Source organism: Peromyscus californicus, unplaced genomic scaffold (genome assembly GCF_007827085.1).
Source record: "Peromyscus californicus insignis strain IS unplaced genomic scaffold, ASM782708v3 Scaffold_15__1_contigs__length_86483966, whole genome shotgun sequence".
NCBI classification, from domain to species: domain Eukaryota; kingdom Metazoa; phylum Chordata; class Mammalia; order Rodentia; family Cricetidae; genus Peromyscus; species Peromyscus californicus.
In genome coordinates this window covers 68,512,400-68,572,771 of record NW_026294447.1, presented here as the reverse complement: position 1 = coordinate 68,572,771, position 60,372 = coordinate 68,512,400, and the positions used below count along the sequence as shown (strand labels likewise).

At 49.8% G+C, this 60,372-nt stretch overlaps 2 protein-coding genes across 2 annotated transcripts; one reads left to right on the top strand and one right to left on the bottom strand.

Moving 5' to 3' along the window:
• The first annotated feature begins 8,567 nt into the window (after positions 1–8,567).
• Lrrc74a (leucine rich repeat containing 74A) lies at positions 8,568–37,058 on the top strand. Its single transcript, XM_052738228.1, has 14 exons — positions 8,568–8,610; positions 10,625–10,747; positions 15,086–15,258; positions 16,146–16,253; positions 16,892–16,988; positions 20,141–20,190; positions 20,661–20,742; positions 24,267–24,352; positions 24,885–25,079; positions 28,723–28,818; positions 32,871–33,017; positions 35,864–35,971; positions 36,775–36,857; positions 37,046–37,058. Exons 1-14 carry the CDS (start codon positions 8,568–8,570, stop codon positions 37,056–37,058), a joined length of 1,404 nt encoding a protein of 467 aa, XP_052594188.1.
• A 913-nt stretch (positions 37,059–37,971) lies between these two features.
• On the bottom strand, positions 37,972–38,891 carry LOC128110554 (40S ribosomal protein S24-like). The gene has a single exon (XM_052738227.1). It carries the CDS (start codon positions 38,378–38,380, stop codon positions 37,997–37,999), a length of 384 nt encoding a protein of 127 aa, XP_052594187.1. The 5' UTR covers positions 38,381–38,891; the 3' UTR covers positions 37,972–37,996.
• Between the last annotated feature and the right edge of the window lie 21,481 nt (positions 38,892–60,372).

The window sequence follows — 60,372 nt, the reverse complement described above, 5'->3', positions numbered from 1 at the left end:
TGCCACGCAAGCTTCCAAGGAGGGAAGCGACCCATAGCCCTACAGAGTTAATGACACCTCTGTACCACACAATTCCTCAGCCAAAGGAATATTGCGAGCATCATCTTCGCTGTGTCCAGCTTCATCTCAGCTTCTGCTAAGATGCTAGTACTCTGAGGGATGAGCCCTGCAATTCATCTCCGCTGTGATAAAAATGGCAGCGAGAGACACACGCACCTTCTTCATTAGCACGGCTTCAAGGTGCCCGCACTGTCTAACAGTGGAAGAGAAAGGTTTTGCAATACTTTGAGGAATTCAGCTTGGTTCATGTAGAAGTTAACTGCCTGTAACTTTTTTGCTGTACTTCTGCCAATTACATTCAGGAGTGAAGAAGTTACTGATCAAGGCCTGGAGAGTGCTGCCCACCCCACCAAAAAATGTGAACCACATGTGTAGTGTTGATCTTAGGGAGCTGAAGAGGTAGGGCAGTAGTTAAGAGCATTGCCTGCACGTCCAGAGGACATGCCATCTACATGGCCACTCACAACTGTCTATAACTCCAGTTCCAGGAGATCCAATGCCCTCTTTCAGCTTCTGTGCGCACCCCGGCACACATATAATGCACACACATGCATGGAAATAAAATATCCATAAACATAAAATAATAATAATAGTAATTAAAATAAAATAAAAGGAAAGGAAAAATGTATACTAGAGACTTGAGGGTGTAACTTGATGGTAAAGTATTTGCCTAGCATGTATGAGGCCCTAGGTTCAATCCTAAGCACAGAAAAAAAAGTTTTATCAAAAAGTAAACGTGTGTTTGGATGTAGCTCAGTGACAGATCAGTTGTCTCGTATGCATAAGACCCTACAATTAGCTGGGCAGTGGTGGTGCATGCCTTTAATCCCAGCACTCAAGAGGCAGAGGCAGGCAGATCTCTGAGTTCGAGGCCAGCCTCATTTACAGAGCAAGTTCCAGGACAGCCAGGACTACACAGAGAAACCCTGTCTCGGAAAAAAACAACAAAAAAAAAGACCCTGTATTTAATCCCAAGCATCACACAAAGGAAATGAAAACTCAAGTAAATATAGCAAATGAAATTAGTTTTAATAATCTTTCATTCAACCCTACAGATAAAAATATTTAACCTACAATTTATATTTTTAAATTTTTTTTAATATTTATTTTTGTGCTTAGTCTTTGAAATCTAGTATGTGTGTTAGCCAGACATCACATATCAATTTGGAGTGGCCACATTCCAAGGGCTGAAGACCTACAATAAGTTAGTGGCTCCCATATTGAATCTGTGCGCGTCTAGCAAGTGAGCTCAACCTCTCTGATAGGATGGGTTAAAAAGCATTGCCTCTTCGAAGTTTTCTGATAAAATCTTAGCTAGGCGGTGATGGCATACACCTTTAATCCCAGCACTTGGAATCCTGGGGCAAGTGGATCTCTGTGAGTTCAAGGCCAGCCTGGTCCACGAAGCAGGTTCAAGGACAGCCAGGGCTACACAGAGAAACTCTGTCTCAAAAAAAAAAAAATAAAATAAAATAAACCTTGCTTCTCTGAGCCTAGCGTTTCCTTCAGCATCTCAGAATTAATGACTAGATATTCCCCAAATGATCCAAATTAGTGTTAGTCAGTGCGTTCATTCACTCTCAGTCACTGTGTCAGGAGACCGCGTTTTCATTAGACATCTCTCACGTTCAATGTTCGTCAGCTTCTCATGTCTGTCCTCTGACTTTCTACCCAGTCCCGTTCCTTGGCTCTTAGGAGATTAGCTCCCCATCAGCTTTTGAGAAGGGGAGCCACCAAGAATAAACTCCTCCATGCTATCACAGCAGTGTGTGGAACAAGATCCGGAGCCACCTTCCCCCTTGCCTCCCAACACAGTGGCTGGCCCCTCCACCGAGCTCAGGACCCTCTATCCCTCTTCCCAGAGATGGCGCCCCTACGCCTTTTTCCCCTGAGTCCTCACATCAGCTCTTAGGCATGTTCAGTCATTTTTACATTGTGACACTTAGTCCCCCTCTGGCTGTCCCTCTGCCTTTCCATCTCTCCTTCATAACCAACTCTGCTCTCTCTGCTTCTTTACCTCTCCTTCCCATGCATTTCTCAGAAATATAGCTTCCATCACTCCGCTGAGCCTCCCTCTCTAATGCTCCCTCTGCCTTCCCTGTTGAGGACATCGGACAAGCTGTAGAAAGGCTACATCCCGGGCCTTATTGGTTCCTGGCGATTATGTAATTTCACGTGCTTTCCCATCTTGGTTTCTTGGGCGTTTGTTTCCCTTCTATCTCTGTGGCTGTTCTACCCTCCCGGCCTCGCCGTGTCCCTCTGAGCACCTGTCTTTCGCTGACACTGTGCCCAGGACTTCACTCTCAGCCTCTTTCTCCTACCCCACAGTCTCTCCTTAGCGAAATGTCTGCCGCTTCCATAGCTTCAAATACCGCTCGTATATGACAACTCTCATTCTTGTGGGTTGTTTGTTTGTTTGTTTGTTTGTTTTGTGAAGCAGAGGATTCGGTCACTCATTCATTCATTCATTCATTTAATTTTTATGACAAGGTCTCAAGTGTCCAAGGCTGACCTTGAACGCACTATGTAACCTAAAATGACTTTCGACTTCTGGATCGCCTACCTCCACCCCCTAAGTGCTGCAATTACTGGAAGAGACCACCACACCCAGCTCTATGCATTGCTGGGTTCAAACCCAGAGACTCGTAACATACATGCTAGCCAAGCACTCTACCAACGGAGCATCCATGGCCCTCATGTCTGTTTTTTTCCCCCAAGTTCCTTTCCTGGCCCATAGACAAATCCTTCTGCCTACAGTCCTCTTCAATGGATGTCCAGGGATAACTCACAGGCTCAACACCCTCAAAGTACACTCATTACCTCCGATCTGTCGTCTTGTCCCACAAACCCCACGGTTCCAGTTTCTTTTTTTTTTTTTCCTGAATAACAATCATTTACTGAGTTACCCTGCTCTCCTGGTATCTCTTCTCTTTTGCTTTTATTTCTGAGCTCACTGGAGTCCAAGTGGCTTGATCTCCTTCGCATCTATCTAAACAATCCACTTCATCCTTCATCTGCTCCTAACTGGTGCTGATCCCCCTCCTAGCTTTAATCCACGCTGCGCAGTGCAGCCAGAGCATGCTTTCCACCGTATGACACCCACTGGGTCACTCTCCTGCTTAAACACCTTTCTGCAAAGCGGTGTGGGTGTCAGGATACAAGTCTGGCTGCTTGGCACAGCAGGGTGGGCCTCCCCGCCCCTTTCCCAGCCTTAACATCCTGGGATGGCTTTGTACATGCTTTTCTTTGTCAGCCTTAAATATACCTCCTCGCCCTCATTCACTTACCTGGCTACTACTGTCTAGCGGATCTTTGGTTCCTAACCTAGGCATCTCTCTCTTCCTCAAGGTTCTCAGATCTCCACCACTCACACAGCACACAATACTGCTCCCTAGTACAGACCTGAAGTCCCTCCTATTTGCCCCCTAGCACTCTTCCACCCTGGACTCAATACGGTCACTGTATCCATTCATCTGTACCCTTCGGTAGACTGCACACTCCGTGAGGTGCACCCTCTTATCCCCATCACCCTGCTGAGTGCCAGGGCACTCCATAACTGAATGTGGTTTGACTACAAAATGCTCCCTTTATGTTCCTTTGTTCGAACTTTGTTCCCAGCTGGTGTTGCCAGTCTGGAAAGTTCTAGTGCCTATAGGAGGTGGAGCCTAACTGCAGGAAGTGTGTCACCAGAGGTTGGCCTTGAGGTTTTATGGCCACCCCCCATTTCCTGTCCACTCTGCTTCCTGACTACAGACACAATATGGTGGGCCTCCTCACACTCCCACCAAAGGCCTTCCCTGCCGTAACGGACTGGAACTGGTCCTGAACCGTGAGCCAAATAAACCTTCCATCCTTAGGCTGTCCTTGCCAGACATTTGGTTGTAGCAATGAGACAAGTAATTTAATTCAACGCCCCCCACCCCATATTTGAAATCTTATCACTTAAAACTATCATTTAAAAGATCCTAGGGCTAGGGAGATGGCTTCATGGGCAAGCATAATGGCTTGAGTTTGAATTCCCAGCACCCACATAAAAGGCCCAATGTATCATTGCGCCCCTGTAATCTCAACACTGTTAGTTAAAGGAAGGAAAATCTTGGGGGCCACTGGCCAGCCAGTCTATCCAGTCAGTGAGCTCTAAGTTCAGTGAGAGACCCTGTATCAAAAAAAAAAAAATGGCAGAAATGGGACTGGAGAGATGGTTTGGTGGTTAAGAGCATGCACTGCTCTTACAGAAGACTCTGTTCCCAGCACCCACATTTAAGAGCCTCATAGCTACCTGTAATTCCAGCTCTAGAAGATCTGATGCCCTCTTCTGTCCTTCAAGGGCACTGCACTCACATGTACAAACCTATACACACACACACACACACACACACACATACATATACACATAAATGTAAAAAGATCATGGAAAGCAGTAGAGCATTAACCTCTGGTCACACACACACACACACATACACCATCAACAACAGCAATAAATCCCAAACCAGATGTGATTGCACACACTTGTAATCCCAGTACTTAGGAAGCCAAGACACAGTAAACATCATGAGTTCAAAGTCAACAAGGGTTACATAACAAGACCCTGTATCAAAATAATTTTTTTGCATAAAATCGGGCATCATTACAACTAACACAACAACTTTTATTCCTTTCTTAGGTCGTGTTTTCTCCTAATCTGGCTTCTGCAAACTTCCTCCCTTTGATCCAGTGGTTCTCAGCCATGGGTTTTGACCCTTTTGTGAGTGCATATCCTACATATCAAATATTTACATTATGATTCATAACAGTAGCAAAATTATAGTTATAAAGTAGCAACAAAAATAATTTTATGGTTGGGGGTTACCACAACATGAGGAACTGTATTAAAGGGTCGCAGCATCAGGAAGATTGAGAACCACAGCTCGAATCCCTTTGTCTCTAGTCTCTTCCCCTAAGAAACTGGACCTTGCCGGGCGGTGGTGGCGCACGCCTTTAATCCCAGCACTCGGGAGGCAGAGGCAGGCGGATCTCTGTGAGTTCGAGGCCAGCCTGGTCTACAGCGCGAGATCCAGGAAAGGCGCAAAGCTACACAGAGAAACCCTGTCTCGAAAAACCAAAAAAAAAAAAAAAAAGAAAAAAAAAAAAAGAAACTGGACCTTCCATCCTGGATCATCTTATTTAATTGCCATCAAATACTCTTTCTTAAAGAACCAGATAGGAAGTAGTTGGGGCTTTCTAGAGTTCTGAAAGCAGCCATAGGCCATGCCTAAAGTGAGCATAACTGTGTCAACAAACTATAAAAACAAGCCATGGTCCATATTTAACCAGTGGACTACACAGTTCACCAATCCTGAAATACATCACTTGAGCACAAACCTTCCTCAATCGAGAGCTACAGTTGCCCCAGAGAGGAAACAGCCTTGTTTTGTTCAAACACAGAAGCCATTACAGAGGCAGCGTGGACTCTGAAGCCAGATAGAGTCCACTTATATCTCCATTCCGTCACCCACTAGCTTTGTGACCTTGGACCAGTTACCTAATCCTTCTCTCAGTCTCCTCCTCTGCAAAATAGGAGTAATAGAGGCTTTGAGCAGCTGAAACAAATTAAAACATATGAAGTCCATGGAGCAGAGTGTGGCGCTTATCAGGGATACGTGTACATATATATAAATGTTAGCATGGAGGCCACAAAGGACTCCCTCTGCTTCAAACCTCACTGGTGAGCAGAGATACTGGTAATGAAGAAGGGAATTGGGATTGGGAGGATGTCTCTGTGGTTAAGAGTTCTGGGATGGCTATTCTTGGTTGTCAACTTGACTACATCTGGAATTCACTACAAATCCCTCACAGGTATACCCAGTGACTTGTGTTCTTAGTACTTGTGATGGCTGTTCCAGATGTAGTCAAGTTGACGACCAAGCATACCCAGCACAAGTACTTATTGTAAAAGCAAGAGGACCCGAGTTCTAATCCCTAGCACCTACGTGAAAACCAGGCATGGCCACAAATGCCTACAGCCCCAGTGTTGGGAGGCTGATCCTGGGAGCTTGTAGGCCAGCCAGTCTAGCCCCAAAGGAAACAAACCATCAAGCTGCAGATTCAGTGATGGACCCCACCAAAAACGAACAGACAAAACAACAACAACAAAAAGCAGTGGGGGCTGGGGAGATGGCTCAGCAGTTAAGAGCACTGGCTGCTCTTCCAGAGGACCCGGGTTCAATCCCCAGTCCCGATAAGGCATCAATCTGTAACTCCAGTTCCAAAAGATCCTATGCCCTCTTCTGGCCTCTTCATGCCTGCCCTACCCAGGCATGCAAGCAACGCGTAGACATACATGCAAACAAAACACCCATAATACATAAAATAAAATAAAATGGAGGGCAATAGAGGAAGACTCCTGAAGTGCCCCACTCTGTCCTCTGCATGCAGATGTGAGGGTGTGTGCACACACCACACACACACACACACACACACACACACACACACACACACACATCCTCTTCTTTTTAAAACGTGTGTGTGTGTGTGTGTGTGTGTGTGTGTGTGTGTGTGTGTGTGTGTGTGTGTGTTAAGGATAGTGCCACAGCACACACATGGAAATCAAAGGACAGCTTTCAGGATTCCATTCTCTCCTTCCACCATGTGGGTCCCAGGGATCTAACTTTGCTCCATCAGGCTGGGTGGCAAGAGCTTTTAACCCCTGAGTCATCTTCATGGTCCAGTTCTCATTCTCTTCGTATTTGGCATCCAAACCTTGCCCCAGATGACCATTCTCTTTGATTTATTCCAAAATCATGGCACCCTGCTGTTTGAATTACCTGCAGCATCAGTTCATCTCCCAGGTGCCCTCGGGCCCACCCCTGAGCACTGCAGGGGACTGTCTCGCAAACTAGTCACTTTAGCGCACAGTGGTTTAATCAGATGGTACAATGCAGCATTCTGAGGTTTGGTTTGGTTTGAAACTCTATAGTCCAAGCTGGCCTTGAACTTGTGATCTTCCCAGCTCTGCCTCCTGGGTACTAGGATTACAGGCAAGTGCCACCACCTGGTTGGTTGTGACACAAAACAGAAAGGACACAATCTCCAACAATGAATGAAAATGATGAAAAAGCTTCAGTGAGAAGAGAAGAGCCCTTTCAATGGCTGTGCCGAGACAATGCAACATGCACACAGGACTCTCCCGCCTCATGCGCGAAGATGGACTCAAAAGCCTGGTGACCCGAGTTCAGTCCCCAGAACCTATGTAAAAGTGCAGGTGTGGGGTGTGCATCTCTAACCCCAGCACTCCTGCGGTGAGTTGAGGAGACGGGAGAACCATCCCGTCTCACGGAGCAGCCATCCTGGAGTACAACACAGTCTACAACACAGAAACAAGAAACTCGGCCTCGAGAACAAGATGGAAGAAGAGAACCGATAAGAGGCGTCCTCTTGCCTACACATACACACCCGAAACTACAGATGTCCAAGCCGGATTTCTAGATCTTCATCTCGTAAACGACACAAAGGGTACTTTCACTTGCCCTCCCCACAAGTCTTCCCGCCACTGACCTGACTGTGTGATGCTCGGAAGCCCTAGTCGAGGAGCAGCAGACCAGCCCTCGGGTTCTCCCGACACCCCGCTGCAAGTGAACTTCAGCTCCACATGTGAACACAGCTGAGCGTGGGAATCCCGGCTGAGCGTGGAAATGCTGGCCTCCAGTCACACAGCCTAGCAGTGGGGCTTGAACAGTGCTGTGGCAGCAACAACCCGTAGTGATTGAACATAGGCTTGTCGTGCTGCGCTTTCGTCCTTCGGCTCCGAGGTGGAGGGTGCTCTCCCAAGGGTGCAAGCAAAAAAGAAGAACTGGCTAGAAGAGCTCTGACTTCACCCATCACTGAAATACTTTGTACCTGAAGCGCAGCCACCTGGAGAGAAAAACATGGTGGCGGCGCTTCACGGTCACCTGATTAGGAGGAGCCTTGGGTTTGGTTCTGACTCAGAAGGAACTAGGCTGTCACTAAGAGGCCCCCCCACAGCACCCAAGCACTCACAGCCAAGTCTGGGCTTGGACCCAGCGAACATATGAGAAAAATGACCACCCCAGAGCCACCAAAAGGGCGGGAGAGCTGCTGTTGCCGGGCCCGCCCTCAAGGATCACAATGACTGCATGAGCTCATGGAATGTTGAAGTTAAAAGGAAAGGGGCTCTTATGTCACAAAGTCATAAGTGGGCGGGCATCCTTTTTGACCAAGGTCCAGGGGGGATAGAGCTCTATCTTTGTCCCGGATGAGCTCCATCCAGGCCTAGCAACCTCCCCCAGACAGAGTTGGAGGCAAATCCATGCATGCCAGATTCCCACCGAAGCCGGCTCTCCTCCAAGCTTGCTTGGATGAAAAAATAGCTCCAGGTTCCCTTGGGATCTGCCCTCGAGAGGGCAGCCGTGCACATAGTTTGAAACAGAGCTGAATGGACAGGTGTGCCTCTTAGGGACGCAGCCACCAGGGGACAAGAAGCTGTCAGCCCCCCAGAGAGTCCTGGCAGCATGGACGATGATGATGATGAGCCTCTTGAGTCTGAGGCCAAAGGTGAAAAGGCCCTTATCTATCTCCCTTCCCAGAGTAGTGCCCAGTGATCGGGTAGACCCCAAAAGCCCTTCTCCCTCTGCCTGAGTCTCTGCAATGGAGATGACGTGTGACATTTGCGACAGGGTTTAGAAACCACTCAAACATAGTGAGTGATGGTGCTAAACTTGGCTCTCATGAGGGCTAACCAATCTTAATTTTCATTTTGTAGACTGGCTGACATCACGTTGATAGTTAGAAACCAGCCATACTGGAAATGTTTACACCACATGAATTGGCTGATAGTTGTTAATTTGCTAGGATCCCCCTGGTTGAGTGGAAATCTAAAACTATGAGGGTTTGGAGATTTGGATCAGCACTTCGAGCTTTTTGCTCTTCCAGAGAACTCTAGTTCACTTCCCAGGGATTCACAATAACCTGAAACGCCAACTCCAGGGGGTTCGACGCCCTCTTCTGGCCTCTATGGGCACTGCAAGCATACACACTGCACAACTCCCAACACATCTCTTTCTTCCTCTCTTTCCTTCTCTCTTTCTTTCTCTCTCTTTCTTATTTATTTATTTCTCCCTTTCCTTCCCTTCCTTTGTCCCTCCCTCCCTCCCTTTCCTTCCTTTTTTCTCTTCCTTCCTTCTTTCCTTCCTTTCTTTTATTGTTTGACATATAAAGAAACAGAGTCAGAAATTTGTCCCTTTTCTCAGAGCCCAGGGCGGCAGACTGGGTAGCTGAGCTTCTGAATGCTTTCTGACCACTGAGCCCCTGCTACTCAAATTAGATGTCACATGGAAACTTGTCACGGCGGCTTAGGGATAAATATCGGGACCTGGCTCTGTGATCAAAAATGAAGACACGGGTTGGAGATATAGCTCAGTGGTAGAGTGCTTGCCTAGCAAGCACAAGGCCCTGGGTTCGATCCTCAGTCCCCCCCAAAAAAAAATTAAAAAAAAAATGAAGACACACATCTGCTTGGGATCATTAAGAAGCCCGCCATCCAAGAATCTGAATTGTGAAAACAGGGGTTGGTGGGGGTACATAATGCTCAACCCACTCAAAGTGTAGATGAGTAAACATGTATGAAATTATCAAAGAATAAAAATAATAAAACCAACAGGTGAGAGAGAGAGAGAGAGAAAGAGAGAGAGAGAGAAAGAGAGAGAGAGAGAGAGAGAGAGAGAGAGAGAGAGAGAGAGAGAAAGAGAGAGGGCTGGCCCTGTCTGCTAGGCCTTTGGGAAGCACAAGTGTGGCTTCCTGAACCCCCTGAGGCCTGCTGATGTTGGATTCGTCATCTCTGAATCCTGTGTGTGGCTCCCAGGAGCCCACCACTCCCTGGCCCAGTGAACTAACTAACCACATCCAGCAAGGACAGGGCCCGGAGTGAAGGAGACACTGCTGCTCTCACCAGAGCCTCATCCGGTGAAGACAAGCACGCTCAGTCACAGCAACAAACTTCAGCTCAGGGGACACCCTCAAGCCTGTCCTTCATAGGCCCAGGAACAGTGCCGAACTCGAGGGAAGGGAAGCTAGGCCGCCTTCCTAGACATCTGACTGTCCCCTTGCTCCCTGGAACGGATCCGGGTCTGTTTTCCTTGGCATCCAATCCCAGTCCCCACCTATCCTGCCCGTCACCTACCTCCCGGCGGCACAGCGTGTGACCATGAAGTAGCCCAGGCTTTGGAACACATCTGTTCACCACAAAGAGTAACAGATTCAACAGCAGACCCCAAAATCCTTCCATGCAAATGATGACAGGGGAGTGTGAGCGAAGGCCCCACCAAAAGCAGGCAGATGAGGGACGGGGACAGGAGCTGCCTGCCAACAAGGGACACAGGGACTCCACCAACTCAGCCATATGGAGGTCTTATAGAAGGGGGTTTCCCCAGCAGGGCTGCTGCGTGAGGCTATGGGACAAAGGCTGCAGGCAGAACCTGGGAGGGAGGCAGACTCTAAGGGGAGTCAGTGGCAGGTGTCACCCAATGGGCTGCAGGTTTGAGTCCCTGAACTGGACGGGCTTTTCTTCCAGATGAGGCCTCATTAGCGCCTCACAGCAGCGATGACACCCTCTACTGCGAAGCCGAAGCCCCCCCAAGCGTTGAGAAAGAGAAACCCACCCAGGAGGATTCAGAAACCGACTTGGAAATTGAAGGTGAGGTCAACATCTGCGGAGAGGTGGGGGGCCAGCCAGCTTCCTCGGGTACTGGAGAGATGTGATTCCACCAGAATGTTCCTCTCTGTCCTACTGGAAGATCGGGTCAGGAAGGCTATGCTCGATTCTAGAGCACCTGCTCCTCCTGGTTGGCTGGGGACAGACAACACAGGACCTTCTGAGCAGGACCCACATCAGGTTGTTGTTAAGATCTAAAGCAACACACAGAAGTGTCTGATCTTTAAATCTCTCTCATATGACTTGTGTGTGTGTGTGTGTGTGTGTGTGTGTGTGTGTGTGTGTGTGTGTACATGAGTCGAGGTGCTTTCACAGAGGCCAGAAGCATCAGATACCCCCTGGAGCTGAAGTTACAGACCGTTGCAGCCTTCTTGACATAGGTTCTGGCAGTTGAATTCAGGTCTTCTGAAAGAGCAGTATGGGCTTTTAACCTCTGACCTACCTCTCCAGCCCCACCCCACCCCACCCCATGTGACTCTCATGTGATTTTCCCATAACCCCAGAAGGCGGACTTTATTCCATCTTTTCTAGAAAGGAAACAGAGGCTTAACGATTGTGAGAGTCACCCAAAGACACCAAGAGCTGGCCAGGGCTCCCTAAGCTGATGCCACGTTTGACCTGTCTTCGGCATTCAGGATTCCATTCAGTACCCTAGAGTGTCTCTGCTGCCCTAACCCTGGGGCTTTCTGGTCACCTAAGAGCTCTCGTTTCTCCTGCTTCAGAGCCCCAAGTTTTGTCACAGAAATCAAGCATCCTGGTTACCCCATCGGACGGAGCTGAAGCAGACACTCTGTTCTCGCAAACAACACATGGCCAGCATCCCTTCCTTCCTGTTATTCCCTCAAGGAGAAAAGGGCCAAAAAAGCTCGTTTGTGAGCATCTGTGAAGCGAGGGGAAAAGGATGCTGCCCCATTGGGCAGGGGCAGTCTTCAGCTTTTCACACTTTGTCTAGCCCAGTCACCATTCTTCTCTTGTTGCTTTTGTCTTAGTGAGAAAGGGTTGCGTGTAGTCCAGACAGACCTTGAATTCACTGCATAGCCAAGGATGACCGTGACCTCTTGATCCCACCCCCTGCCAAGTGCTGAGATTACTTCTGCGCATCGTTATCCCCACCCTCTCGTGTGTTCTCGAACGTGGGTGGCAGTCAGTGATTCTCAGGCCACATCAAAAGAGGAGGTCAAAGTGGCCCTTACCCCCAATGTCAGTTTATAAGACTGTCTTGCTGGGCAGTGGTGGTACACGCCTTTAATCCCAGCACTCGGGAGGCAGAGCCAGGCAGATCTCTGTGAGTTTGAAGCCAGCCTGGTCTACAGAGCGAGATCCAGGACAGGCACCAAAACTACACAGAGAAACCCTGTCTCGAAACAAACAAAAACAAACACAAAAAACAACCCCAAACTGGTTTTTTGTTTAAGCAGGTGCTTCTCCAAATCTTTGGCAAAGTTTTATTCATGGCTCACAGTTTTTTGTGGTGTTGGGGAATCAAGCCAAGGACTCACATATCTGTGACCTCGTGACTTCACTCTCCTGCCAAGCTGCACCACTGGCTGTGACTTATGTTTTAAGAAGACTAGCTGGGGCTGGAGAGATGGTTCAGTGGTTAAGAGGACTGGTTGCTCTTCCCGAGGACCCAGGTTCAATGCCTAGCACCCACACGGTGGTGGCTTACCACCAGCTTTAACTCTAATACAAGGGGGTCCAGCACCCTCCTCTGCTCTCTGTGGGCACCAGCACACACGGTGGATGGACATACAAGCAGAGCAAACACCTATACACATAAACTTAAGTAATAGTAGTAATAAAAAGCAGTGTTAGTGAAATGAAGATTGAGTTAGAGATTCTTTCGACCATCAAAAGTCAGCAGTGGGGTGTTCCTTGACCCTGCAGTGTTGTCTGAAGGCAGACAGAGGGGTTGGGCCTTTAAATACCACTTACGACCAGTCTTTGAATGTGGCCAGCCTGGGAAGGTGACCAAAGGCATACTGTTCCTGTTTCCTAGAAAGGCCTGCAACATAAAACCACTAGCCTCTCCTCTTAACCAGAGGGATATATCCCCCTGGGCTATCTGAAGCTAGTGTCGTCTCTCTTCCCAAACTCCTGGCTCTGGGCTTGGAGTCTATATGAGCGAGATCCAGGACAGGCACCAAAACTACTTGGAGAAACCCTGTCTCAAAAAACCAAAAAAAAAACAAAAACAAAAACAAAAACAAAAAAACCAAAGTGCAAATGCCTGAGGAATGTCCCGAGGTTGACTTCTGGCGAGATCGTGCACAAGTACACACACACACACACACACACACACACACACACACGCTCGCGCATGCGCAAACACACACATAAAAGTATGTGTAGAACCATTTCAGTCATTGACAGAAATTGTTTTTAATCCCAAGTCAAAACTGATTTAATAGCTTCGTTGTGATACTTGAGTCATTGTTGTTTTTTCTGTTGGCACAGAGGCTGCGCCTTCATCTTCCGCTGTTTTAGCCAGTAGCTGTGGCTCCGCCCTTAGAGCCTGCTTCTCTGGCAGCAGCCTGGCCACTCAGGCCACAGCCTGGCGGGAATTCTGTTCCTGAAGACACCGGCTCTGTCGCTGCTACCATATATGGCTCTTAATTAAATCTCTATCGTTCTGTTTATCATTAAGACTCGGGAGTCAGAGGCTGGGGTGAAAACCCGATAGCTCAGAGAAGTTAAAGAGCAGCCAGTTGACCTTCTCTCTTTGCTGACATCTAAGAGAGAGAGTGTCCTTCCCCTTCCCTCCTAAAAAAAAAAAAAAAAAAAAATGCTATATGCTATACTAAGTCCCCCCCACTACTTTCCGTGTGCCTCTCTATTGTCTTCCAGATACCCTCTGACTCTTTACGATTACTTTCTGTCAACCCGGTCTCCTGACCCAAGGTTGATTTCATTTAACTCATGCAAACGCAAACTCAGGGTTCACAGTGTGATCAAATATTCTGCAGCAAGTTAAACATTGTAGCCAGGTGTATCATCATACACCTTTAATCCCAGAATTTATGAGGCGGAGTCAGGTGGATCTCTGGGAGTTCAAGGCCAGTCTGGTCTATATAGTGAGTTCCAGGACAGACAGAGCAGCTGCATTAAAAAGACCCTGTCTCAAAATTAAACCAAAAATTGGGGAGGGGGGGCTGGAGAGACAGCTCAGTGGTTAAGAGCACTGGCTGCTCTTCCAGAGGTCCTGAGTTCAATTCCCAGCAACCACATAGTGGCTCACAACCACCTGTAATGAGACCCGGAGCCCTCTTCTGGCATGCAGGGACACATGTAGGCAGAACACTGTATACATAATAAACAAATCTTTAAAAAAAAAATTGGGTGCAGGAGAGGTGGCTCAGCAATTAAGAACACCAGCTGCTTTTCCAGAGGAAGAGCACCCCCATGGCAGCTCACAACAGTCTGTAACTCCAGTTCCAGGGGATCTGACACCTTCACACCAAAGCACATAAAGTAAAATTTAGAAAAAACTTCAAATATTTTTGTATTGTACTGTAACACAATCACATTATAATCTAACCTAACTCAAAGATATACTGATTTGATATGTACATACTGAGGAATGGATAGTAGGGAAGTACTGAAAGTCTCTGTTTTTCATAGTTAAACCATGTGGGATGTTTGTTTGTTTTGGTTGGTTTTTTGTTTGTTTGTTTGATTTTGGCTTTTGGTTTTTTGAGACAGGGTTTCTCTGTGCCCTATCTTGCAACTCACTCTATAGTTCAGACTGGCCCCAAACTCAGAGATCCTCCTGCCTCTGCCACCCCAGTGCTGGGATTAAAGACATGTGCCACCACTGCCTGACTAAACCATGTTTCTACAAGAGGGGAACATTGTATGCGCAGAAAAAAAAAAACTGCCATTCATAATATACAAGAATCTGGAGTCGCAGCCCAGGTGTTTTGGTAGCTGTGGTGTTGTGTAGTGCCACAGCGTGTAAAGTGCTCAGTGTGCATGCTGTGTTCAGAGTGAAGCCTGTGGTGAAGACACAAGATGCCACATGGACGAGCACATCTGGAAACACACTGGATTCATCTCATGTGTGACTGTCAATTAATCTGCGGTCATCACACCTTCAGAAACATTTTACTGTGGCCAGTTTCTTGTGCCCACCACATTTGGTCACACTCTCCTGTATACACATCATCATCCACAGCTGGAAAAGCTGAGTTCTACAGCACAGACCCACAAGGGCAGATCCCAGGCAGAGGAAAGCCCAAGCGGAAGAGTACCTCCCCCGGGGCGATTGGGGCTGAGGCAGACTGGAAGAGAACCCTCATTTCATTCTGGCTTTCTATACAGACACAGAGAAATTCTTCACCATCGGACAGAAGGAGCTGTACCTGGAGGCCTGCAAACTAGTAGGCGTAGTGCCCGCCTCCTACTTCATCCGGAACATGGAGGAGCCCTACATGAACCTCAACCATCATGGGCTGGGCCCCAAGGGCACCAAGGCCATCGCTATAACTCTGGTGGTGAGCATGCTGGCCAACGGAACACATCTGACCTGGTGGAAGAGGCTTAACAGGGTGGTTAGTTTGACATTTAGAGGGTGCTCTCTTTGGTGTCTAAAGAGCAACTTACCCTGGTCCTTTCTCAGTCATTGGCCATTGTTTTCCCTGTTAGCTCATGGAAGAGGCTGTACTTTGAAGACTGTGGCCTTTCCTAGTTGGGAAACAAGGCATCAGCCAGCCTGTATGGACTAGAACCAGGCCCAAGAGTTACTGCAAGTACAAAATGTAGGCCTGGATCTCCATTCCAAAGCTGAACTTGGCCGTACATGGAGCCACTACTGAGCCATTCCATTCAATGTCTGCCTTGCACATTATCATTTTTAGAAATCATATTGCAGAGTAAATCACATTTTTCCACATGAATAATATTATCTCTTGGCTTGCCATGACCAAACAAGGACTTGACCTTGAATTCTTCACAGAGAAGGGGGGGGGGGTGATGTCAGGTGACTTCCTATATTGCTCTCCATCATATTCAGGATCTCTCACCGAACATGGCACTCACTGATTCAGCTTGACTGGCTGGCCAGCAAGCCTCAGGGTCCTCCAGTCTCCACCTTCCCAGCGCTAGGATTACAGGCATGCACCTTTACGTAATGCTGGTGCTGAGGATTTGAACTCAGATCCTCATGCTTGCCTGGCAAGCACATTACCAACAGCGCCACGGTCTCAGGAACTCTTCCACATGGCCACACTGGGGACCAGGCCTCCAACACAGCACCCTGGGATGTTCACGTGCCTGGGATGTTCTAGAGAGAAACCAAGCTCTGGAGCAGAGTGGACAGAGAACCACCTTAGTCACTAAACACGTCCTTGTCTTTCTTCCTCTCCCACGGTGACGGTCAAAGTCCAACACGACGATCCTCAAACTGGAGCTGGAAGACAACTCCATCATGGACGAGGGCATCCTGAGTCTGATGGAGATGCTGCAGGAGAACTACTACCTACAGGAGCTGGTAGGGCGCCCTCCTCCACCAGCTCCTCCTGGCACTCCTGGGGACTCAGAACCACTCAAGCCAAGCCAGAGCCCCCCAGCCCAGGCCCAGGTCATCTTTGGGCTATCTCTAACTGGTCGGTGCCATCCTCCTCTCTAGACACAACTTCTCAGAGAAGGGCCAGGTATCAAAGGCTGGCTCAGGCACTGTACCCTGTGGCTGTGGGAAAACCTGAAGAGCCATTTCTGGCGGCTCCTTACAAGTCCCGAAATGGAATGGTTTACCCATGCTTTCTTCTTCTTCGGAAAGCGGGGACCTGGTGAGGTGGCTCATTTTCAAATCCTCCAAATGAATACTGCCTCGGGCTTCAAAACAAACAACTGATAGGCTTATCTGAAATACCAGGGCTAAACTGAGGGAGTCAGGTGTCATTAAAGACAATATTGGAGAAAAATGAGATTCCATGGGAGACATAAAGGAAGCCAGATTGGGAACAAGCTTCCTTGCCTCCCATCTCTCTGTCTTTCGCATTACCTCAATCCTAAGCCTTTTACCCCATCTCACCCCCTCACTCGTCCCCTGACCAGCCCCCACCCCCTTGTTTTTGAGGGCCTTTTTTGTGCTATTCTTTCCTGCATGTGTGTGCTCTTACCTCTCAGAACGTGTCTGACAACGACCTTGGTATAGACGGAGCCAGGATCATCTCAGATTTCCTCCAGGAAAACAACTCCTCGCTCTGGAAACTGAAACTTTCAGGTGAGCCCACGGGAGGGGAGGGGAGGGGAAGGGAGGAGGACGATGCTGAGAACACAGGGAGAGGAGAGCAGAGGATCTCAGGAGAGCAGAGGATCTCAGAACAGCACGCTGCATCTTCCCCTTGCTGGACCAGGCAGCCTTGTCCCTCCAGGGCCACACCAACATCCTGTTTTCCCAAACAAGCTCTCTTTGCAGTATTCTTGGCTTGGACATCTCCACCTTCTGGGGTCTGCCTGGCTCGTGAGCCTTACTCTGTCACTTCACACCTTCACTCCCACATCATCTTTGAAAGGGACTTCTCTGACTCCTAGCACGACAGCAATGTCCTATCTATCACCATTACGCTCTGTCCTCTTTCTCCAGCTGTCTTAATGTCTGTTAACCACGTGATTACTGCCTGTCTACCTTGAAATGAGTGATGCCCCATCCGTTATTGGGGGAACAGGGTCCCTTGGAAACTCTAGTACCCAGACACGCCCTCACTTGGGTTTGCAGATGCATGCTGTCTGCGGGGCTCTGGAACTTCTAAGCCAAGAAATGAGTATAGAGAGTGGTCCGATGCTGAACAGTAGGACCTCTTTGGAGGACAACTCTTTGCCCGGTTGGCTTGGGATTCCCATAGATCCGTTTTGATGCAGGTGGTCCAAAACTGTGAAACTGACAGAGAAAAAAAACCCTAAAAAGTGGACACTTGCAGTTTCAGAAAATAGAACTCTCAGACACAGACAATGTGTTCACTACTTTTCTGTTTCTGTGGTAAAACACTGTGACCTTGTGGAAGAAAAATCTCAAGATCAGGAGATGACTCAGTGGATAAAACACCTGCTGAGAAAGCATGAGGACCTGAGTTCAGATCCGCACCACCTGTGTGAAAGCTAGGTACAAGTGGTGTACGTCTGTCACTCCAGATCAGGGGAGGGCAAGAGATGAGCAGACCCGAGGATCTGTGAGAGATGCTAACTCAGAAAATAGGCACAGGGTAATAGAGGAAGTCATCCATAAACACACACACACACACACACACACACACACACACACACACACACACACACACAGAGATTGTTTTTAAAAAAGACATTGGTGAATAAATTCAATAGCATATTAGATGTAGGTGACTTGAAGTAGTGAAAAGGATATTTTATCTTTGCATTACAGGAAATAAACATGTAGATAAAAGAATATGAAAGACTGAGCAGATCCAGCATAGCTGGTAGGCGTTCCAGAAGAAGAGAATGAATAAGCAGGAATATTTCAACAAAAATCGCTGGCGTGTTTCCTGAAGTCTCAGATCCAGAAAGTGCAGTCAGTCCGAAAGGAGCTCAATGAAAGGAAATAGACACCAGGAGCTGGGGAGATGGCTTAGTGGGGAAGTGCCTGAGTTTGCACCTCCAGAACCCGTGTGGAGAGCTGGCCCGATGGTGTGGCCCTCCAGCTGGGAGGCAGAGGCAGGAGGATCCCGGAAGCTTGCTGGTCAGTTTAGTCAAATCAGTGAGCTCCAGGCTCAGAGCGAGGCCCTGTCTCAAAAAACTAGGTGGAGAGCGCCTGAGGAAGACACCTGATATCAACCTCTGGCCTCCACCCACCCACACACACAGATAGAGGGGCATGTGCACGTGCGCGCGCGCACACACACACACACACATGCACACATGTACACATAATCACATACACATACAAAATAACAAAATAAAATTTAGAAAAGAATTCCACACCTGAATTTGTCAATGAAAAAACATCCTTTGAGATACGAAGAAGTGTCTTAAAACATCCACATCTTAGTATCCAGAAAAGGAACTAGAATGCTTATTGTTAATAGAAACTCTCTCATACATCGGGTATTCCTCTTCAGTTTCACTTGTTTCCCTCTGAGTGTGTTTTCCTCCTTGATAGAACAACTAGACTTATTCTCTGAATAGTACTCCATGTTGCAGGGAGACCGCATATTTTATAAACACCAGTGGACTGAAGGGACAGTGATAGGTCCTGCTCAGTGTCCCACCCTCTCCATTAATGTTTCCAAGGACTTTCTTGCATGCACATCTTTTGGGCACATGTTCCAGTGTATCTAGATGGACGCCCTAGGGTGTAATGAGTGGATGTAGCCACCTTTGTAAAAAAAAAATCCAAATGAGCCGAGCGGTGGTGGCGCACGCCTTTAATCCCAGCACTCGGGAGGCAGAGCCAGGCGGATCTCTGTGAGTTCGAGGCCAGCCTGGGCTACCAAGTGAGTCCCAGGAAAGGCACAAAGCTACACAGAGAAACCCTGTCTCGAAAAACCAAAAAAAAAAAAAAAAAATCCAAATGTAACTTCTGTGTTTCCCCTTAAAAAGCCTAGAGCCAGTTACAGTTCCACCAACGGACTCTCTACCTCCCTATTCTACTCCAGTAGGGTATTAACCAAGGTATCTGTGAACCAAACGGTTAAATGCGTAGGTGGTTGAGGTCACCGTGCATGGATCAGAATCCCAGCTTCGACACCTGTCCCCCCTTTTGTTCAGTTAACCTCGTCCTTCTCATGCACGAGCCAAGAACAGCCGCAGAATTCAGCTTAGCCGGTGATTCTGAAGACAGCGGATTACGGTCCCAAGTGCCCAGCGCACCAAGCTGGGACGTTCAAATGCACTAATCACCAGCAGCAATTCACAGTGACGTTGAGATCGTGTTTTCAGATGGTTGTCACGTCATTTATTTCCTCTTCTATGAAACGTCAGCTGCTAGATGGGGCTGCTATGACTGTTAAAACTTTTTTTTTTTTTTAACTTTTGTGTGTGGAGTGTTTTGCCTGCATGTGTGTGTGTGCACCACATGTGTGCCTGGTGCCCATGGAGGCCAGGAGAGGGCGTTGGGTCCCCTGGAACCAGAGCTACAGATGGCTGTGAGCTGCCATACTGGGAAATGAACCTGGGTCCTCTGGGAGAACAGTCAGCGCTCTTAACCGCTGAGCCGTCTCTCCAGTCCGAATGTTAGGCATTCTTACTACACTAAGGATATTCAGATTTGATGCCAGAGAGGAGGAAGGAGACGGTCAACAGTCTCCTCCATTCCTTGTGTCTACCTATTGGCTTTAAGCGCTTCATCTCGTGTATGTGTGGGGAGGGCAAGGGAGCATGGATAGTCTGGAGTGTGTTGCTAATGAAGCATCCTCACTTCAGGAAACAACTTCAAGGAAGAATCTGCTGCACTTTTATGCCAAGCCCTGTCGGTAAGGAGCATGTGAGAATGTCCCTTGGGAATTCTGGGTGACCTGAGAAACACTCTGGGCAAAGACACTTGCGTGGTTTGGGAAACTAATATATGTTTGTTCCCTGCAAAAACGTCAGCAAGTCGTAGAGCTATCTGGGTAACAATAATTCTCCAAGAAACCATTAATAGTTAAGGTAAAAAAAAAAAATGTATAGGAAATCATTTGCTTAAGAACCCTAGCCCACCCAACTTCAGGTACCCGGAGTCCTCTTTCCTTCTGCCTCAAGGTTGACTGAAAGCTATGTGATCAAAAGACAAAAATAACCTCTTGTTTGGGCATGTCGGCCCATGTTTGTAATCCCAGAACTCAGGAGGCTGAGGGAGAAGGATGGAGAGTTCAAGACCAGCCTGTACTAACTACATAGTAATCTCCTGTCTCAAGATAAGTAAGTGGAAGAAAATTAACCTCTCTACAATTTGTTCCTTTAGTCCAATTACCGAATTCGGTCACTGAACCTCAGCCACAACCAATTCTCTGATGTAGGAGGGGAGTACCTGGGACAGATGCTAGGTACGTCCCCATGGAGGGAAGGGGAGAGGAACTGGGAGGAGGGGCTGGGGAGAAGACCACTTCCAGCTCTCCCTTTACGTGTATGGGCATTTTGCCTGCATGTATGTAGGTGAATCACGAGTGTGTCTAATGCCTGTGGAGGCCAGATGGGGCACTGGATTCCCTGGAACTAGAGTTAGACAGTTGTGAACCACCATATTGGTGCCAGGAATTGAACCCAGGTCCTCTGGCAGAGCACCCAGTACTCTTAACCACTGAGCCATCTCTCCAATCCCTTTCCCTTTCTTACTAAGAGCCTTCAATGTTTCCTTTGTGGGGTTTGTTTTGGTAGTTCCTCTTTTGATTTGTGTTTTGTTTCTGCTGCCTGTTTTTGTTCTTCAGCTTATTGGTGGGTTTATTTTGTTTTGTTTTGTTTTGAAACAGTGTCTCATTGTTATTGAATCCCAGACTGGCCTTGAATTTGAGGTCCTTCTGCTTCTACCTCCCAAGTGTTTGGATCATAGGTATGTGTCCTGAGTGTCCCCATTATAAAAGTGGTGTAAATCATGCTCAAAATAATACAGCAAAGCCAACATCTGGATGTGAGAAGCGAAACTTGCCAGTGATGAGATCTTGTAGAAAAGCAGCTTGTGCCGGGCGGCGGTGGTGCACGCCTTTAATCCCAGCACTCGGGAGGCAGAGCCAGGCGGATCTCTGTGAGTTTGAGGCCAGCGAGCGAGATTCAGGAAAGGCGCAAAGCTACACAGAGAAACGTTGTCTTGAAAAACCAAAAAAAAAAAAAAAAAAAAGAAAGAAAGAAAGAAAAGAAAAAAAAGAAAAGCAGCTGGCATGAGGGCTGGAGAGATGGCTCAGCAGTTAAGACTGCTTGCTGCTCTTGCAGAGGACCAGAGTTCTGTTCCCAGCACCCAAATCAGGCGGCTCACAAGCCCATGTAACTCCAACTCCCGAAGATCAACACTTTCTTCTGGCCTCCTTGGGCAGCCACACACACAGCATACACACACACACACACACACACACACACACACACACACGCACGCACGCACGCACGCACGCACGCACGCACACACACGGATAAACATAAAATAAAGCTCAGGGCTAGAGAAATAGCTCAGCAGTTAAGAGCACTTGCTTGCTGTTCTTGCAGAGGCCCCAAGTCGGACTCCCAGCACCCACATGGTGATTAACAGCTATCTGTAACTCCACTTCTGTGGAACTCAATGCCCTCTTCAGACCTCCACAGGCACCAGGCGTGCATGTGGTACACATACATACATGCAGGCAAAACACTCGTACATAAACAAAAACGAGTAAGTCTAATAAAAATTTTTTAAATTACATTCATAAAAAATAAACTAAATAAATATCTTTTTTTAAAAAGTAGCTGGTTGGTGTTGGGAAGATCAGGATTACTACATGTCACATAACATAAACTGCACCTTAAACTATTCACATATTTGATAGAAATATATTTAAAACATATACATGATAAAAGATGACAAAGAAGATCTTTTGGGAAATTTTCTTATTGTGATTTTTGAGACAGGGTCTCTCTAGGTAGTCCTGGCTGTCCTGAAACTTGCTATGTAGATCAGGCTGGTCTTGAACTCACAGAGGACTGCCTGCCTCTGACTTCCGAGTACTGGAAGCTGTGCCTCCACACACAGCTCTACTGTTTTAATTTGGAGTATTGTTGTTTGCTTATTTGTTTGTTTGAGACAAGATTTCATATAGCTAAGGTTGGCCTCGAACTCCTGCTCTTCCTGCCTCCACCTCTCAAATTCAGGGATCAAAGGCGTGCACTACCACACCTGGCACCCAAGAGCACCTTTAAAGACAAGCAGGCAACAAGGGAGCACACACAGCATTTGTGTCAACACAAGGATTCGTGCCACCAGGCAATGTAGGCCGGGTGCCCTAGGGGCTGAGTCCAGAGGACCCTCAAGAGGTTAAGGCTTGATCTACCCAGTAGGCTCCAAGCCAGCTTGGAGGTGACAGGCCCTGTCGATCTCTAGGCATGGTGGCGTGGGCCTGTAGTCAGTACTGCCTGCTTGGGAGACTGAGACTAGAAAGCTGTGGGTCCGGGTTGGAGAGCAGGCTTGGAGGTTAAGAACACATCCTCTTGCAGAGGACTCAGGCTCAACTGCTTACACCCACGTGGTGGCTCACAACCGTGCATGCGTGAGCTGGGCATGATGCAGAGGCAAGAAGACCGCCACAATTACACAGCCAGTTCTCGGCCATGTAATGGCTATATGCCGAGACCCTGTCTAAACCACAAATAAATTTTATTTATTTTTTATGTGCATTGGTGTTTAGCCTGCATAGATGTCGGTGTGAAGGTGTCAGATCCCCTGGAAGTGGAGTAACAAACATTTGTGAGCTGCCATGTGAGTGCTGGAAAAACAGCTAGTACACTTAACAATCTAGAGATTGCTAGTACACTTAGCAATCTCTCCAGCCCCCCATGAATAAATTTTAAAAGTGTGTTTTCTGTGCAAATCTTGACCCCTAACTATAACTTCCATCTTTGGATAATCATATCCTCAAGTCTCAGTCTCTTTCTATCTATCTATCTATCTATCTATCTATCTATCTATCTATCTATCTATCTATCTCTCAGAGACAGAGTCTTATATAGCCGGCCTAGAAGTTGCTATATATCTGAGGATGACCTTGAATTTCTGGTTTTCCTGACTCTATCCTCTAAGTGCTAAGATTACAGGCATACACCACCATGTCCAATTAACGTGGTTCTGGAGATCAACCCCAAAGCCTCACCCCTGCTAGGCAAGCACTCTGTCAATTGAGTCACGCCCTTCAGGGTCCCAGACGAACACTCAAGATATATGTCCCTGTATTTGTGACAGCAGGGTAAACATCTATGATGGAGTCCTTCCACACTCTGTGCTGTCTTCTTAGGTGGCGTCTCAGAGTGCACACCTCTTCGTGAGAAAACATCTGTGGTCACCTCTTGACCAGCTGGATCACGCCACTTGCCCTCTTTAATAGAAAAGTGGGACTGTTTTAAGTCATTTTTTCCCAGAATTAAAGGTCATCTTTCAATCTTGTGTCTAAGTAATTTACTGAGAATTATCACCTGGCCAGGCATGGTGGCATACAACTTTAATCCCAGCACTTGGGAGGCATGGATGGATTTCTGTGAGCTCCAGGCCAGCCAGCGTTATATAGTGAGACTCTGTCTTTAAAATTAAAAAAGGCGGGGGCGGGGCTGGAGAGATGGCTTCAGTGGTTAAGAGTACTGACTGCTGTTCCAGAAGACCCAGGTTCAATTCCCAGCACCCACATGGCATCTCACAACTGTCTGTCATTTCAGTTCCAGGGGACCCGCCACCCATGGCAAAATACCAATGCACATAAAAAATTTTTTTAATTAAAATTTTTTTTAAATGTTAAGTTGTCAGCTGAGTGTTCTAGCTTGCCTACCCATCTCCAGTGCTGTGGGTCTGAGGCTGGGTCTTGGCGATGTGGGAGATGCTGAGCTGAGTCTCTGTTCTTCCCAGCCCTCAACGTAGGGCTCCAGTCGCTGAACCTGAGCTGGAATCACTTCCACACTCGGGCAGCTTTGGCCCTGTGTAACGGTCTCCGGGTAAGTCACGCTCTAAGAGGTGAGTTCAACCGCTTCCTTGAGGTCACCACGGATTCGGGTGTGCAGAGCTCTCACCAAGTGTCTTCTGAGTTGTTGGGGTTCCTTCCACGATCCCTGGATGTGCCCTTCTAGTTTATAAATCCTCCCTACTGAGGCCTGAGTACCGTCTCTAGGGATGCCTTCAGAGTATAGTTCAGCTAAAGGGCAGAGAGACGGTCTCGAGAGGACCTGAGATCGAGCCCCATCTGGAGGGAACGGGAATGATTGTGTACATCTGTCTCTAGAGAAAACCACTGAGCTCTGGGGGAGGAGGGGGGAGAGGGAAGGTGAGAGTGAGGGTTAGGCTGGGACAGGATGGGTTGAGAGTTGTGGGGGATGACGGTAAGGGCGGAGTGTGTTAGGGTAAAGATAAAGGTTTAGATCGGTTAGGATGAGGGTGGGGGTGAGGCCTGGGGCTGGGCTGGCAGTCAAGGCATTTTCCTGGGTGAGTCTCACTCCACCTTGATGCTGGTGCTGTTCCCCTCCCCTGGAGTCTAACGTGACCCTGAAGAAACTGGATGTCTCCATGAACGGCTTCGGGAACGAAGGAGCTCAGGCCCTGGCGGACGTCCTCAGACTCAACAGCTGTCTAGTCTACATAGATGTCAGTGGAAATGGCATCACCAATGAGGGAGCCTCCAGAATCAGCAAGGGCCTGGAGGTCAATGAAAGCCTCCAAGTGATGAAGGTAGACTCGCTGAGCTGGCACCTTGGTATGCATGTCTGTGTCTGTATGCCACGTGTGTCTGCCTGTGTGTCCATGAGTGTGTGTGTGTGTGTGTGTGTGTGTGTGTGTGTGTGTGTGTGTGTGTACATATATTTATTTGTATGTGTGTGATCCATCTGTCTGCGTTGTAGGGAAGCAGGGTAGTAGAAGTGGACTGGATAATGCTGGGGAGAATCATCTCTCTCTCTTTCACACACACACACACACACACACACACACACACACACACACACACACTGTACTTCCATGTGTACACGGCGCCCTTGCTATACACCCAGGGCTGCCCCAGCTCTCTGGTGATACGTATGCTTCTACACAGGTCCCCCCTCATACCATCTGGGTCTCTCTTTGGATTTTCTTCACACTAAGGCCTTTTTATGCTTTGGGGATATTAATCCTAGGTCCCAGTGGTTTCTGGCATTCCTCTGATCCCCATGAGCCTCTGCAGCCTCAGCTCACCCCTGCTCTTCATGGCTCCCCTGGCCGCCTGTCTCTTCCTCTCCTTCTTAGCGCCAGCCACGCCCATGCCTGCTCTGCTGCAGAGCACGGCACACAAGAATCCACGACAGCCTGCGACCTCCTGAGTTAGGGGACCGCTGCCAGCACTCTGCTTTCCCCTCCCTGCAGAACTCTGTACTATGATTCCTAACTATACCCCTCATTTGAATGGGAAATCTTCCTACGGACAAGGATGTTCAGTTTGGCCATGATCATACCCTTCATACCCAGCATGGTGCTGGACACCCGGTGAATCTGGAGTAAGTGAGTGGATGGATGGATTAATATTTCATTGTCAATTAGCTTACTTGTGGAGACTAATATGACACAAGCCATTGGAGAGTTGGAAAAAAAAAAACAGACGCAAGAGAACTTGGTCAAGGACCAAGGTCCTCTCTCTGGGCTCTCTCAAGCCACACCCTGAATCTGATGATACAATAATTCATTAGTCGTTGCCCAGTGTGGCCAGGTATCTCTGCCAGCTCCACTGTCCAGATGGGAAAACAGAGGCTAAGTGACTCATTCAGACCACGTCACTATGAAGAGGGTGGCCGCTTGGATCTGGCTCTCTGAGGCCATTCTAACCACCCCCAAACCCAAGAGGATGATGGAGGCATGTCGGGTATTGGGATCCTTGATGATGGAGGGGGAATGGCTGTCTGAGGGGCCGTGAAGAGGACAAGGAGAAGCCAGATTCTGGAAGAGGAAGTACGATAACGGCCAATAGAACCAGACTGGACATCTAGAAGGAAAACTAGACTTCCCAGCTGGGGTGGAATGGGACCACTCAACTCAGAGAGGTGGTCCAGGCTGCGAGTAACTCAGCGTTAAGGTCCAGTGGAGCCAAGGATTGCTGTAAGAACCTGAACTTTTTGAAAGGTTCCATCGACTAAGAAGTAAGGCTGGCAAGATGGTTCAGTGGGTAAAGGCACTGGCTGCCAGGCCTAATGACCTGAGTTCAATCCCCAGAACCACATTAGAAGGGGGGAAAAAACGACTCCCGCGAACTGTCCTCTGACCTCCACATGCGCGTCATGGCACACATGGACGCACACACGTACACACACACTAATAAATACACACAGTTTTAAAACATATCCTTTTTTTTTTAAGACTAAGAGAGGCCATCTCACACAGATGGACAATGGTTGCCTCTGTCTATTGGAATTAGGTGATTCCAAACATGTTTTCAACTTCTAATCTTCCACAGTGGTTGGTCATAGGTAACAAATGAATTTTAAATTTTAAAAGATGTTTAAAGTGGAACTGGAGAGATGGCTCAGTGGTTAAGAGCACACACTGCTCTTTCAGAAGACCTGGGCTCAATTCCCAGCACCCATGTCGGGTGGCTCATAATCACCTGTAACTCCAGCTCCAGGGGTTCTGAAGCTCCCAGTCTCTGTGAACACACACACACAAATCATTTTTTTAATGTTTTAAATAAAAGAAAAAAGTAGAAAAGGAAATTCCCAAAGGAAGTATCTACTGTCCTCCACACTCATACCCCCTTGGTCCCCCGTCTTGGGAAACTAAGAAATCTCCCTGGGAAATGAGTCCCACAAAGTTCAGGTGCCGAGCCGCACAAGCACCGGATTTTTCTCACCGGAGAACATCAGAGTCTGGGAAACCAGCACACAGTAAATGCCCTGTAAACCCCATGGCCTCCCTCCTAATACAACCACCTGAAGTGGCCTCCCACAGCAACAGCCACCACCCATGCACTGCTTGCCATGCACTGGGCACCTTTTTGAATGCTTTGGCTGGATTATTAGGTCGGGACCCTTGGAACAGCTCCTCCATGGGTACAAAGAGGCCAGGGAGTCAAAGCCAAGGCCAGCTGCCTCCACACTCGCTCTTCCTAATCTCCATCCATGCTTCCGTGGCTCTCGGCACCCTTGCGGTACTAACCTAAGCCAATCCCACAAGGTCCACCATGCCGTGACCTTTCCTGGCTGTGTTGCCTCCTCCTCTCTGTTCCTGCTTACGGAGCATGTCCAACACGCACCCACCCCCCAATGCTGTTCCCTCCAGCGCACCTTCACCCTTGCCTGCTCTTTTCTTCTTCGGTGAATCTTTCCCCCACTCTGCTCCTGATCCCCCTTCAGATATGATTAATTCCCCCCATCCCAGCAAGGCTTTGCTCAAGGGTGCCCTACCCATGATGGACCCTCCTTTCTTTGCTCCTACAGTATGAACGCGTCCCCTCTGTCACTGCTGTCCTCACATATCTGATGCCATTTACTTATCTGCCTGTCTTCTCCAGCTAGAGTAATGTCACCTGAAGACAGAGCCCTTGCCATGTCTACCTGGGCTTAGCTCACTGGCTAATACACAGCAGGCCTCGATAAATATTTGTTGGAGGATGGATGTGTTGGGTGGGTGAAGGGTGAGATGGGTTGACGTGTAGGTTGGTGGATGGATGGATGAGTGGATGAATGGATGAGTGGGTCGATGAGTGGATGATGGAAGGATGGATGGATGAGTAGATGGATAGATGAGTGGATGGATGGGTAGTAAGGTAAGATAGACGGATGGATGGATGGATGAATGGAGGATGGAGGAATGGGTGGATGAGTGGATGATGATGCATGAATGGATGAGTAGATAGATGAGTGGACGGATGGATGGGTGGATGGATGGATGAGTAGATGGATGAATAGATGGACAGATGAGTGGATGATGGAAGGATGATGGAAGGATGGATGGATGAGTGGATGATGGACGGATGGATGGGTGGGTGGATGGATGATAAGAGAGACTGGTGAGTGGATGGGTAGACAAATGGAAGGATAGTGAAATGGATTAATTAGTGCGTAGATGGATGGAAGGTAAGGTGACTTGATGAGTAGATGCATGGGTAGGTGATAGATGGACAAAGTGATGAGCTTATGGGTTTCGGGTGGGTAGAGTAAATGAATAGACACATGCGTGCTGAGTAGTGGGTGGAAAGATGGAAGGATGTATGGTGGGACAAACGAACAGGAATAGGTGGAGAAGTCTAGGAGCAACATAGAGGTTGTGATTCGATGGGGAAAGTGAAGCTGCACTCTAACACAGCCTCTCCTGCCCCATCTCAGGCTCCTCCTGCTGTTCCCTTCCCCCACAGCTTTTCCTGAACCCGATGAGTATGGAGGGGGCAGTGCATCTTATCCTGTCCATCAAGAGGAACCCCAAATCCAGGATGGAAGAGCTTGACATCTCTGTAAGTGATCAAATACCGGCCATTTGCTCCCTGCACAAGCCAGTCACCAATCTGCCAGCTGTGTCCCTCACAGGCCCTCCCACACAAGAGGCAAGGGGCTGAGTGAGGGGAGTAACCTTTCAGTCAATATCACCACGATGTGCAATAATGTACTCGATCCTGGGAACCCAGGACATGAGCACCTAAGAGTATTCACAAGGAAAAGCCATAGAGAGAGATGGGGGAGGGGGACCCCAGGACAAAATTCATACACTACCAAATTTGGTAATAAATGGACTGGGTCCCAGAATGTTCCAGAATCCCAGGATTTTTTTTTCAACCTTGGCTGGCCTGGAACTTGCTATTATATAGACCAGGCTGGCCTCAAACTCACAGAAATCTGCCTGCCAGAGTGCTGGGATTAAAGGCATGTGCCACATACCCAGTCAGAATCCCAGGATTTTTAGGACCCACCTCACAAATGCATTTTTGTTTCACAACTTGTGGCCTAATGTGTTCAGAGCTCTACTTAGAGGTGATCCTTTCCTGAAGGAGGAACGTGAACCAACTAGCCTGCTGCCTGGGACGTGCCCAAATCATCACAGGGATGGCAGCTGGTACTAACAACATCCTATACTTTCGAGCACTGGTACTTTTTGTCCCAATGTGATTTCAGGGTGCTGGATCCTCAGACACTACTCTAAGAGGTTCATAGAGTATTGTGTTCATTTCCAGAGCAGCTACACCAAAGTACCACAAGCCAGGTAGCTAATACAGGAGAAACGCATTGCCTCTCAGCTCTGGAGACCAGAAATACAAGATCTAGGTGTAAAGTGGCTGGGTTCCTTCTCCAGACTTGAGAAGGAATCTGCCCCTGACTTCTCTCCCAGCCTCTGCTCTTGCTGGCAGTCATTGACACCCCTTGGCTTGCAGACTTATCACCCCAATCTCTGCCTTCAGCCTCTCATGGCATTTTCCTTGAGTCCACGACCATCTCTAAGCAAAATCCCTTTTTCTCTTTTTGTAAGGATTTCATCGTATTAGATCAGGGCCCACCCTAACGGCTTCATTTTAACTTGCTTATCTCTCGCGAAGACCCTGTTTCCAAATGGGGTCACATCTACGGGGTTAAGACCTGAAACCCACTTGGTGTGGTGGCACGTGCCTTTAATCCTAGCACTTTTGGAGGCAGAGGTAGGGGGATCTCTGTGAGTTCAAGGCCAGCCTGGTCTACACAGTGAGTTCCAGAACAGCCAGAGCTATACAGTGAGACCCTCTCAAAAAAAAAAAGAAAAAGAGAAAAAAAAGAAAAAAGCAAAAGGGACTTCAAGTGCCCTTGGAGGGTGTGGGACAGTTTTATTTCTGTTGCTATAGTATAATACCCTGACGAAAAGCCAACGAGGAAAGAGAAGTTTATTCCAGGTTACAGTCCATCACAGCAGACAAGTCACAGAGTCAAGAGCCTGAAGCCAGTCACATCACATCCATAGTCAAGAGCAGAGAGAACTGAGTACAAGCATGCTTGCAGGACTATTGCTTGGCTAGCCCTCTCTACCCTTATACAGCCCAGGTCCCCAATCCAGGCAATGGTCTGTGGGTCTTCCCACATCAGTCAAGGCAATCAAGATAATCCAACATGCCTACAAGCCAACCCGATCTAGCCAATCCCTCCTGCGGATCTTCTTCCCCAACGATTCTCAGGTTGTGGCAAATCGACATTTAAAACTAACCATCGTGATGCCCGGCGGTGGTGGCGCACGCCTTTAATCCCAGCACTTGGGAGACAGAGGCAGGCAGATCGCTGAGTGTGAGGCCAGCCTGGTCTACAGAGTGAGTTTCAGGACAGCCAGGGCTACATAGAGAAACCCTGTCTCAAAAAAAAACAAAACAAAACAAACAACAACTAACCGTCCTGAAGGTGGGGGTGCAAACTCGATCTGTAGCACATCCTTTCCCTCATTTCCCACGTCACCTACAAGAAACCTGAAGCACAGCCATTGGGTCATTTGCCCAGGACCCACAGCAAATGAGAACCACCTAGGAGAAAGTCAAGGCCCCGCCTCCTTCTCTAGTTCCGTGAAGGTAGTGATGTGAGAGCATCTTCCTTCCTCTAATGCTTCACGGTGATGTTCTGTAAGATTTCCCCTAACGCTTGCAGTTACCTGAGCCATGATATTTTGAGTATCTGAAGCTGAATGCTTCTCCACTTGAAGCCACTGCTGCTCACTCTTCTTTCTCTTTGCTCCGTCACCCACCCCTCCCTGCTCCTCCTGCTCCTGAGTCTTTCTCCTCAGAGGTCCCATCTCTCCACACTCGTACTCTTGCCTTGACTGTGCCTGGATACGAAGCCCCTCAGCCCCAACCCACACTGCCCCAGAGTCTCAGCCACATTCGGATTTCATAGTCATTTGCCCACCTGACTCCTGCAGGCAGGGGGCATGGCTCCAGGCTTGGTACACTTGAGGAAACCTTAGAAATGCACTGCTTAGGGCTTAGATGACGACACAGGGGTCCGTGAGCCATGACGTAACTGCCGTTAAACCAGTCTGCCAGAGCCAATAGACTGAGTTAGTCAGTTTGTCTTTTTCTGATACTGTGACAAAATGATTGAAGCCAGGGTGTTATAAAGAAGGGTTGCTGTTTAATTTACAACTCCAGAGGCCGAATGACCCCATAGCATGGAACCAGCTCTGGTGATGGCCCTTCTGATCACCTTACCTTACACAAGATGGCATCACAGCGGTCTTGCATAGGGAAAGGAAAGGATGCCACACGGAGAGACAGGAAGCTGGGGACTTAGTCTCCTTTCCCTCTTGAACTAACAGGTCCCCTGAGCATGACACCTGTTCCTGTGAGGGCAGTGTCCCCAGTGACCCAAGCTCCTCCCACTAGGCCTCTGAAAGGTTGCATCACTACTCACACTGCCCTGGGGACCAAGTGTCCTACCCTCTTGTCAATGATGACGCCATGACTGTAAACGTACTGGAATTCCTGCTTTGTAGATGCTCCTAAGACCAGAGTATCTGCAAAACCTTCAGCCCTTATGAGTTCAATCCTTTAAAAAGGCAAAAACGTACTAAGAACCATACCTGAAGAAAGATGAGGGTCATCTAGCTGATGGAGAACAGGCTAGATCGCTCTTCCAAACGACATACACTCTCCATGTCCTGGATGCCAGCTCTGACTTCTTCCAAAAGAGGAGTTTCTAGTTCCCTGTGAGCCATAGCAGGATGGTTGGCACTGGGGATCCTGGGTACCTGCTCTGAAGGACAACATTCACATAGGTGTGGACAGGCCAGGGTATCTGTGTATAGACCAGCCTCTGCCCATCAAATGGGGCCACTTAAAGTTATCGTCTCAGAAAAGAGCGGAGTCAGTAGCATGTTACAAACAAGCCACCCAAACACAATGAAAACATCTAAACAAAACCTCCTAGGAGATCTGAGCAGATTGACACATGCCTATAATCCCAGTGTTCAGGAGGCTAAGGCAGAAGGGTCACCATGAGTTCAAAACCGACCCATGCTTCTTAGTGAGTTCAAGGCCAGTCCAGGCTACAGAGTAAGACCACTACACACACACACACACACACACACACACACACACACACACACACACACACACCCCTGGGAAACTTACAAATCAAGTCACAAGCTCCATAACACCAGAACAGCCATGAGGATGTAGCCAAGTTCGGTAGGCTGCTTGTCTAGCATGCACAAAGTCTTGGATTGCATGCCTACCACCCCATAAAACTGGCCATAGTGACACATGCCTGTAATCTCAGCATTGAGAGATGAAAACAGGAGAATCACCATGAGTCCAAGGCTAGCCTGGGTGACATCCAAGGCTATATTAGATTACAGAATGAGACCCTGCCTCAAAAAGTAACCCACGACACAAGTCAGTCCCACGCTAGAAAACACCAGAACCCACGCCAGTTCAGAAGCAGAACAAACCAGAAGGACCAACGCTCCTGAACTTGGCTTGAGTGGGAGCGATGGGTACTCGAGTCAGCAGGCACATGGCACAGTGACATTACCTCCACTGTGGCCCCTCTCTCCCTGCTGCAGAACGTTCTGGTAACAGAGCAGTTTGTAAGAGTCCTGGATGGGGTCTGTGCCCTTCACCCCCAGCTGGACGTGGTATACAAGGGATTACAGGGTCTCTCCAGCAAGAGAACCACCTCTCTGTGGACCAACCCCATGAAACTGATCCAGGTGAGCTCCTCCCCCTTAGAGCTTTAGAAAACCCTGGAGGAAGCTGCCACATGGTCCCAAATCACCCACCCAGCACTGGCTCTGCCTGAGTGTCAATGTGATCCTTTCTAATAAGGTTCCTTTCAGTGGAGACCTGAACTATTGCCCTTGGATACTGGGTCACTGGACACTGCTTCTTACCCCAAAGGAGAGAAAAGCCGAGATCTGGTTGGGGGGGGGGGTGTGAAGGCACAGGATGGAGTCTGCTACCTGAGACCTGCCTTTTACTAATGTGCCTCCAAAGGCAAGCCACGGAGGCCTTCAGTGCCTCAGTCTTTTCACCTGTAAAATGGGAAGAGACGAGAAGGGTGGCTGTGAAGACTGAACTACTTAATAGGTATAAGGTGCTCAGAGTAAGGCCTGGACATAATAAGCGCCCTGGGATTGCAGCTTCTAAGACTGGATGCCGAATCATCCCACACTTAGCAGAGTCCTTTATTTCTGGGCACACACCCGGCAAGCCCTCTCTTAGTGTGCCTCCAGAAAATCACAAGTAGGTACAAGGGTGAAATTTTAAAAATCAAGCGAATATTGATGCTGAAAGGAATGCTGCACCCCTGGTCTGGTGTCTCTCAGGTGTGGCTGCACCTCTGGGGGCCGCCATCTGGGGGTGCTGTGCTAATGCAGTTCCTGGGGTGTGCCCCCCTCCCCCGCCTCAGGCTGTTTCTGGCCTCTGATTGATCGGTTCCATTCCTCAGTTTCCAAAACTAAATCTAAAAAGATCTTCCATGAAAATTATTATGTGCAAAGTTCTAGAAGGCAAAAGGTATCAGGTTTGTTTAGGAAGAAGACTCCAATGAAACCAGGGGGAGATGGGTTTTTACAAGGGAAGCCGGATGCAGAGCGAGGGTCCCACTTCTTGTTTTTAAAGAATATAAAAATGGGGGCTGGAGAGGTGGCTCAGAGGTTAAGAGAGCACTCTCTGCTCTTCCAGAGGTCCTGAGTTCAATTCCTAGCAACCACATGGTGGCTCACAACCATCTGTAATGAGATCTGGCGCCCTCTTCTGGCCTGCAGGGATACATGCAAACAGAACACTGTATACATAATAAATAAATATTTAAAAAAAAAAAAAAAAGAATAGAAATGGAGAGTGGCAAGCCAGGCAGTGGTGGCGCACACCTTTAATCCCAGCACTCGGGAGGCAAAGGCAAATGGATCTCTGAGTTCGAGGCCAGCCTGGTCTAAAGAGTGAGTTCCAGGATAGTCAAGGCTACTCAGAGAAACCCTATCTCAGAAAAAAAAAAAAAAAGCAAAACTCAGAGAAACCCTATCTCGAAAAAAAAAAAAGAAAAAGAAAAAAGAAAGAAAGAGAAAGAAATGGAGAGTGGGAGAAAAAGACCCTGAGCCAGATGCTGCTGGATCTCAGGAACAGCAATATATATATATATATATAAATTTAAATTTGAGTGTAAACCTCAAGTAGTGGTGCAGACCTGCCATCCCAGTACTCAGGGTGCCTGCCTGGGCTACAGAGTAGCCAGCCTGGGCAACTTAAGGAGACCCTGTCTCAAAATACTAAATCAAATGAGGGTTATCTGAGTATATAGCTCAGTGGCAGTTCATTTGTTTAACGTGTGTGAGGTCCAAGTTCAATCCTCAGCACCGCAAAGAAAAAGAGAGTGTAGGGGGAAAGAAATCTTCAGGTAGAGATGAAATAAGACATCTGTGTACACTACGGTTGGAAAGAGGCAACCAGGTGGCTGGAAAGACGGGACAGATTCAGGAGTGACCAAAAGAAAATGTCACAGGAGAAATAGGTCACAAGTGAGCATGGCCACCAAACTTCGTCGAAATTCCAAGTAAAAACACCCCAGGGATGAGCTAAGAGAAAAGGAGGGCTTCCTGGCAGAGGTGGGGCTGGGGAGGATCCCAGAAGAATAGGAAGGATTGGAGTGAGCATGGAGCCTGGAAGGCGTTTCCAGCAAGAGGACTTCTGAGCAGGGAGGGTTTACACACCAAGTGCAGGCGGCCTTCGGGGCCACTGGAGGCAGCAGAACCACGTCAGTCCAGCTGAGAAATCCTGGGACTCCAGACTCAGAAAGAAGCCTGAAAGGCAAAGCTGGCCAGAAAGGAGGCTGACCTAGACGTGGTTGGTATCCTCAGATTTCAGACCTTGCGTTGGGGTTTGATTCCATCTGGCGCAGGGAGCCATGAGAACTGTTGAGCCCTGGAAACGGTGTGAATCCACCAGGACTAACGGGCCATCTTTCTGACAATGGGGAGTGACTTGAGAGGATACAAACAGAAATGCTGCTTTTAAGGTTTCCTGGCAAAGCACTTCTCCATGGGTATATTTGTGGGGGACTGTAAGAACCCCAGGTGTGCCTAGAGCCCATCCAACCAATCACGAGGCAGTTGTGTGCTCTCCCAGCTGAGAGAAGCCCCACCCACCAGCCACAGAGCCCCAACTGCGCAGGGTGTTGATGGAGGTCATTTCAAAGCCAAATAATAGACTTCGATCTGGTCACCATGGGGCACCTGTGAGATACTAGGGGCTGCTTAGCAGCTTTGGTGTCCGTCTGTGAAGTCAGGGAGTGGACGGGATGAGTGGAGCCTCTGTTGGGTTGGGGTGAGGCTGCCGGGAATTGGACAAATGCAGGCGCCGTAGCTCCTCGGCCTGCACTTGGTACTCGCTCTAAAGCCGTGGTTGAAGGACAGATGGCCTCAAGCTGGAGCTGCCTTCTCCCATTCCCCAGGGATTTCTGGGTCCAGGAGTTCGGGCCACTCTTTGGGGGACGAGGAGGGAGGTGTGATAGCCATAATAAAGCCAAGCGTTTGCTCCTGGCACCTCCTGCGCCCCTCAGAACTACACAGACCAACAGAAGATCTCAATTGTGGAGTTCTTCAAGAACTTGAATCCATCGCAATCAATGACCATGCCTGTGGGGGAGTTCCGGAAAGCCATGATACAGGTGTGCTGACTCCCGGGGAATCTGGGTGATGTGGGGCGGGGAAGTGGACAGGCTGGCATGTGCTTGCATTTCATACTGCCCTGTAAGGTTGGTTGAGGGCACTGCCCTCATTCATCTAGACTCGGAGGGGAACTCAACACCTCCCTCAACCCCCTGCCCACATCTGTCACGTGGCTTGATGCCACTCCTCACCCCGGACGCATACGTTCATCTCAGAGCCCCCCCCCCTGCCCTGTTGCGTTTGGCTCCTAGGAAGATAAAAAGTAAAGATGGGAGAAATGGCCGTTTCCCCGCAGCTCCCACACTCTGCCTTCAACGTCACCAACTTCTGAGCCCCCACAGTCCCTCTTGCCAACATAGTGAATGGAATGGAGGTCCCCTGAAATGTATGCTCAAAGGGATCAATTGTGACAACATCCTGGGAAGGCCCTGGGGGAAGGGTCTGGGGCCCGGGCAGGGATGAATGCTTAATACCCAGACCATCGGACAAGAGGGCTGGCCAGGACTAGGTATCTGGGAGCAAGAATGGCCTTCACATGGTGAAGAGTCCAGCTCCTGCCCACCTCAGCAGGCCACGCATTGCTCCTGGATCCTGAGTCCTTGTCCCTCCCCGGAAGTAGGGGGTCCTCTGGAGGCAAGGCAGTGCCATGGAAAGCGGCTGCCTCTGGTACCTCCCTGTGGTAGGTGTAGCCATCTCTGAGCCCTCAACTGCCACCAGCGGTCCCAAGAGTGAGACATTATGGGGGGGTCCCTGGGTGTGAAGGAGCAGAGGACCCCATAACACATTCCATCCACCTTCTCAGCAAAACAAGGTCCCCATCAACCGGTACCAGGTCAGGGAGCTCATAAAGAAGCTGAACGAGAAGAACGGTGTGGTGGACTTCAGGTGAGCATGGCCCTCAGCCCTTCCCCCTGCCTGCCAAAGGGCCCCTAGTGGGATGGGTGTCAGCCCTGGGCCCCCGCCGTCTGCCATCTGTGTTCTGTGAGATAGAGGAGACTATTTACAGTATCCCAGAGGCCTCGTCCCAGAGCCCACGGCCAGGCCCCGAGGTCCACCTTCCTTCTCATCCTCAGCTCACTGACGTAGCAAGACTTGAGAAAGAGCCTGGGACCCGTGCCCGAGGAACTCCAGCCCACATGACAGCATTCAGGCCTCCAAGGTGAGGACAGGGGTGACTGGGGGGGGGGTGCACAGGGGACCAAGGGGCATCACTTGGGTGGGACTTAAGCTAGGTCTGGCAAGACGGGTAGATACGTGCCACATTTCCATTATAGAGGTCGAGGACAACTTGTGGGAATAAGTCCACCACTTCTGTGACATGGATTCTGGGGACCAAATTCAGGTTGTTAGGCTTCTGGCAAGGGCCATGAACTGCTGAGCCATCTCCCTGGCCGTCTGGTGTGTGCGTGTGCGCACACACGTGTATGCATGCGAGTGTGTGCGCGTGCCTCTGTGTGTGCACGTACTTGTGGCGGCCAGAGGGTTGGGACCTTCATCTACTGCTCTCCACCTTAATGTTTGAAACAGTGTCTCTCAGCCCGGCGTTGGTGGTGCATGCCTTTAATCCCAGCACTCGGGAGGCAGAGCCAGGCGGATCTCTGTGAGTTCGAGGCCAGCCTGGGCTACCAAGTGAGTTCCAGGAGAGGCGCAAAGCTACACAGAGAAACCCTGTCTCGAAAAACCAAAAAAAAAAAAAGAAAGAAAGAAAGAAACAGTGTCTCTCCCTGAAGGTGGAGCTCACCGATTGGCTAGATGGACTGGCCAGTGAGCTTCCTACCCAGCTCTAAGCACTGGGACACCATCGCACGGGCTTTTATATATCCGGGATCTGAACTCAGGTCCTCACACTTGCAGGGCAGCTACCTTATCACCTCCCCAGCCCAGCGTTCCCTTATGCCCTTACCTTTCAAACCAGTTTCTTTTTTTTTTTTTCCAGACACCTAAGCTTTGAGTTTATTTGTTCTCTCCGAAATTGTCTGTCCATCACCACAAATCAAATCACCGCAGAGCTACTCCTTCGGCTTTTAGCCAGCACCAGTGCTGGCCTTTGCCGTGCCCCTGACCTTCTTCATTCTGTTCTCGCGCTCCTTCCGCTGTTTCCGGGGGCGGGGGGTCTTCTTCTTCTCATCGAGGCCGTGTCTTGCCAGTCTGTGTTTGGGCTCATTCTTCTTAGCATAATCTAGAGGAGAATCATAGCCAGCTGTTTTGCTGCCACCAAAGTGGGTCCTGAATCCGAACACAAAAATGGCATCTGGTGTGGTTTTGTACATTTTGGCTAGCTTTTCCCGAATTTCAGTCTTTGGTACTGTTGCCTTCCCAGGGTGAAGGACATCAATAAGCATCTGTTTCCTCCGAAGCAGACGGTTAATCATGAACTTCCTGGTCCAGATCGTTACTGTGTCATTCATGATGGCTACGGGCCCCGAGCTGCACGGGAGGAAAAGAGGACCGCTCTCTGCCCTCAGACCAGTTTCTTAAAGGCCTGGAAGTCACAACAGCCAGTCCTGTCTGGAAAGAAGCTCCAACGAGAGAAGTCCTGGCAAGTTGTGGTGGCTGTGAGGAGATTCAACCAAAGGTCAGATGGATAGATGCCATGACCAGAGCTCAGTGTGAGCAAATAAAATCTGGCTTGGTTCTGGGCATCTCTGTGCTGCTGAGGCTGTTCCCTTCGTTGGGGTGGGGGAACACTCGGGGTTTAGTGACGTCACAGGGACACAGTCTAAGTGGTCTCATTTAGAGCCACAATGACTAACTGGGAATGCAAGATTGCTAGACAGAAGGAAAGGAGTCACAGAGGTTAAGTCACAGAGGCAGGGGCCATGGTCAGTGTAAGCTCAGTCAAGGGGAAAGACTGTGTAGACGGGAGGCAGTGTGAGGAGAAAGAGACACTGAAGAAGCAAGGGTCCTTTAGAAGGAACTTTGTGGGGCCACATGGAAGGACCCTAGGGTAAGAGATCAAGAGACTCGACATCTGTCTAGTCCAACCTCATCACACCACAGCCTGGTCCCTTGACCTTGGAGCCTCAGGGGTCTCGCCTGAGTAATGGAACATCGAAAAGAAAACTTTCTCAGTCTGTTCCAGAGCTCATCCCTCTGTGTTGCATTTAAAAATTCCTTGAGAGGGCCGGCAAGACGGCTCAGATGGCAAAGGGACTGGGTGCACACGCTTACCTGAATCCGATCCTGGAATCCACGATGGAAGGAAAACTCTTGAAGGTTGCCCTTTGACCTGCGTGTGAATGCTATGGCGCCGAAGCGCTCGTGCCACACACACACACACACACACACACACACACACACACACACACACACCTCTCTCTCTCTCTCTCTCTCTCTCTCACACACACACACACACACACACACACACACACACACACCTCTCTCTCACACACACACACACACACACACACACACACACACACACACACTACAAAAATTACTACTTGGTGAGTCTCAAAAAGCAAAAGAGGCCAGAGAGACGGCTCAGGCGTCAAGAGTATTGCGGCACACACATGCCTACACCCTCCTACATCAACACAAACAAGTGGAGAGGAAGAGAGGAGGGAAGAGAAGAGAAAGGCAAGATGGGAGAATTTAACAAAAAGAAGAAAAGGAAGAGCCGTGAGCACACACAGGGCTCAGGTGGGTTGGTGTCTTAGTTAGGGTATCTATTGCCGTGAAGAGACGCCATGACCACGGCAACTCTTTATGAAGGAAAACATTTCATTGGGGTGGAGGCTTACAGTTCAGAGGTTCAGTCCATTATCATCATGGTAGGACATGGAGGCATGCAGGCGGACATGGTGCTGGAGAAGGAGCTGAGAGTCCTACATCTTGCAGGCAACAGCAAGTGGTCTGAGACACTGGGCTACCGGTACCTTGAGCATGTATGAGACCTCAAAGCCCGCCTCCACGGGGACACACTTCTTCCAACAAGGCCACACCTCCTAATAGTGCCACTCGCTTCGGGGGCCATTTTCTTTCAAACCACCACAGTTGGCCAGGCTGTGGCATGCTGAAGCATGTCAAGTATCACGTCACCAGTGACCACTGTAGAGCAGTCAGGGCAGACAGCGCCTGTCTTCGGCACATGATAATCAGACAAGCAAATGACTAATGGTCGGTACCACAGACGGTACAATCCTGAGCTGGAGTTGAGTTTCCAGGAGCTGGGTGGTGAGATAAGAGCTCAGGGTCACAGTGAGGATGGTGGAGAAGAAGGAAAGCAGCGGACATATCGGGGGTGTTCTGTGGCTGTCGGAACTGTCTCCTCAAAGAAAGCTGGGGTTTTTGAAGTCACGGATCTTTGAAATCTTTCATAACCTACAAATTTATTATGGAGCATCCATAACTAATAGGGCCTAGGGATTGTGTATGGCTGAAAGGGACATTCAAACATGTAACAAAAATTGAAAGTTAGAATGACTATAAATCAATGAAAGCTTCCCGTTTCTTTCTGTTCATCTTCGTATAAAATTAAAGAGGGAGCTACGATCACTACAAATTTGATTTTCTTTCAGGCTGATTTCTAAGAATGAGGGCAGTCTAGAGAGCTAAAGTCTACCTCTATCACCAGTTTCAGCCCTCTAGGTCACCCCTTGACCCTGACACTCCACCCTAAGTACGTGAGAGGCCCAAACCTTCCCCTAGTATCCCAAGTGGCCGGCCTCCACCCAATTCAACTCCCAAAGTTGGCGTCATTCCCATTTGTAGCCACTAGGTGTCAGGTCAGCTCCAAAAGTCCTCATGAGAACGTTCCACTGAGCTCCTCAGGGACGTTCCCTAAACTTGGAATCTTCCATGAACTTCTTCCAGCATCTTGAACGTCTGCCCCTGGAACCCAGCCTGATCAACCCCAGGGATCCAGGAAGCCCATTAAGTGCGCAAACCCCTCCTCGGCTCCGCGTTCTCACAGTCGGTCGGGGTTACTAAGAACTACCGTGCACTTCCTGTAGGAAGGAAGGAAAGTTGGCACCTGGACAGAGTTCCACAGCCAGTCCCCTATCTAGCCAGACCGGTAGGCAGCAGGAAGCACCACTGAGCAGGACTGCAGGAGCACCAGCAAGCCCAGCCCAACAAGCAAGCCCGCGGGAGCCTGGAGGTGGGAGGGGCTGCGGCCACTCTGCCTCTAAACCTAAGCAGGAGCAGCAGAGGCCATCAAGAAGAGAGAGAGCCTAGAGGCGGCTGTATACCCTGGGAAACAGCAGCCTGGGTTTATCCCTCCTTCCATACTCCAACTGGGCTTTGAGAACAAGCCCTGCGTCCTCCCAGGACTGTAAAGTGAGCACCGTTAAGTTCGTTTCCCAGCTAGGAGGAGTTCAGCATCCTGTCCACGATCTCCCAGGTAGCAAAGCACCGCACTGAGACTCCGTGTCCTTCCCTGTCCCTCTGAGGCTGCCTTGCACATTTTCACCACCAGGGGGCAGTTTTAAAGGGGCTCGCTCTGCAGACATCAAAGTGGGAAACACATTGTGAGGGCTGGAACGGCTTAGGAGGAGACAAAGGCAGCCGTGCCAATCAGCACTCCACTCCATGCTCTGCTGTGGTCAAATTCTTACGGGGAAGGTGTATGAGTCTGCCGATCCCCACCCCTGGCCTCCACTCCCATGGGGCTCAGCTGTCCCACCGGGGAGATAAAGCGGCAGGAAACAGGACGGATACCTCCGTGCGTGAGAGCCCTAACGTGGTCAACCGCGTAAATTCTGGCATTTTGCAATTCCCAGTTTGAAATCTACCTAGCTTTACCAGTTATCACCTCTGTGACCTTGAGCAGTGGGGTCCATACTTCTAGCTTCAGTTTCCTTACCTGTAATTGGGGATGATAATAGTATCCTGTCTTCTACAGAGCCCTGTGAAGAGTAAATGGAATAATGCATATGAACCCTTTCTTGTTTTCCGGCCTTGTGGGTAGCCTATAATTTACCAAGAGCATCCTTACTCCCTCCAGAAAGCTAACTCCTCTCTCAACCTCATGACAGTGGTATTCCACTTCTGAGAGAGGGTAACGCGGACTCTGGGACCCAAAGGGCGCAGGCAGGGCTATCTCAACACACCCCAGTACTGAATCTTAAAAATGCTGTGGAGGAGTTTCAATCTTGGGCTGGTATGCAAACAGCCCAGGGTCTTAAGGGAAACAGGACGTAGGAACGGCAGTTCTAGCTCGCATGGTGGGGCAAGGATGACCTATAGACCAACAGAGCAGGATGCCAACACATCTTTACCAAGGGAAGCCCCACCACAAGTCCTGGGGAAGGCCCGGACTCTGGATTCAAGAGTTCCCATCCCAGCAAGCAAGCACCATAGCCCACTTGTTTCTCAGAGCAGGTATGGTCACGACGCTGATTAGGAAGGGATGAGAGCGTTCACACAAGCCTCGGCCTCCAAAGTCAGCCCTGGTGGCAGGCAGCTCCAGTGTCCTCAGGAAACCAAGCCTGCCCTGCCAAGTGGGGGCTCGGGATTTGTTTTGTGTTAAACAAAAGGAAACAATGGCTGGCAAAGCTAGCCTGTGTCCTAAGACCCTGGCTTCTGACCAGCAGCCTTGAACCAAAATGAAGGAAAGGTTCTCAGGAAGCCGACATCACATTGGGGGAAGGGGGAAGGAAGGCTGGGCAGCTGTGGGAGCTGGCTCCCAGCCCAGCGTGCCCCATAGGGGAGAAGAGCAGCATGATCCTCAGAGGGACCTCCCTCACCCTCTCTCTCTCTCCTCTCTTCTCTCTCTCTCTCTCTCCCTCCCTCCCTCCATCCCTCCCTCCCTCCTTCCCCCACCTCTGGTGGCACACTGTAGCCCAGACTAGCCTCAAGTGCTCTTACAGCCCTCCGTCTTAGCCTCCTGAGGGCTAAGCTGGTGGACATGAGCCATCATGCCTGGCAGGGAGATTTTTGTTTTTCTTTTTCTTCTTGTCGCTTTGTCTTGCCACGGCTTTTGAGAGTACTTGAAGATGTCAGGATAACTGGCTGGCTGCTATGAGTTCAAGATGCCTGGGACCCAACATTCCTACTTGTATAGATGTGTGCAGATACAGAAAAAAAAAAGAAAAGAAAAGAAAGAAAAAAAAGAAAAGAAAAAGTATTTGCCATATTGGTGCCAGGCCTCATCCCCAGCTTGAAAATAATAGGTTGGTTTTTTTCCATAGTTCTTAGGCAAGAGTGTCAAAACCCTAGGAATTTCCCGAGAAGAGATGTCTTTGTCACGCTAATGGAGGATTCATACAACCTTCAGATGGCTTTGGGGTGGGAGGTGATCACCAGAAAGACCAAGACTGCAGCCAGACCTTCCCGTCCAGCCCCAAATGTCCCCCTCCCAGGGGGGTGGCTTGGAGGGAGAGTTTAATCCTCTGGCCTCCTTCTGTCAATCATGCCCATCTCATGAAACTCCATAAAAACCCTGGCTCTTGGACTTCCTGGTGGTGAACAAGTCGTTGTGGAGGAGATGGTGTGTCCAGACTCCACAAAGAGGGTTCCCAAGCGTCAGCCCTCGGACCCTGCTCTAGGTCCACCTTCACTTGACTGTCCTGGAGTGTTATCCTCTATGAGTCTGGTTTATATTTTTTATATTTGTGTGTGTGCGTGTGTGTGTGCGCGTGTGGCACATGCACACATACACATGTTTATGTTTCAGAGTATGAGCATGTCACAGTGTGCATGTAGAGGTCAGAGGACAACCTCAGGTGTGGGTCCTCACCTTCCACCACGTTGGGTAGAGAATCCTTCCTGTTTGCTGGTTTGGCTGAATGTTTCTGGATAGCTGGTCGACAAGCTTCCCATTTCCTCCCATCTTACCGTGGGAGGGGTATGATGACAGACACAGACTACCCTATCTGGCCTTTACATGGGTTTCCAGGGTCCAAGTTCGGGTTTCCAGGCTGGAGGGGCATGCACATTTACCCAACGAGCCCCCTGGCCCCAGCTTGCGGCCTTGGCGATGTGTGAGGCACAGCCAGTGAGGGGGAAACGGGACTCGGGATTTTACGCGGCCAGTCAGAAACGCAGACATCCTCGGAATCCCACTTGAGGCTGGCATCTCAGTCCTGCGCAGGACTGAGCCCTTAGACCAACGGAGTCTTGGTGTAGTCGGGGTCCAGGGTGAGCAGGGTCAGTGAGAACGGCCGGAGATCCGCCGGAGTCAGCCCAAGGTAAGTGAGAAACACGAGTGCACACACAAGCGTGCTCGTGTCTGCATTTGTTGTGTGTGCCGTACTCAAACAAGCGCCTGTCAGAGACTGAAGCCCCCAGGAACCGGCCCCATCCCTGAGAGTCCCGCTGAGATGCCACCTCGCTGGTTTCTACTTTGCCCAGCAGGGGGCGCTCTGGCCTTACAAGTCCTCCATTTGGACTAAGGTTTTTCCCACTTCTCTGAAAGCTGGTCATGGGAAGAAGGACTGGCTCAGGAAAATCAGATTGCTATTGGCTATCAAAAAAAAAAAAAAAAAATGAAGAAGAAAGAGAGCGAGAGCGGGAGGGAGGGAGGGAGGAAAGGAAAAGAAAGCAGCCATGTCACTGGCATCAACAGCAGCACACAGCATATTGACAGCCAAGGTCAGAACCTCAACCTGCCTGGGGAGCAGCTTCTCCACGTGGATAGTTCAGGTCCTGTGGGGGCCAAGCTTGGACTACTGGGGTGGGGGGCTCTTTTAAAAACGCAGACCATGTTAGGGATAGAGTAGGTGTTTATTTAGAGTTGGGGGTGGAGGTTGTAGCCCGTGAAAAACCGCAAAAGCTGACAACGTATGCACATCAAATCCTGGGACCTCGGAAGGGGCTTCTCTGAGAGCCCCAACGTGCCCCCTGCTATAATGAGGGGTTTTGTTTCCCGGCGAGGAGTGCCGAGCTGCAGGAAAAGGAGTCTGGGGCACTGTTGCACCCTTCCTAAGGCAAAGCCAGTCTGCCTTTTGAGGCTGCAGGCCAAGACAGCGGCTGGAAGGACCTTGGGTTCCAAAGTTTCTCTCTAGAGAAACATTGCGCAACATTGTCTCATTGCCTGTGGAGCAGTCAATTGTAGGCAGGCCACAAACACGTGTGGGATGCTGTCCCTTCCCCCGACACACACGGAAGGTTGCCACACTAGCCCATCTCTTGGATGGCTTTTTTTTTTCGAGACAGGGTTTCTCTGTGTAGCTTTGGATCCTGTCCTGAAACTCGTTCTGTCGACCAGGCTGCCCTCGAACTCACAGAGATCCGCCTGGCTCTGCCTCCCAAGTGCTGGGATTAAAGGCGTGTGCCACCACCGCCCGGCTCTTGGATGGCTCTTAAGGGCTTCCCCATCCCTGCTTCCTGGCCCCACAGTTGAGCCTCCACTTACTTGTTCATTTCAAACTTGGGATGATAGCCTCAAAATGCTTTTCCCCAATATGGTGTGATGCAGCAGTAACTCCTCTTTGAAATTATCGGGGGGATAATTCAGAATGTAAATCCTTCCAAAGAGGCATGTGCGGAGCGGCGGGGGGGTGGGGGGGGTGGGGGGTGGGGATAGGGGGGTGGGGGGTGGCAGAAGAGATGGGCTCAGCGGTTAGAGGCACTGGCTGCTCTTGGAGAAAACCCAGGCTTGGCTTCCAGCACCCACACAGTGGCTTGCAACTGTCTATAACTCCAGTTCCGCGGAACCCTCTTCTGGCCTCTGCAGGCAACAGGCAGACGTATAGTACGTATACATATACGCAGGCAAAACTTTCATGCACATAAAGCATTTTTTTAAGAACAAACAGAGGAGGAATCCGGGGGTGTAGCTCGGTTGGTAGGGTGCCCGCCTAGCACTCCTGAGGCCCTGGGTTTGGTCCCCAGCACCACATAAATTGTACACAGTACACAGTAGCACTCCCAGCACTTAGGGTGGCAATAGGCAGATTGGGAGATAAAGGTCCTTTTGGAGGACAGGAGCACAGTTCCCAGGCCTGGGCATCTCACAGCTGCCTGTACTTGCAGTTCCAGGGGGTCCAACACCTCTTCCGGCCTTTGCCAGCACCCACAAACATATGTGCATATACACACACAGAGATAAATCTTTGTTTGTCTGAGACAAAGTCTCATTATGTAGCCCTGGCTGACCTGAACTCACTCTGTAGACCAGGCTGGGCTTGAACCCACAATCCCCCTTCCTCTTTCTCCCAAGTGCTGAATCAAAGGCATGCACCATCATGCCTGGCTTAAGAGAAATCTGTTTTAAAGAGAAGACTTTCTTTTTTTTTTTTTTGGTTTTTCGAGACAGGGTTTCTCTGTGTAGCTTTGAGCCTTTCCTGGAACTCACTTGGTAGCCCAGGCTGGCCTCGAACTCACAGAGATCCGCCTGGCTCTGCCTCCTGAGTGCTGGGATTAAAGGCGTGCGCCGCCGCCGCCGCCGCCGCCGCCGCCGCCACCACCACCACCACCACCCGGCAAGAGAAGACTTTCTTAAGTGGAGTCTACATTCTTACAAGAGTAAACTGACAACTAATAATATAATAAATCACACAGCAAATCAGATGTGCTCTAGGGGAAAATCCAGGAAAGAACAGTGGAAAAGAGCTGGGCGGGGAGTGAGAAGGGTTACAATAAGCAGATGAGAAATTGAATTTGACCAAAGGATTAAGGCCATGGGGGAGTCCTGGGGACACCTCGAGGAGCAGCCATTCAGGCTGGGAGGACTGCAAAGGCCCTCAACAGGCGTGTGTGAGCATCTAAGACCAGCCTCACATGTTCCAGGATTATAGGTGTACGCCACCATACCTGGAAACTCTTTGTTTTGGGCATTGCCAGCCTCAGATATTTGGTTATTGTGATGTTGGGGACATCTCCTAGAGCTGCCTTCTCCAAACCCCGCCCCTGAGCAGACCCACCACTCAGCGGCTCCACCCCCCCACCCCGGAGGGTGTTTAAGGTCTGACCCAAGACTTCTCCTGGCTTTCCCTCATGGCTTCTCCTCTTCTCCTGGGACCACCCAGGAATGCTCTGCTCCGATTAAACCTGGATTTACTAATTCGGCCTGATCTGACTTAATATCAGCAGCATATCGGCAGCGTTATTCACTACCTGGGGATTTAAACTTTCCAGTTATAGCAACAGAAAATAAACTGAGATCATTTTCCTTGCTCCTCCTAATGAGGAGGAAGATTAATCAGTGGTTATCAACGGGAGCAATGATTTTTACTCCCTACTCTTCACCCCACTATAAGATGCCTGGAAGGGCCCAGGACGCAGTCTGAAATCCAGAGAAGAGACCTCACCCCAGAAAAGAATAAACCAACCCGGGCGTTGGTGACACATGCCTTTAATCTCAGCACTTGGGAGGCAGAGGCAGGTGGATCTCTGTGAGTTTGAGGCCAACCTGGCCTACAGAGTGAGATCCAGACAGCCAGGCCTACATGGAGAAACCCTGTCTAAAAAAAAAAAAAGAAGTAAATAAATCATGCTCAAATAATGCTAGGCAAGAGAAGAGAGAGAAGGGAAAATACTATAAAATCAACGAAATGGCAGAAACCAACACCCACTTTCCAAAATAACTCTGAATATCAAATAGCCTCATTCTCCAATCATAAGACACAGACCAGGGAATTCAGGCAAAAGCCAAATCCATCTATTTGTTGCCTCCAGCAAATGCATCTCACCACAAAAGATAGGCAGAGAAACACACACACACACACACACACACACACACACACACACACACACGCCTAAAGTTAAAAACAAAACTTTCCACAATAGTTATCAGCAAGATTGGTTCCACCACAGTTGAGACCCTTCACTAGATGAGGCAGAGGCAGGTGACTTCTTCCCACTCAATGGCCACTGCCTTTCTGTCTTCTATGAGACAGAAACTGGGAGTTCCCGGTACTCAGTTCTCCAGTGTTCTAGTTAGCGTCTCTGTTGATGTGATGAAACAGTGAGCAAAGCCAACCTGGGAGGAAAGGGTTTATTTCAGGTGACAGGTCCCCATCACAGTGTATAATGAAAGGAAGTCAGGGCAGGAACCTGGAGACAGGAGCTGATGCAGAGGCCATGGAGGAGGGTGCTGCTTACTGGTTTGCTTCCCGTGGCTTGCTCAGTCTGCTTTCTTATAGAACCTAGGACCACCTGCCCAGGGGTGGCACCACCCATAGTGAGCTGGGCCCTCCCACAGCAATTGTCAATCAAGAAAATGCTCCCCACAGACACACGCGCATTGGCCAATCTGATGGAGTCCATCCTCAGTTGAAATTCTCTCTTCCCTGGTGACTCTAGCTTGTGCCAAATTGACAAAAACTAGCCAGAACACCCAACTTTCCTTGTAGCTAGACATCCTTATGTGACCCAGTTAACCCGATGAGATGTAAAGAGAAGAGCACCAGGATCTCTGATAAAAGGAATAGATACAGGAGGGTTGCCTGCCTTCCACTCCAAGCTGCCTTGATTGTGTGAGGATGTGGTGTTTGGAACTGTGGCAACCAGTTTAGAAATTACAGGTGGTAGGGCTGGAGAGATGGTACTGGCTGCTCTTCCAGAGGTCCTGAGTTCAATTCCCAGCAACCACATGGTGGCTCACAACCATCTGTAATGAGATCTGGTGCCCTCTTCTAGCGTGCAGGCATACATGCAGGCAGAACACTGTATATGTAAAAAATTAAACAAATCTTTAAAAAAAAAAAAAGAGAGAGAGAGCCAGGCAGTGGCGCACACCTTTAATCCCAGCGCTCGGGAGGCAGAAGCAGGCAGATCTCTGTGAGTTAGAGGCCAGCCTGGTCTACAGAGTGAGTTCCAGGACAGGCTCCAAAGCTACACAGAGAAACCCTGTCTCAGGGGTGGGAGGGAGGTGGGAGGGGGAAGAAATTTCAGATAGTGTCACCAATCATACTGAGAATGGCAGGGCAGAAAGACAACCATCTCTTCAGAGTCTTCGATGGCATCACTACCCCAAGCCCTTCTTGTGAAGTGGACAGATATTTCTAGGCTGCTTTCAGTCCACTTCTCTGTTACTTGTTGTGGAATATTTGTTTACACTGTGTGAAGATGCATCACTGTGATTGGTGTAATAAAGAGCTGAATGGCCAATAGCGCGGCAAGACAGAGTAGGTGGGATTTCCAGGAGAGAGAGAGAACTCTGAGAGGCGGAGACGCCAGGGAGACTAAAGCAAGTCAGACACACAGCACAGCGGAGAGGTAACCGAACCACGTGGCAGGATGTAGATTAATAAAAGCAGGCCAGCTGGAGAGATGGCTCAGAGGTTAAGAGCACTGACTGCTCTTCCAGAGATCCTGAGTTCAATTCCCAGCAATCACATGGCGGCTCACAACCATCTGTAATGAGATCTGGTGCCCTCTGCTGGCCTGTAGGCATACATGCTGTATATATAATAAATAAAAGCAGGCCAGTTTGAGTTATAAGAGCTAGTTGGGGAAAAGCCTAAGCTAAGGCCAAGCTTTCATAATTAATAATAAGTCTCCATGTCATTATTTGTGGGCTGATGGTCCCAATGAGAAAGTACAACTATAGTTGCTTGTAGCCAAAAGCATCCTCGAAAATGAAGAACACAGGCACCATACTCTCTTTGCGTATGAATACTCTGTGTTCAGAGTCTAGTGATACATCATCCTAATGGACTTGGAGCCCCTTGAGTTCCGTCCTGCTTCCCTAGTGATCTCCATGCCCAGGACCATGCCTGAAACAGTGCAGAACTTGAGGAATGCCATGCATACATTTAAAGGGCAGGCAGAAGGGCACATGGGTCATACTCTCTGCCACCCAGCTGTGGGTTTTCCTCGAGAGTGGCTGCCGGGCAATGCCTGTGCATAAGTGCCCCTTAGGTGAATGCTCTCAGATGCCCAGGAAGACAGAGGGGATGTCCCAGAGGATGACGGTCTAACAAAACTGTAAGAGCAGGGCCTGGAGAGATGGCTCAGTGGTTAAGTGCCCTGGCTGCTCTTCTAGAGGTCCCAGGTTCAGTTCCCAGCACCCACATGGCAGCTCACAACTGCCTGTAACTCCAGTTCCAGGGGATCTATCCAGTGTTCTCTTCTGACCTCTGTGGGCACATTTAGGCACACCCATGGACACATAAAATCTGTAAGAGCACACACCCCAGCTACATTGGGACACTGAGGACTTGACTTCCGTGGGCAAGGCTGAAGGCACACTAGGAATAGAGTAATCTCTTCCAGAAACTTTGACACCTTTCCTGACAGACATCTTCCCCAGATGCCCGAGACCACCGTGTTACAGGGCTTGGGAGGCAGTTAGTCAACCTAGTCAGACCCAGGGGTCTCCCATGAAGTGGGACGCACCCGATACCTCAAGAGTGAAGATGTTCCTTGAGTAGACATCCCTCCCCATCTCCTTAAGCTCCCTCCAACAAAGCTGAGATCAACCCCACCCCCCTGTCAGCCCAGGCCCGATCCAGGTCTCCATTTGAATTTGTTCCTGGAACTTCTCCTAACCCTCAGAAGTTTCTCAGGGGACACTGAGGTGATGGTGAGGAAATGCTGTCTAGTGGTTAGGGCATGAACTTGGCACCAGCTTGACTTACGTCGGATCCCTTATTGTGTATGGAAGTCTTATCGAGTGCCGGGCCATCGTGTGTACCACCAACCTGGGCTACAGCCTTGAGTAGCACCTCACAGATATGAGTGAATTCAAATGGCTGCTCTCCTCAGTAACACGGAATGTTAAAGCCCTAATTAAAGCGGCACGTGTTAAGTGATCATAAGGACCTCCATAGAAAACACCATCCAGCAGCCACTTCATAGCTGTGGGGACGAGCCATTTCCTTGTTAACCTGAGTCCCACTATGGTGACTGCCAGGGTCCTGACTAAACCCACCCTAATGGAGAAACAGAGGTGCAAATGTCTGACAGGCCTGGATGGCTGGACTAGACCATGAGAGCAGGGTCTTGGAGTTGGCTATGGCCAGAGCATCCTGTCAGAGCCCATCTGTCTCAGCACTGGGTCTCGTCTTTCTCAGCACTGACTTGGCCCAATTGTCTGTCACAGCCAACCCACCCTCCTGAATCAAGAAACATTCCAGCACAAACCTAGGTCCCTGCCTTCCCCGTGGCTCAGGGGACTGAACAGCTCCAAAGGCGGCCGCTGCACAGGTTGTGGCAGCCGGCTGCCGAGCAGTGGCTTCAAGAACCAAGGTTCTGGTCTGGGACTGGCAAAGCAGTCTTAGTGCTGCCTGGCTTCGCCCAGGGAAAATGACACCAATGGGTAACAGAAGACAGGGCCGGACTCCACCTCCACCAGACCCCCACCAAGAGCCCTGGTTGGCGCCTGTCAGCACCTGAGGGTCCTTGGGCCCAGAGTCCATCCCCAGCAGAGTCGGTCCCTCCCCTGGCCCCACTGGAGTGGGTGGTTCTGCAAGGGATCAGCAGGCCCAGCCCCCCCCCCCCCCGTTACCTCAGTTTCCCTGGTGTTCATGAGAATGTAAAGCCTCGCACTGAAGACGTTTGGGAAGTGAGGAAGAATAAATGGAGTGAGTCGGGTGAGAAATCCACGGAGTCTGCCTCAAGGGTAAAGGGATTCATTAGGGAGGAAGACTCACTACAGCATGGAGATTTAACACAGGGTCCTGGAAGTCCAAGGTACAGTCCAACGCTGCTCTTCCGCCCAGGTCCATCTCAGCATCCAAGCCCAGGAGGGAGAGAAGACTCAGGTCTTAAGGGTAGCCCTGAGCCCTGCCCCAGGGACAAGTACTTCAAGGTCATAGGGAGGTAGGACAGTTACCTGCTACATCTCTAGGGGACAGTGCTTCAAGGTCATAGATAGAATAGGTATCCACTACAGGAGGGTCAGTGCCAAGACTCGACAGCCAAGCTCTTAAAGACTATCTAGGAAAGATGGAGCAGGCCAGAGTGGGCGGGGGAGGGCCAGGGCTTCTAGGGACTCTCTTTTATGGGTTGACAAGTCCCACAAGGCCCCACAGTGAGTTTCATGCTCTGTTGTTACTATTTTAAACATTTAATTTTTTTCTTCTTTTTAGCCAAGTTTTCCCTGCGTAGCCCTGACTGTCCTGGAGCTAGCTCTGTAGACCAGGCTGGCCTTGAACTCAGAGATTCTGCCTCTGCCTCCTGAGAGCTGGGATTAAAGGCGTGTGCCACCATGCCTAGCTGTAAAACATTTTAATTTGAAAACAAATGGCCTCAAAAATTATACAGCCCGTCATGTCTGGGGGAAGGACGTCTTTTTTTTTTTTTTCAGATATGATCTCATGGAGCCTAGACTGATATGATTTTCCTGCCTCTACCTCCCAAGTGCTGAGATTACAGAGTGCAGGGATTAAAATAACAATGCCACAACTGGTTTACATGGTGCTGGAGAGCTAACCCAGGGCTTCTGTGCTTGCTAGACGTTCTAGCAACGGAGCCAAATTCCTAGCGCTGATGAGAGAGAGGACTTTAAGTATAAAAGGCCATTCTGCCTGGACATCAGTATTAGAGGACACGGTGACGGCCACCGCCCTTACTACTATCTCAATCAGGCCTTTCTGGGAATGGTGAAGAATGTGGCCTGGCCTCCCTCTGAGCTTGACAGATGGAACTCGCGTCTCTAAGAGAAAAAGAGGCGGAGTCCAGGACTGACCTCAACAGGTGGCAGGTACAGTCAGGGAGAGAGCAGAGGACCAGCCGTTCGCCAGGTCCTGGGATCCTGGGTGGTCTCCCCTGTCTACTGTGTGGGTAGCGTTGTCTACTGTGTGGGTAGCGTGAGTGTCCAGCTGACAGTCCCCATGAGCTGGCAGTGCCTGGGGAGGAGCCTGCAGGGCTGAGAGGCTGGTGAAGACACAGTGGGGTGGAGGGAGGAAGCAGTGGTGAGGCCTGGAGCCAGGAGGCTCTTTGGAGTCGCAGCCAGCAGGACCGGCCCAGGCGCGCTCTGGCCTCTGGTTTCTAGCCAGTGGGTAATTCAGAAACTCCTCCAGATGGCGGCTGGGGCCTGCCTGCCTTGCTCCTCCCAGCTCAAGCCAGCTGCCAAGGCAGGCAGCCACCTTGGATCCACCTTCCAGATGTGTCCCCTGTATTCACAGCTGGTCCTGGGTCAGTTGGTACCGGGAAACTGAGCTGGTGGGCGGGGAGTAGGCCTGGGAAGGATCCAGGCTCCACAGAAGAGGGGGAGAGCCCCCGCCCCGTGTGTGTTGGGGTGAGGACAGTGGAGACAGCCTTCAGTCCCGTTTTCAGTCCAGCCTGGATCCTGGCAGGGTCTCGGAAGCCAGACAGCAGAAAATCCGCCCTCCCTGGCAAGGGCTAACCAAACAGCAGCCAGGGCCTCAGGCAGCACCCCCCACACTTCAACACCCACCTTCCCTCCAGAAGGCTGGGAACCTGGCCCTGGACTCCTCCCTTGGCATCTCCCAAGTCGGCCTGTTAATCTCCTCCCTGTTCCAATGCAAATTTTCCCAGAACCCAGAAGAAATTGATACACTTGGGGCTCCTCGTCTTCATGCTTGTGAAGAGGTCTGAGGCCAGCCTGAGTTGGGGTCGGGCAGAACAGGGGTAGATCTGGAGGGGGAACAGGCAGGGAAACTGAGGCCCAGAAATGTTGCATGGGGTCAACAGCTAAACAGGCAACTACCCCCAGACAAGACTTCCTCAGCCGTGGATCCTGAGCTCTCCAGGACAAGGTAGATTCCAGCTTTGGTACTTACCAGTCACAGGACCTTGGATAAGCTACAGCTTTCTCTCTGTAAAGAAGAAGGACTCCAACAAGGGTCACCATGTCCCGCCTGGCTCTCCACAAAGCCAAAGGACAAGGCTTTGGTCTGTGCCACCAGATCATGGGCAATCCAGGGCTTCAGCCTGCCCTTTACTGCGGCCTACAACGGCTTTGTTGTTTAAGCTCCGAAGTGAGGCTGCAGGAACCCTACTCAGGACCCTAGGGGCACCCACAGTGTCTACACCATGCAGTGTCCACACCGGGGAGTCTCCAGACCAGCTATCTTCCAGAGCCATAGCCAGGAAGGGATGCAGGGCCCTCCACTTGCTTATCCAAAGATAACTGAGCCATCTGGCTCCCCTCTGAGAAGATCCAGCCTAGCTTGAGGTGGGACAGTGAGAGAGGTCACAGACAGACTCTTAGCTCTTTCCCTCCAGTAGTTAGACAACACGCAGTCTTCCGCCTGGCCTGGAGAATCTGCTTTTCCTGGTCTGATCTGGTGAAGTGGGAGCAAATGGAGGGACGCTAATCTCACCAGGACGCACCTCTCACATCAGTCCAAATTCAACCTGTTTTTTAAAGATGTGACCGTTCTAGGGGCTGGAGAAATGCCTCAGCAGTTAAAAGTGAATACTGCTCTTGCAGAGGACCTGAGTTCGGTTCCCAGCATCCACCACGGGGCAGCTCATAACTGCCTGTAACTCCAGCTCCAGGGTATCTGACTCCCTTTCCTGGACTCCACGGGCACCTGCACTCATGTGCACATACCCACATGAGACGCACACATAAACAGGTAATTTATTATAAATATGAGCCAGGTGTGGGGGTCACGCCTTTAATCACAGCACTAGGGAGACAGAGGCAGGACTTGAGGGAAATGCCTCAACAGGCTGAAACAGAGTCAGATATAGCTGTGAATATAGGAGAAACTGAGGCAGTTCCTAGACTCCTCCTCTACCCTAAGCCCCCATACAAGGCTCAGCGTCTCCTCCACGGGACTGCTGGGCATGCCCATGCTGTGTAAAACACCGCTGTGACGCAGCCGAACTAACAGGTCTCAGGGCAGCCCATGCCAGCCAGGCCCATGGGCCACTCAGAAACCCTTCTAACAGAGGTAAAGTCACCCTCCCCCGTGGAGGCACAAGACCCAGGGTGGGCAGGGCACCCAGGAAGGAGTGGGAAGAGACTAGGAGACATGTCTTCCCAGCCTCAACTTCTGCATGCCCTCGGAGTGTTTTAGCTGTGTGTCCTAGGCTGCCCTCCATCACAAACCAACTACAGGTGTGGTTCCAGCCCTTCTGGAAACTGCAGGGAGCAAAGAGTCAGAGGCCTCCCACGGGCCCCAGACAGCCATCCTGCCCTGCTCCACAGCCGTCCTGGGCAGAAGCAAGCCCAAAGTGAGGTGAGATCAGACAGGCCCTGGGAACGTTTAGAAACTTCTCCAGCAGAGCGGTTTCATGACCATTTAACAATTTAAATGAAATGATAGGACTCCGAATTTGTATGATGCTTTTCCCCTTCATCTTTCTAGCAATTTCTTCATATTCCTTTATGAAAGGAGCAGCCTGTCGTTGACAGGAATTAGAATAACACATTGAGTCGCCACCACACGTGCTGGGAGACACTCTGCCCCAAGTGTCTTCTCATCTTGGTCGAAGCGGCCTCCACGTCAACACATTACATTAAAATGCGCCACTTAGAGGGACAGGCTGGCCGCTGCCCTCTGACTCTAGCGATGTGCCTGGCCGGGGCCAGCTCTCCTATCTCAGCAGTTCAGATGGGGCCAGTCTGCCTTCCAGGAGCCTTCTCTGTCATCCAGCTCTCAACGCTGTCGCCCCCTGGGTTTGGTCACTTAATTAAAATATAGTAAGAAGTACCGAGTCGCAGGCTTTGTCCTGAGAATCCAGCATGAGCCTCCTGGAACCGGTGAGGTCTGTTCTTCTGTGGCGTTTCCCCGGACTCTCCTTTCTGCCCATGGAATCCTCGCTGTGTTGCCTTTCTCCTTGTGACAAAATACAAAGGTAACTTAAATGAGGAAGGGAAGGGCGTGGTTTGGCTCGCAGTGTGACGATGTAGTCCGCTATGGTGGGTAAGGCATGATGGCAGAAGTCCCAAGCAGCTGGTCACGGTATCCACACTCAGGAAGCAGAGTGGTGAACGCTGGTGCTCAGCTCTCCTTCTTCCCCTTTTCCTTTTTATTCAGCACGGTTCCTCAGACCAAGAGAAGATGCTACTATATTCACGGTGGGTCTTTGCCCTCAGCTAGCCCTCTCTAGGAACGGCCTCATAGACACAGCCAGAGGTGTGTCCCCCGGTGATCCTAAACCCAGTCAATCCACAATGGTGATTAAACATCACACTCACCTGCTGGTCTCAAGGTTCTGGGCACTGTGCTGCAGTCCTGCATTACTGGGCATCGAGCACTGTCTGAGGTCAGGGTAGAACAGACAGATTCAGCCAGGGGCTGTTGATGACAGGGGACTAGGGCAGGGGGTCTCCTCCTTCTCTTCTCTGATTTTGTTTCGAAGTGCTGGAGCCTTTTGCTTTAAATACATCAAACTGAATGCACCAGTAAGTACACATGCTTGTGGGTGTACGCGCATGTGGTGCGTGTGCATTTGTACACATATAGAGGCAAAGGACAACCTTGGGTGTCATCCTCAGCAACACTGTCTACTTCCTGCGAAGCAAGTCTATGACCCTGGAGCTCACCAATTGGGCTAGACTGGCAGCCCTGTGAGCCCCAGAGATCCCCCTATCTCTGTCTCCTTAGCGCTTGGGTTACAAGTATGTGCCATAATGCATCTCATTTTTAGGAGTTCTAGGGCCTGGCTGGGATGGGGTTGCCCTGCGGCCTATAGGTCTGATGTTTCCCAGTAGTCTTATACATCACACACATGGGCTTGACCAACACTCCTATGGAGGAGACGCTGAGCCTTGTATGGGAGCTTAGAGTAGAGGAGGAGCCTGGAAGCTGGCCTCAGTTTCTCCTCTCAGCAAACTGACTCTGTTCAACCTGCTGAGGCCCTCTGGAGACCAGGCAGTCCTCCCTGGAATGTGGTCCCAGAAACTCATGACCCGGGTGTACTTCCTGGAGAGGTTCCTCTCCTCACTCCACGCAGGGGTCACAGTGGACCTTCAGATTTTTTTTTTTTTAATGATTTTTTGAGAAGAGTTTCTCTGTGTAGCTTTGGAGCCTATCCTGGATCTCACTCTGTAGACCAGGCTGGCCTCGAACTCACAGAGATCTGCCTGACTCTGCCTGGCTCTGCCTCCCGAGTGCTGGGATTAAAGGAGGGCTCCACCCCTGCCCATCATGGACCTTCAGATTTTAACCCCTGTGTACTTGTGCTGTTTTGAAATAGAGACTTATGCTGCCAAGGCTAGCTTTGAGTTCTGTGTAACCAACCAGAGTTGGTGTTCTGACCTTGACTCAAGCTCTGTGGGACATGTGCAGCTACACACACATAAATAAATCAATCCATCAAACTGTGGTGGCTCGTACTTCTAATCCCAGCACTCGGGAGGCAGAGGCAGGCAGGTCTCTGTGAGTTTGAGGCCAGCCTGGTCTACAGGGTGAGCTCCAGGACAGTGAGGACTACATAGTGAGACCTATCTTACAAAAAACAAAACAAACAAAAACACAAAACCTCCTTACATCAGGTGTGGTGTCAAAAGCCTTTAATCCCAGTATTCTGGAGGCAAATCTCTGAGTTCGAGGCCAGCCTGGTCTACAGGGCCAGTTCCAGGACAGCCAGGGCTACATAAAGAAACCCTGTCTCCAAAACCAACAATAAATAAATAATTAGTAAATGAACCCAATTTTGTTTTTGTCTGTTTTTTCCAAGTCAAGGTTTCTCTGTGTAGCCCTGGCTGCCCTGGATCTCACTCTGTAGACCAAGCTGGCCTCAAACTTAAGAGCTCTGCCTGCCTCTGCCTCCTGAGTGCTGGGATTAAAGGCATTCGCCGCCACCACCACTAGGCTGCAATTTTTATAAATTAAAAAAATAATAAGGTGAAAGAAGTGAGGTGTGTGGTGCACACTCTTAAGCTCAGCACTCTGGAGGCAGAGGCAGGTGGATATCTGTGAGTTCCAGGATAACCAGAGCTACAAAATAGAGAGACTCTGTCTCAAATAAATAAATAATAAATAATAAACAAACAAGTAAATGGGTAGAAGATCAGGGAGATGGTTCGGTTGTTAAAGGTGCTAGCTATACGAGACTGAAAACCCAACTCAGATGCAGCATTACAAATGTGTAACCCCAGCATTCCTACGACAAAATGAGAGAATCACCCAGAAGCGCCATCCCCGCCCCCCGCCCCCCCCAGCCAGCCTGCAGTACACAGTATGGCAGAAACAAGGGAGAGCCTACCTCAACGAGGCAGAAAATTGTCTTCTGACCTCACAAGCACTGTGTGTCACACACACACATACACCACACACACACACACACACACACACACACACACACACACACACACACACACACACACAATTTTAAAGAATAAAAAAAAAAGGGGGGCGACGATTGAGGACGACCCCTGATGTTGGCTCCAGACCTCTACATGCACACACACAAAGGAAAGGCGGTAGGAAAACATTCCCCAAACTACCCAGCCGACTTCTACCACTGCCACCTGAGTCAGGATGTGTCACTGGCCTTCCGAGGAACAGGGGCAGTCTTCACACTCACGGTGTGCTGTTTAAACACACAGCTGTCAGGCAAACCACAGTGCTACTGAGAAAGAAGGAACAGAACGGCATTGGGCAAGCCCCGGGACAGCCATGTCTGCACGTATCTTTAGAGAGGTAGCTTTGGTGCAAGCAGAAGCCGTCTCCTGGGAGTGTCAGGCAGACCCCCCAACTCCAAGTGTAATCTCAAGCCATCCCTAAGCTCTCTGAGTTCCGGTGTCTCATAAAGATAAACGCTTGTTTCTCGACGTTTCCCGGGAAATTAGCAACCCTTCACACTCAACAAATGCTGACTCTTCTCTCGCTTCCAGAGACGGCTCACGTGACCATTTCCAGTCCTCTCTTCCTGGGTAAACTCCTAGAATGGCTCAGTCCCAGGACCAAGCACAGAATCCAATTGTGTCACAGCCACATGGTGGACAATGAGTGCTTCTCCTCTGGGCTCTGGACTTCCTTCTCCCAGGGCTCTGGTGCATCTGTAATTTCGGCAGAAGTGGGGAACCCTCCATTCCTTCTCATCCCCCCAGGAGGACAAGCAGGGAGCTAAGCAAAGTCTTAGCTTACAGAGCCAGGCTTCCTGCCTCAGCTCTAGACCCTGAACAGCCCTCCTGAACCCTCCAAGCAGAGCTGAAGAAACTAAACCCCAGAGAGGCAGGGCTTACCACAAGGATCTTTATATAGCTGAAAACGGGGGGGCAGGGGGACCTCACGAAGGAACACTGGAGACATGGACTCAGCTCTTCTGTCTAAACCCTACAGGAGAAGTCTGATCCATCTACTTAGCCTAGGATAGCCCAAAATGCAACTCCAGCGGCACCCCATCCCCACCCCACCATAGACATATGCTTCAGGAGAGCTTTGCTGCCTTAGAGCTCTGTATACAGACTGATGACTTTGTTTCCAGCATAAAGGAATTGGGGGAGGGGATGACAAGACCAAACAGTGGCCCCCAAAGATGAGCATATCCCTACCCCTTGAATATCGGGTATGTTACATACTATTGATGGCAAGTGGGGCTTCCTAGTAATATAAAGTTAAGGATTTTTTTTTTTTATTTTTTTTTTTTTTGGTTTTTCGAGACAGGGTTTCTCTGTGTAGCTTTGCGCCTTTCCTGGAACTCACTTGGCAGCCCAGGCCGGCCTCGAACTCACAGAGATCCGCCTGGCTCTGCCTCCCGAGTGCTGGGATTAAAGGCGTGCACCACCACCGCCCGGCAAGTTAAGGATTTTTTCCATGAGTAGATTGTCCTGTAATCCAGGTGAACCCTGATCAGAAGGGTTCTTAGACAAGAAAGGCAGCACAAAGGTAGAAGGAGATGGGACAAGGACAGAGATTGGACTGACCGCTCTGAAATGGAGGGAAGGGCTGTAATTAAGGAGAGCAGGCAACTCCTAGGAGCTGCACCCGGGAGGGCATGGACTCTTCTGGCTCTCGGCCTCTGCCCTGTGAGGCTCCCTGGGAGGCAGACACACCAGTAGTCCCCGTCCTCGGGAGGCTTGAAGCAAGATTCGTGTTGAATTTCTGACTTCAGTACTGGAAGAGCTCTTGACGAGCATTTCAGCCCCTAAAGCAGAGGCTGAGAAGACAGGGGTGGTGGGCAGAGGGGAAAAGGCATTCACACAAGGATACCGAGTTTCTGGTCCTAGCCAAGACCCCGTCGACTTTCCCTGAGCTCCCGACACAGCCACCTTGCCTCCCTCTCTGCCCTTCCCGCGGTTCCAGGGGCACTTCCCCTGGCAGCTTTCCGTGAGCTAACCCGGCCCATCAAGGCTCACTGTCCCCTTGCCTGGCACCCACAAGACATCCGCCTGTATCTCTGCACTCTAAAAAGCCTAACTGATGCTCTAGTTTTCTGACTGGGTGTCTGTCTTAGCCTCTCTTTACTGGGGCTCTGCCTGAGGGGTGGAGCTATAGACATTGGATTAAAGGTATGTGCTACCCCACCTGATAAAGAATGTCAAGGATGGGCTGGCGAGATGGCTCAGCAGTTAGGGGCACCTGCTGCCTAGCCTGACAGTCCAAGTTTAACCCCAGGAACCCACATACTGGAAGGAGAGAACAGCCTCCCACACGCTGTCCTCGGACCTCCACAGATCACCATGGCACCTCCCCACCTCAAA

Coding starts and splice junctions, on each gene's coding strand:
- Lrrc74a (XM_052738228.1), top strand. CDS start 8,568: ATGGACGATGATGATGATGAGCCTCTTGAGTCTGAGGCCAAAG. Junction 24,353..24,884: donor CCCTGTGTAACGGTCTCCGG/GTAAGTCACGCT, acceptor CCTCCCCTGGAG/TCTAACGTGACCCTGAAGAA. Junction 28,819..32,870: donor TGGAAGAGCTTGACATCTCT/GTAAGTGATCAA, acceptor TCCCTGCTGCAG/AACGTTCTGGTAACAGAGCA.
- LOC128110554 (XM_052738227.1), bottom strand. CDS start 38,380: ATGAATGACACAGTAACGATCTGGACCAGGAAGTTCATGATTAACCGT.